Source organism: Thermobia domestica, chromosome 8, assembly GCF_964235325.1.
Source record: "Thermobia domestica chromosome 8, izTheDome1.hap1.1, whole genome shotgun sequence".
In the NCBI taxonomy this organism is placed as follows: domain Eukaryota; kingdom Metazoa; phylum Arthropoda; class Insecta; order Zygentoma; family Lepismatidae; genus Thermobia; species Thermobia domestica.
The window spans coordinates 271,791,002-271,863,090 of record NC_137461.1 but is presented as its reverse complement, the minus strand read 5'-3'; the positions used below and the strand labels follow the sequence as shown (position 1 = coordinate 271,863,090).

Sequence of the window (72,089 nt, the reverse complement as noted above, 5' to 3'; positions counted from 1 at the left end):
GTAAACCTTACGTTTGGGTGAATCGAGTTGCTGACTGAGACACATATGAGAAAGTAGTACTAAATGTGGTCAGTATTTCAGTGAAGTTGTAGGTGCGAAGCTCCAGGTGTTTAGGAGATACAGCTACCAGAATATCACATGGAAGTACAGAATAGTCTTCATACAGTTGGAGGTAAAAGCTCTATAAGACCTCTTGTAACGACAAAAGGTGAATAACAAATATATGGGTACATATTAGGACTAGAGGGAAGTCATATAGTAAGGGTATACCTGATGGCGGCCATCTTGAAATCCGCCATTTTGAATTAAGGTTAAGTTTTTAAAATAGGAATAGGGTCATGTGATACATGATTTAAGGCGCAAATTTAATCAGAAGAACAATGGTGACGTTAATTTTGATTTACGCGCAATTGGTAAAAAGTTACAGGGAAATTAAATATTATTGCAGCATATGTATTAGTCCTTTACCCCACATTGTAAATTTTGTGTTAATGATAATAATTAAATAAAAAGCAGGTGGATACATACTAGGTCTATGGTAAGAGTTGCCTTGATGGCGGCCATGTTCAAATCCACCATTTTGAATCAAACAAAAGTTTTAAACAAAACGCATAACATTGACACCTTATTAATAGCAAATTTTACCATAAATCCAACGGTATAACCATTTTTGCTTTATCATTAACCAGCATTTGTTATCGCATAAACAAGTTGCTAATTTAAGGAAAAATGACCAAAGTGGAATTGAGTCATAATTGAACTTGGGTCTTTGTTCCAAAAAAGTCCTCAATTAGTACAATCAAATATGTAGTTCAGAAAAGAGTGCATGACTTGCACAAATGCTCTGCTCACAGTGAGCACACCTGACAAAGGCAATCGAGTTACACTTGACACGTTTGTCGTTAACAGTTCCGTCAAAGCAGTAGTTGTAAGGAACGATCCATTTAATTTTGTGCTGTTTGTACCGTTGGATTTATGGTAATATTTGCTATTAATAAGGTGTCAATTTCCCTGTAACTTTTTACCAATTGCGCGTAAATCAAAATTAACGTCACCATTGTTCTTCTGATTAAATTTGCGCCTTAAATCATGTATCACATGACCCTATTTCTATTTTAAAAACTTAACCTTAATTCAAAATGGCGGATTTCAAGATGGCCGCCGTCAGGTATACCCTTACTATATGACTTCCCCCTAGTCCTAATATGTACCCATATATTTGTTATTCACCTTTTGTCGTTACAAGAGGTCTTATAGAGCTTTTACCTCCAACTGTATGAAGACTATTCTGTACCTCCATATGATATTCTGGTAGCTGTATCTCCTAAGCCCCTGGAGCTTCGCACCTACAACTTCACTGAAATACTGACCACATTTAGTACTACTTTCTCATATGTGTCTCAGTCAGCAACTCGATTCACCCAAACGTAAGGTTTACTTGTCAGAGAGAGATAGTTGAATTGGTTTTGAGTTTAACGTTCCTTTCAGCAGCGAGGCTATATGAGACGGGACCAACTGATTAACGTGGAATCAGAACTACATGAGCTCCCGCCGGGAATCGAAGCCAGGTCTCCCATGCCAAAGGCGCGTATGCTAACCGGTTAGCAACGAAGGAGCTCCCAGAGGGAGAGAAATATAGAGAAACACTATGTAAATTTTTACTTCCCAACTTGAAATATTTGAAAATTTTCCGGTTCCCGGAAGCTAATTGGAAAATTATAATTTGTTGCTGACTAACTTTTCTCTACAGAAATTCAATTTTGTAGCTCAATGTGCAGTTAAATATAGTGGAAAACTTTCCACTTAACATCACTATGCATAATATCGAAAATTGTCCTGCTTATGAAAAGTTTTTTTTCCATTTGTTTCTACATCGTAATGAAAATTTTCCGATCCATGAAAATTCTTTTCACTTGTTTCTACCGAGCAATAACACTTTCCGATTCACAAAATGTTTTACTTTTGGTTCAAAATGATGACAATTTTCCGACTCATAAAAAGTTCTTCAATTTTTCCATAGAAGACAGAAAATATTTCGATTCATGAAAAATTGTTTCACTTGTTCCTACATAGTGCTGAAAATTGTCTGAGCCATGAAAAATTTCAGATTCTTTAAATGATCTTTCACTTTTTAACATTTCTAGATACGAATGCAATCAATTTTATGATTACTGAGGAATTGTTACTTGATCACTGATATTTGTTTAGAACGGAACATTTTCCGGAAAACTATAGCTGAAAATTTTCCACCTCACATCAATATATATATATATATATATATATATATATATATATATATATATATATATATATATATATATATATATATATATATATATATATATATATATATAAGGGAAGGATATTTTAAAAATAGTAATGTAGTTACACTCCAAAAACATATTTTTCTCTTTATTGAATGGTCCTCTGGTCTTTTTATATTAATTATACTGTATTATATTCTTTTACTACAAACTTTTTGTATTTAGCCTACGTATAAAATATATTTCTGTTCCTCATTTCACAAGTGTTTTGAAATATCAAAATTGCGTGTGATACTGAATGTGGCCCCTTAACTAATTACCACGCACTACGTCATTCTATTTTAAATATTGGGGGACATATTAGATTTCACATGCCTAAGCTATTTTTAACTCCACACTACGGTCTAGTTTGGTTTAATTTGATAGGAGAAATCTAAAGATTTATCGTAACTCTTGATGCGTCATTGATAAGCATACTAGCACATAGGGGTGAACCTACAAGATGTGGGAAATATATTCCCTCCTCATAAATACGAAAAAGAAATTCAAAATATTGGATTATAATATGAGAAGAAACGAATATTGGATTATAATATTAAAAAAATATCACCCTCGAAATAAATCGTTCATCGAATGAAAATTGTTGGTTGTGACATGTTCTCCCATGTCTCCCCCTCTCCAAAGACTCCCGTGCACAGGGCTGCCCACAGGGGGATGTATGGCGCAAGCTGCGCCATTGAGAAACATTTGGGGGGGATTTTACTCTACTTTCGAACTAGCAATTTTACTATCCGAATAGCATTAAAACACGATTTTGAGAAGCTAATTTTCAAAAATTTTCCGGGGTGAACCCCCGTACCCCCTGCTTCGATACTCGATGAATGAAGTACCGCGCAAGTAGCCGTATGAAAGGAAATGTTGGTTCGTTTTAAGAGAGAAGGGCCGCCCACAGGAGGGATGAATGGCGCAAGTTGTGCCATCGAGAAAAAAATTGGGGGAAATAAAAAAATTGGGGAAGAATTTTACTCTAATGTCGAATAAGTAATTTTGCTGTCGTCAGAATAACATTGGAACACGATGCGATTTTTTTTAATCTCGAGAATGAATCCCCCTACCCCCTGCTTAGAAACTCTATGAATGAAGTACTGCGCAAGTTGCTATATGAAAGGATGGCGCCAAGTTCTGGTGAACAACAGTTACAAACACTCAAGGAATCACTTTCAAATTTAGATTTGAAACTTGCCTATGTTGTCTGTTGAAAATTATAAAGTAGTTTGACATAATTGTGAGCTAGTGGTAACCATACAGACAACAGCCAAGTTTCAAATATAAATTTGAAGTGAGCCAGTGAGTGTTTGTAACTGTTGTCTACCAGAACTTGGCGCCTATTTTTGTGATTTCACTTCTTTTTAAGGCCACTCGTACTTGGCTCTTTTACAGGAATGTTTTTTGTTGGATATCACTTTTTTTTGTAGGCTAATTTCGAGGATAACATTTTCTTTTGGTATCAAACTCAATAACTTGTAACTTGCGTCTTACTTTTCATGTACAAGGGAATTATATCAATATTTTGTAAAGAAAAAATAATACTACTAATTGTAAAACAAGAATACCTGTGCCATACACAGTGTGTAGAAGTTTTTATACTCTTCAATATCCTTACAGAACATATTTAGTATTGTACACTACCAAGACTACTAATAAAAGTAATGCCATTTTTATAATTACTACTGCCCCTACTACTACTACAAGCATTCTATAATACTACTATAGGAAATAAAAACAACAACAAAAATAACAATTACTAGTACTATAAAAACTACTGCTACACTGAGCAATTGTTTTTAGAGGACTTGAGTTTTGAGGAGGGAAGAGATTATTAGTTTTGGGGGGAGTGCGCCATCAGCTTTGGGGGGATGGGCACCCCTGCCCGTGCACCAGGGGTGGATCCAGGACGCACATCTGGAGGGGTTGTAATACTGCTACTTAGAGCTATTTTTAAAAGCTCTAAACTCTGGGATGGTTTTATTCATATATAAAATAAAAAAGTGTCCTCTTCTGGGGGGGGCGATCGCCCCCCCTGGATCCGCCTCTGCCATACACACTTTCATTCATCCATTTCGTACATTATCAGTTACATACACAGCTGGATTTAGGTTTGCTGGATCCCTAAGCTACTGAAGATAATGGGGCCCTTTATGTGTCCAGATGAAAGTAGGACCTATATACAGAAATGAAGGAACTATAAATATACCACATTGACTTGATCCGTTGCAAGCGCTGCTATCGGCTGAAGGAATTCCACTCGCTTTCTCTCGCTTAGCAACAGCTGAACCCTTATTGGCTCAACGCGCGGTTGTGTGAGGGTGTGAGCTTTAGTTCGCATTTTTGCCACGGCTCAAAACATTTTGGCAGCACAATAGTGATATTTTAGGAAGCAGGATAGTAGAAGGGGCACCATTTCTTACATCAAAGGGGCTTACATAAACGAAGCACTATTGCTATAAGTAGATTTTACTTTATTTGTTGTTTTTCTTATATTTTGGAAATGTGCATTCAATTTTTTCCTTTAATTTTTGAGCATAAGGCCCTAAGCTATAGCTTGTTAGCTTATACGTAAATCCGGTGTTACAGGGATTTTTTACCCCTGGAAAGTTTTACCCCCTGGAAAATTTTACCCCCTGGAAATCTTTACCCCCTTGTCGATTTCTGGAAACTTCAAAGGAAAAGTCAAAAGTCACATTAAAAATTCATATAATTGAATGTGACCTCTCAGTGTATGCACTCACTTTGGTCAAGATGGCTTTAAATCCGAAGATTTGGTAGGGGGGTAAAAATTTCCTAGGAAATTATTATCTCCCTGTCGGTTATTGGTTACTTCAAAGACAAACTCAAATGTTATATTATAAATTGATACCACACTGTAGTATCTCTTAACAGACACAGTCACTTTGGCCAAGATGGCTTTAAATCCGAAGATTTGGTAGGGGGGTAAAAATTTCCTAGGAAATTATTACCTCCCTGTCGGCTATTGGTTACTTCAAAGACAAACTCAAATGTTATATCTTAAATTGATACCACTATGTAGTATCTCTTAACAGACACAGTCACTTTGGCCAAGATGGCTTTAAATCCGAAGATTTGGTAGGGGGGTAAAAATTTCCTAGGAAATTATTACCTCCCTGTCGGCTATTGATTACTTCAAAGACAAACTCAAATGTTATATTATAAATTGATACCACTCTGTAGTATATCTTAACAGACACAGTCACTTTAGCCAAGATGGCTTTATATCCGAAGATTTGGTAGGGGGGTAAAAATTTCCTAGGAAATTATTACCTCCCTGTCGGCTATTCATTACTTCAAAGACAAACTCAAATGTTATATTATAAATTGATACCACTAAGTAGTATCTCTTAACAGACACAGTCACTTTGGCCAAGATGGCTTTAAATCCGAAGATTTGGTAGGGGCGTAAAAATTTCCTAGGAAATTATTACCTCCCTGTCGGCTATTGATTACTTCAAAAACAAACTCAAATGTTATATTACAAATTGATACCACTATGTAGTATCTCTTAACAGACACAGTCACTTTAGCCAAGATGGCTTTAAATCCGAAAATTTGGTAGGGGGGTAAAAATTTCCTAGGAAATTATTACCTCCCTGTCGGCTATTGATTACTTCAAAGACAAACTCAAATGTTATATTACAAATTGATACCACTATGTAGTATCTCTTAACAGACACAGTCACTTTAGCCAAGATGGCTTTAAATCCGAAAATTTGGTAGGGGGGTAAAAAATTTCCTAGGAAATTATTACCTCCCTGTCGGCTATTGATTACTTCAAAGACAAACTCAAATGTTATATTATAAATTGATACCACTCTGTAGTATCCCTTAACAGACACAGTCACTTTGGCCAAGATGGCTTTAAATCCGAAGATTTGGTGAGGCGGTAAAAATTTCCTAGGAAATTATTACCTCCCTGTCGGCTATTGATTACTTCAAAGACAAACTCAAATGTTATATTATAAATTGATACCACTCTGTAGTATCTCTTAACAGACACAGTCACTTTGGCCAAGATGGCTTTAAATCCGAAGATTTGGTAGGGGGGTAAAAATTTCCTAGGAAATTATTACCTCCCTGTCTGTTATTGGTTACTTCAAAGACAAACTCAAATGTTATATCATAAATTGATACCACTATGTAGTATCTCTTAACAGACACAGTCACTTTGGCCAAGATGGCTTTAAATCCGAAGATTTGGTACGGGGGTAAAAATTTCCTAGGAAATTATTACCTCCCTGTCGGTTATTGATTACTTCAAAGACAAACTCAAATGCTACATCATAAATTGATACCACTCTGTAGTATCTCTTAACAGACACAGTCACTTTAGCCAAGATGGCTTTATATCCGAAGTTTTGGTAGGGGGGTAAAAATTTCCTAGGAAATTATTACCTCCCTGTCGGCTATTGATTACTTCAAAGACAAACTCAAATGTTATATTATAAATTGATACCACTAAGTAGTATCTCTTAACAGACACAGTCACTTTGCCCAAGATGGCTTTAAATCCGAAGATTTGGTAGGGGGGTAAAAATTTCCTAGGAAATTATTACCTCCCTGTCGGCTATTGATTACTTCAAAGACAAACTCAAATGTTATATTACAAATTGATACCACTCTGTAGTATCTCTTAACAGACACAGTCACTTTAGCCAAGATGGCTTTAAATCCGAAGATTTGGTAGGGGGGTAAAAATTTCCTAGGAAATTATTACCTCTCTTTCGGCTATTGGTTATTTCAGAGACTGATACCACTCTGTAGTATCTCTTAACAGACACAGTCACTTTAGCCAAGATGGCATTAAATGCGAAGATTTGGTAGGGGGGTAAAAATTTCCTAGGAAATTATTACCTCCCTGTCGGTTATTGATTACTTCAAAGACAAACTCAAATGTTATATTATAAATTGATACCACTCTTTAGTATCTCTTAACAGACACAGTCACTTTAGCCAAGATGGCTTTAAATCCGAAGATTTGGAAGAGGGGTAAAAATTTCCTAGGAAATTATTACCTCCCTGTCGGTTATTAATTACTTCAAAGACAAACTCAAATGCTACATCATAAATTGATACCACTCTGTAGTATCTCTTAACAGACACAGTCACTTTGGCCAAGATGGCTTTATATCCGAAGATTTGGTAGGGGGGTAAAAATTTCCTAGGAAATTATTACCTCCCTGTAGGCTATTGATTACTTCAAAGACAAACTCAAATGTTATATTACAAATTGATACCACTCTGTAGTATCTCTTAACAGACACAGTCACTTTAGCCAAGATGGCTTTAAATCCGAAGATTTGGTAGGGGGGTAAAAATTTCCTAGGAAATTATTACCTCCCTTTCGGCTATTGGTTATTTCAAAGACTGATACCACTCTGTAGTATCTCTTAACAGACACAGTCACTTTAGCCAAGATGGCTTTAAATCCGAAGATTTGGTAGGGGGGGAAAAATTTCCTAGGAAATTATTACCTCCCTGTCGGCTATTGATTACTTCAAAGACAAACTCAAATGTTATATTATAAATTGATACCACTCTGTAGTATCTCTTAACAGACACAGTCACTTTGGCCAAGGTGGCTTTAAATCCGAAGATTTGGTAGGGGGGTAAAAATTTCCTAGGAAATTATTACCTCCCTGTCGGCTATTGATTACTTCAAAGACAAACTCAAATGTTATATTATAAATTGATACCACTCTGTAGTATCTCTTAACAGACACAGTCACTTTAGCCAAGATGGCTTTAAATCCGAAGATTTGGTAGGGGGTAAAAATTTCCTAGGAAATTATTACCTCCCTGTCGGTTATTGGTTACTTCAAAGACAAACTCAAATGTTATATCATAAATTGATACCACTATGTAGTATCTCTTAACAGACACAGTCACTTTGGCCAAGATGGCTTTAAATCCGAAGATTTGGTACGGGGGTAAAAATTTCCTAGGAAATTATTACCTCCCTGTCGGTTATTGATTACTTCAAAGACAAACTCAAATGCTACATCATAAATTGATACCACTAAGTAGTATCTCTTAACAGACACAGTCACTTTGGCCAAGATGGCTTTAAATCCGAAGATTTGGTAGGGGGTAAAAATTTCCTAGGAAATTATTACCTCCCTGTCGGCTATTGATTACTTCAAAGACAAACTCAAATGTTATATTACAAATTGATACCACTCTGTAGTATCTCTTAACAGACACAGTCACTTTAGCCAAGATGGCTATAATCCGAAGATTTGGTAGGGGGTAAAAATTTCCTAGGAAATTATTACCTCCCTTTCGGCTATTGGTTATTTCAAAGACTGATACCACTCTGTAGTATCTCTTAACAGACACAGTCACTTTGGCCAAGATGGCTTTAAATCCGAAGATTTGGTAGGGGGGTAAAAATTTCCTAGGAAATTATTACCTCCCTGTCGGTTATTGACTACTTCAAAGACAAACTCGAATGTTACATTATAAATTGATAAAACTCTGTAGTAACTCTTAACAGACACAGTCACTTTAGCCAAGATGGCTTTAAATGCGAAGATTTGGTAGGGGGGTAAAAATTTCCTAGGAAATTGTTACCTCCCTGTCGGTTATTGATTACTTCAAAGACAAACTCAAATGTTATATTATAAATTGATACCACTCTGTAGTATCTCTTAACAGACACAGTAACTTTAGCCAAGATGGCTTTAAATCCGAAGATTTGGAAGGGGGGTAAAAATTTCCTAGGAAATTATTACCTCCCTGTAGGTTATTGATTACTTCAAAGATAAACTCAAGTGCTACATCATAAATTGATACCACTCTGTAGTATCTCTTAACAGACACAGTCACTTTGGCCAAGATGGCTTTAAATCCGAAGATTTGGTAGGGGGGTAAAAATTTCCTAGGAAATTATTACCTCCCTGTCGGCTATTGATTACTTCAAAAACAAACTCAAATGTTATATTACAAATTGATACCACTCTGTAGTATCTCTTAACAGACACAGTCACTTTAGCCAAGATGGCTTTAAATCCGAAAATTTGGTAGGGGGGTAAAAATTTCCTAGGAAATTATTACCTCCCTGTCGGCTATTGATTACTTCAAAAACAAACTCAAATGTTATATTATAAATTGATACCACTCTGTAGTATCTCTTAACAGACACAGTCACTTTGGCCAAGATGGCTTTAAATCCGAAGATTTGGTAGGGGGGTAAAAATTTCCTAGGAAATTATTACCTCCCTGTCGGCTATTGATTACTTCAAAGACAAACTCAAATGTTATATTATAAATTGATACCACTCTGTAGTATCTCTTAACAGACACAGTCACTTTGGCCAAGATGGCTTTAAATCCGAAGATTTGGTAGGGGGGTAAAAATTTCCTAGGAAATTATTACCTCCCTGTCGGTTATTGGTTACTTCAAAGACAAACTCAAATGTTATATCATAAATTGATACCACTATGTAGTATCTCTTAACAGACACAGTCACTTTGGCCAAGATGGCTTTAAATCCGAAGATTTGGTACGGGGGTTAAAATTTCCTAGCAAATTATTACCTCCCTGTCGGTTATTGATTACTTCAAAGACAAACTCAAATGTTATATTATAAATTGATACCACTCTGTAGTATCTCTTAACAGACACATTCACTTTAGCCAAGATATGATTTTATGAATTGATATTATACCCTGTTATCTCTTAACAGACGTACTGATTGTCGGTAAGATGTCTTTATATCAGAAATTTTATAGGGGTGCTTATACTCTTGTATTGGTTCTGTGCTACTTCAAGGATAAGATCAAATTTTTACATTATAAATTGATGTTATACCGATTTATGTCTTAACAGACGCACTCACTTTGGGGACGATGAAGGATGGTTTTATTTTCGAAAGTTCATAGGGAGGTAATATATAAAGAAAGCTAAAACTTATTTTTATTTTAAAGGAGATGTTGAAATACCAAATTTGATGACTCGGGTTTAATAGAGCCCGAAAATGTACACGTTTTTATAAGATAATTTTCATACGTATTCTTCGCTTCCGCTTTGAAATTCCAAAAATCGATTCTCTGTGATATATTACGTCTCAGATCCCATGTACTGACCAAGCTTTAAGTTTCTAAGTTCAGCGGTTGTACATATGACTTGAGAATCTTCTTTTTACAAGCCTTGTACGTTGTTCTGGTGGCTAGCTCGCACTAGCTAGCTACGCCATTTTCAACAGTGTTGACAACTTTATCAATGTTTATTATATCTCCGGTACGGTTAGAGAAATCGAAGTGTTGTAAACGGTAAAATAATTTGAACGTTCCTTGCAAACCACACATGTAACTAGATATAATATTTACTTAAGATTTTTGTAAATAAAGACTTTCAAAAAATTCAAATTTTCAACCCCTGTAACTTCGTTTCTATTCATTCGAAAAACGTCATACCATGACCATGATATTCAGCGCTAAAGTTCTTTCGAACTATATTATCCTGTGCATCTCTGTTGTGCTGTGTCTGCGTTAGAGGCTTCCAAACTTCGGATGTTTGTGATACCATAATATCTTTAACTTGTAACACTGATTAATAAAAGTAGTATTTTAAGTTTACATTTAACATGGTTAGAAATGTGTAATAAACTGACGTGGTGCCATTTGAAAAAATATAAATTTATATTTGGTTGGCAACACTTGTGAATTTCTGTCTAAACCCGTTAAAGCGGATGATCACGATAAATTGCCTACCATGTGTATATAGGGACAGAGAGAGGAAAAATGAAATGAAATCTTTAAGTTTTACGTCCCACGGTTATGCCGGTTAGGCTAAAGGAGACGGTGAAGATGAGAAATGAATGAAATGGTGGAATGAAGAAAGTGGGAGGAAACGGGAGAACCCCGAGAAAACCCACGCACACGGTGTTTGTCCACCACAAAGTTCACTTGGCGGGAGCAGGGTTTGAACCCGGAACCCCAAGCACCAGAGGTGAACGCTCTACCACTGAGCCACCGCGGCCCCCGACAGAGAGAGGAATAAATTGCAACAACGTTGTTTTTAATTGAAAGATGTGTTTTATGTTTACAATCATTCATGTTATAAATTGTGTAATAGTAGTTATCAAGATTATAAGGCAACTAATATCTAATATTTTACACTGCAAACTAGGTTATATTTTGGAATCAAAGTCTGCTTTCTCAGTTGCAAATAACAAAATTTAAAGTTAGATTTACTTACCTTTGTTTCAAAAGATTGTTTATTCTCTATATATTTTTCTTCCTACGTGTTCCACACTGTCAAAAGAGTAAAATCGAGTTTCAAAATCAATATTTTCCTTTCGACGCTACTAAATCCTTAAATCTCGACTACTAGTAGAACAAGTCAAGAGCTGCTTTCACGAACGAAACTATGAAATATTTTTTAACAGTGCAGTGTTTCGGAGGAAAGTTTCTTCCTCCTTTTATACTAGGCCGCTAATATGTAAGATTTGAATTGTTCCTCTTGAAGAGCAACTTATACAAATTTCATTGATATAATAAGAAAACAATTAATAGAAATTACCACTTTGACACTGCAACCATCTTAAGACACCTGGGGGACGCGGTGGCTCAGTGGTAGAGTGTTCACCTCTGGTGCTTTGGATCACTGGTTCGATCCCAGCTCGCGCCGTGTGGAGTTTATGGTGGACAAACACCGTACTTGTGGGCATTCTCGGGGTTCTACCGTTTAATCCCACTTTCTTCGTTCCACCATTTCATTCATTTCTCATAATCACTGTCTCCTTTATCCTAACCGGCATAGCCGTAGGACGTAAAACTAATAGATTTCATTTCATTTTTTTCTTAAGACACCCTCGTCAGACAGCAAATCACGTGCAAAACATGAAAAGCAATTATTTCCTAGGAAAACAATACCGACTATCAAGTTTTTGGTCATGAAGCCAAATTTTCGGACATAAAGCAATCTTGACCAGAATGATTGCGTCTGTTAAGAAATAACACGGAGTAGCATCAATTTATAATATAACATTTGATACTATCTTTGAAGTAAACAAATAACCGACAGGCGGTATAAATATCTCAGGAAAATATTACCCACTATCAAATTTTCGGACATAAAGTCATATTGACCAAAGTGAATGCCTCCGTTAACGAACAACACAGAATGGTAATAATTTATAATGTAACATTTGATGTCTTTAGAGTAGTGCTCTCAACGGGTCGGGTCGGGTTGAAGACCGACCGGACCCGAACCGTGACCCGAATTGACTGACCAGACTCGACTGACCCGAACCGTGATCCGACCTGATTGACCTGACCCGACAACCCGACCCGACCAGATCCGTAACCCGACCCGAGCTCACCCGATCCGAGTCGGGTCGGGTCGGGTCACGCGTCGCGTCGGGTCAACCCGATCTGTTTGAGAGCACTATGGTCACGACACTGGGTGAACGCCAAAATGCACTCACATTGGGAATTAAGCCCGGACCACGTCTTAAACGAAGTCTTAAACGTTAACCACTAGCTAGATCGAACGGGGGATTTGTATATGCATTTTAATGAATATTTGGCACTTTTGAGGTTTGGTTATTTCTTTTTATAACTATTAACAACGTCCGACGTGGGAAAAAATTAATTTTTTTTCTTGCTTTAGTTCTATGTGACGAAAATTTTCTTCAAGGTCAGTGTTCTCACCTGCTCGGACGGCAGGGGGTCTTCTCGGAATGCAGTAGCAAGAGTCTCTTGGCGGAGACAAAAGGAAATCGTTTAATTACAATGATAAGGGTTGAGGAAACAGGAGAACACCTGTGATTTTTTTCAACCCTTCAAGTTTCATTCCAAAATAGGTTCTTATGATTCCGGGACCCGTGCTACTTTGATTTTTCTTTCTCGGTAATTAAAACGTATTTTACAGTATATATAGTTGCACGTAACAAGATACATAAAATGAATTTTGTAATTTAAAATTTAAAAATACAGTATGATATTTAATTATAAAGTACTAATTTTATTTCATCACTTTCAGCCCTACAAATAAAATTCAAACGATTCGCTCCCTGGGTCTTGGTCATCAATACTGCTTCTTATTCTTTGTCTTGCAGTCAAGTATTGGTCCTGCATTTCGTAGTCTTGGTGCTCTTTCATGCTATATAAGAGCCAAGAATGCTCGCCTCATCGGTACAAATGAAGACCAAGTGTGATTTTGATTATGGTCTTTCATACTATACGGAAAGCAAGAAAATACGCTCATCGCTACTTGGTGATCACCAAAAGAAGGCCAAGAGCAAGATTACTATGCAATTCGTCTTGCATATCCAATCTTTATCTTGTTCTTGTATCGATGTCCTTGGGCTTGGTGAAATAAAATGAAATATTCAGTTTAAGGTCCCTCGATTCTGCACCGAGGCTAAGGGATATGGTGACCATGAGAAATGAATGAAACGGTGCAATGAAGAAAGTGAGAGGAAACAGGAGAATCCCGAGAATACCCACTACACGGCGTTTCTCCACCCCAAAGCCTACTTAGCACAAGCTGGGATCGAACCATGGACACTATGCACCAGAGATGAATTCTTTACCACTGAGCCACCGCAGCCATGCTTGGGCTTGGTCGTCCATATCCAATCTTTCTTTTGGCCTTACTTAAACAACTTCTAGCTTTGTTCTAAATCCAGACTCCATATTGGCGTAGATATTAATATTACAGTCGATTGGAAAAATCAATCTTCCATATTTAAAAATTAAAGTACACACAATTACAAAAATAAGCATTTACCATAAAAGTACTAGCTTCAAGTGTTCAAAATAGATTTATGGTTTCTATAAAATCAATAGAAAATTGCTATTTTCAATTAGGCAGCTAGTAAAAAACAGCAGTTTTCGACTCCAGCCGAGTTTAAGCTCAACCTAAACTCAGTTGACCAAAGTGAACTGACCCGATTGACCCGATCCGACAACCCGACACAAGATGACCAGACTGACCCGACCCGATAACCCGATCCGACTTGACCCGATTGACCCGACCCGACAACCCGACCCGAGCTGACCCGACTGACTCGACCCGAGTAGACTAACCCGACAACGCGACCCTTGCTGACCCGACTGACCCCACCCCACAAACCGACCTGAGTTGACCTGATCCGACCAGACCCGTAACCCGACCCGAGACGCGTTTCAGAGCACTACTTTGGAGTAATCAAAAACCGACATGTGGGTATAATTTCCTAGGATATTTTTACCCCCCCCCCTTCCAAATCTTCGAATTTAAAGCCATCTTACCCAAAGTGAGTATGTCTGTTAATAGATTCTACGGAGTGGTATCAATTCATAATGCAACATTTGAGATTGTCTTTGAAGTAACCAATAGCCGACAGGGACGTAATAATTTCCTAGAAAATTTTTACCCCCTACCGAATCTTCGCATTTAAAGCCATCTTGGCTGAAGTGACTGTGTCTGTTAAGAGATACTACAGAGAGGTATCAATTTATAATATAACATTTATGTTTGTCTTTGAAGTAATCAATAGCCGACAGGGAAGTAATAATTTCCTAGGAAATTTTTACCCCCCTACCAAATCTTCGCATTTAAAGCCACCTTGGCTAAAGTGACTGTGTCTGTTAAGAGATACTACAGAGAGGTATCAATTTATAATATAACATTTGTGTTTGTCTTTGAAGTAACCAATAGCCGACAGGGAGGTAATAATTTCCTAGGAAATTTTTACCCCCCTACCAAATCTTCGGATTTAAAGCCATCTTGGCTAAAGTGACTGTGTATGTTAAGAGATACTACAGAGTGGTATCAATTTATAATATAACATTTGTGTTTGTCTTTGAAGTAATCAATAGTCGATAGAGAGGTAATAATTTCCTAGGAAATTTTTATCCCCCTACCAAATCTTCGCATTTAAAGCCATCTTGGCTAAAGTGACTGTGTCTGTTAAGAGATACTACAGAGTGGTATCAATTTGTAATATAACATTTGTGCTTGTCTTTGAAGTAACCAATAGCCGACAGGGAGGTAATAATTTCCTAGGAAATTTTTACCCCCCTACCAAATCTTCGGATTTAAAGCCACCTTGGCCAAAGTGACTGTGTCTGTTAAGAGATACTACAGAGTGGTATCAATTTATAATGTAGCATTAGAGTTTGTCTTTGAAGTAACCAATAACCGACAGGGAGGTAATAATTTCCTAGGAAATTTTTACCCCCCTACCAAATCTTCGCATTTAAAGCCATCTTGGCTAAAGTGACTGTGTCTGTTAAGAGACACTACAGAGAGGTATCAATTTATAATATAACATTTGTGTTTGTCTTTGAAGTAACCAATAGCCTACAGGGAGGTAATAATTTCCTAAGAAATTTTTTACCCCCCTACCAAATCTTCGGATTTAAAGCCATCTTGGCTAAAGTGACTGTGTCTGTTAAGAGATACTACAAAGCGGTATCAATTTATAATATAACATTTGAGTTTGTCTTTGAAGTAACCAATAGCCGACAGGGAGGTAATAATTTCCTAGGAAATTTTTACCCCCCTACCAAATCTTCGCATTTAAAGCCATCTTGGCTAAAGTGACTGTGTCTGTTAAGAGATACCACAGCGTAGTATCAATTTATAATATAACATTTGTGTTTGTCTTTGAAGTAACCAATATCCGACAGGGAGGTAATAATTTCCTAGGAAACTTTTACCCCCCTACCAAATCTTCGGATTTAAAGCCATCTTGACTAAAGTGACTGTGTCTGTTAAGAGATACTACAGAGTGGTATCAATTTATAATATAACATTTGAGTTTGTCTTTGAAGTAATCAATAGCCGACAGGGAGGTAATAATTTCCTAGGAAATTTTTACCCCCCTACCAAATCTTCGGATTTAAAGCCATCTTGGCTAAAGTGACTGTGTCTGTTAAGAGATACTACAGGGTGGTATCAATTTATAATATAACATTTGAGTTTGTCTTTGAAGTAATCAATAGCCGACAGGGAGGTAATAATTTCCTAGGAAATTTTTACCCCCCTACCAAATCTTCGGATTTAAGGCCATCTTGGCTAAAGTGACTGTTTCTGTTAAGAGATACTACAGAGTGGTATCAATTTATAATATAACATTTGTGTTTGTCTTTCAAGTAATCAATAGCCGACAGGGAGGTAATAATTTCCTAGGAAATTTTTACCCCCTACCAAATCTTTGCATTTAAAGCAATCATGGCTAAAGTGACTGTGTCTGTTAAGAGATACTACAGGGTGGTATCAATTTATAATATAACATTTGAGTTTGTCTTTGAAGTAACCAATAGCCGACAGGGAGGTAATAATTTCCTAGGAAATTTTTTACCCCCCTACCAAATCTTCGGATTTAAAGCCATCTTGGCTAAAGTGACTGTGTCTGTTAAAAGATACTACAGAGTGGTATCAATTTATAATATAACATTTGAGTTTGTCTTTGAAGTAATGAATAGCCGACAGGGAGGTAATAATTTCCTAGGAAATTTTTACCCCCCTACCAAATCTTCGGATTTAAGGCCATCTTGGCTAAAGTGACTGTTTCTGTTAAGAGATACTACAGAGTGGTATCAATTTATAATATAACATTTGTGTTTGTCTTTGAAGTAATCAATAACCGACAGGGAGGTAATAATTTCCTAGGAAATTTTTACCCCCCTACCAAATCTTTGCATTTAGAGCCATCTTGGCTACAGTGACTGTGTCTGTTAAGAGATACTACAGGGCGTTATCAATTTATAATATAACATTTGAGTTTGTCTTTGAAGTAACCAATAGCCGACAGGGAGGTAATAATTTCCTAGGAAATTTTTACCCCCCTACCAAATCTTCGGATTTAAAGCCATCTTGGCCAAAGTGACTGTGTCTGTTAAGAGATACTACAGAGTGGTATCAATTTACGATATGACATTTGAGTTTGTCTTTGAAGTATCCAATAGCCGACAGGGAGGTAATAATTTCCTAGGAAATTTTTACCCCCTTACGAAATCTTCGAATTTAAAGCCATCTTGGCCAAAGTGACTGTGACTGTTAAGAGATACTACAGAGTGGTATCAATTTATAATGTAACATTTGAGTTTGTCTTTGAAGTAACCAATAACCGACAGGGAGGTAATAATTTCCTAGGAAATTTTTACCCCCCTACCAAATCTTCGGATTTAAAGCCATCTTGGCCAAAGTGACTGTGTCTGTTAAGAGATACTACATAGTGGTATCAATTTATGATATAACATTTGAGTTTGTCTTTGAAGTAACCAATAGCCGACAGGGAGGTAATAATTTCCTAGGAAATTTTTACCCCCCTACCAAATCTTCGGATTTAAAGCCATCTTGACCAAACTGACTGTGTCTGTTAAGAGATACTACAGAGTGGTATCAATTTATAATATAACATTTGAGTTTGTCTTTGAAGTAACTAATAACCGACAGGGAGGTAATAATTTCCTAGGAAATTTTTACCCCCCTACCAAATCTTCGGATTTAAAGCCATCTTGACCAAAGTGAGTGCATACACTGAGAGATCACATTCAATTATATGAATTTTTAATGTGACTTTTGACTTTTCCTTTGAAGTTAGCAGAAACCGACAAGGGGGTAAAGATTTGCAGGGGGTAAAATTTTCCAGGGGGTAAAAGTTTCCAGGGGTAAAAAATCCCTGTGACACCGGCACTGGTTACGTACCAATGCATAGGACTTGTCAAATAATACAGGGTGTTTATAAAAGAACTCCGTGGTTTTAAAAATGCATATCTTATGAACGATTAAAGAGAGCAAAATTTAGTTAATTTCTCTGAAACGACTAACTCAAAAAGTTTTAGACATACTAATTGGAAATGTTTTTATCAACAGGTGGCAGCGGTGCGGAGCGTTGACCTTGAAACGAAAAAATTCGTAATGTTCGCCATCTCACCGAACGAATAACACTAGTTAACAAAGGTTTTGTTACATAAAAGGAAATACCTGTTCTTAAAGGAACTTTTTGCGCTGAATTCGAATATGCACTCGGTTTGTCTCCATCACGTACGATTTTCCCGTAACAGAGGGATTTTCGGGAAAATCCCTCAAAAATTTCCCTTTTTGTTTATTTTACACCCCAAGATCTTGTCCCCTTGCATATACTAACATAGAAATTATACCTAAGTATACTTTGATTCATATTTAACAAACCCTCCAAGTTTCGTAATAATCGCTTTATTCTTTCTAGAGAAATAAATATGTTTATATGTATACTGTGTGTACTGTTTATTGCACCTTATAGTAATGCTTTCAGATCTCTTAAGTTGAGGTAAAACGTTTTGCTTTATTACCACAAACACATATATAAAATATAATACAATATAATTTACAAGTGTGACAATTTACAATAAACAATAATACAAATGTACCAAAAGGTCATGAGAAGACAATCAAAACTATCACAATATATGAAACTTCCATTGGGTTACAAAAACGTACACTACTTCCTTCTTTTGTAAGAAATGTTGCATTCTCTAACAAGACCCCAACAATAGTCCCCCATCATTGAAGGATCCCATCGTCCCTGGTACCTTTTCTCCATTGCCATTATATCTTGGTGGAATCTTTCCCCCTGTTCGTCGCTGAGAGCACCTAGGTTAGCAGGAAAGAAGCTGAGGTGGAAGTGCAAAAAGTGGATTTTTAAAGACATCCTACAACCCAACTCTTTGTATTTCTGTATCATGTCCTGTACGATTTCTGTGTAACTCTCAGCTTTGTTATTGCCCAGAAAGTTGCGCACAACACACTTAAATGCTGTCCAGGCAGCTAGCTCAGCACTGTTTAACTTGCTGTCAAAGCTATCATCAAGCATTAATTTCCTAATTTGGGGACCAATAAACACTCCCGCTGAAATCTTAGCATCACTCAGGTTAGGGAACTTATCTCGCAAATACTTGAAACCTTCACCAGATGTGTCCATGGCTTTGACAAAGTTTTTCATAAGTCCTAACTTGATCTGAAGTGGCGGTAGTAATATCTTATTAGCATCTACCAAAGGAGCGTATTTGACGTTGCATTCTCCAGGTACGTAATTCACTCTAGGTTCCCATTCCTTCACTTCATAATGTTTGTCATCAGCTCGGCTATCCCATAAACATAAAAAACATTGGTACTTCGTGTAACCGCACTGCAGTCCTAATAAAATACCAACTACCTTGAGATCACAACATATTTGCCAACAATGGTCCTTGTAATTTATAAGATTTAGCAAAGTTGACATGGTGTCATAGGATTCCTTAATCTTCACTGAGTGCGCAAGTGGTATAGAAGGTTTTTTATTTCCATTATGTAAAAGGACAGCTTTAAGGCTGACCTTTGACGCGTCGATAAATAACCTCCATTCTTCTGGAACGTAAGGAATTCCTAGCTCCGCCATCAACCCATTTATATCCGTACATACGCACACATTATCTTGCATTGAGAAATAGCTTGAAAATTGAACATGCCTTTTCCTGTACATTGATATGTTCGTTTCTGCATCCAATAAGTTCCACTCCTGGAGCCTTGATCCCAGAAGTTCCGCCTCTTGTTTTGTCAGGTGCAAATCACGGACTAGGTCATTAAGTTCACATTGCCGGATGAAATGTGGCTCGCGAACACAGTCAGGGATGAACGTTGGATCCTTGGATGTACATGTTGATGTCGATGTTTCATCAAGGTCATGATCATCATCAGAGTCTTTTGGCCATATCTCTTCCAAGTTGGTAGGGGGCTCGGGAAGTAGAAGTTCATCTCGTGCGGAATAGGCCTAGGTCTAATTGCGGATTTAACGTTGGGATAACTTATTGTGTATTTGCTTTTTTTAGAATGTCCCTTAACTACTGTGAGACAAAAATAACAATCATCCAGATGGTTGGTGGGTTCTCTCCACACCATTGGTACAGCAAATTTCATGAACCTCCGTTTCCCTTTGGCCCATGCAAGTAAAGTGACGTAGCACGACGCACAAATTATGTTGGGTGCCCAAGTTTTGTCCTGATCTCCCACACGACATCCGAAATATATATAATATGCTAGTTTCACCGATGGCGTAATGGATCTACACTGTACTTTAACTACAAACTGGCCACACACATAACAAAAACTATTTGGTGAGTTAACACACGAACGCCGTCCTCTTGACGCCATTGTACTGATCACAAACTAAACTTCTGGTCTTAGTTGGGTATAATGCCGTTAAGATCAAACATGAAAGCACTCTTAGCAGCAAAGACAACTTTGAAAGTGAAGTCGTGTTAAACCACACGTCAATATAAAAATGTACAAAACTCCCTCACCAGGTGTCAAGAACACAAGAAAGAAAGAAATGCGCGGGGGGAGGGGGGAAACGATACCGTAGTGGAAAATTCAGACTGCATTAGTTCATTGTTGTCAACAATGAGTCTGTATTCCATTCTTTCTTTCTTTTGCATTCTGTTACATTTGATAACAAATATTGATAACCATTTCATGAACAAAACGAAAAAACTTGGAGAATTGTATATATATGTATTAAGATACGTTGGAAGTACATTCTATTTTTATACACGTTTCTAATTTACAGAGAGCAATACAAGTGTGTTGTTGACTATTGTAAATATTCATTTTTATGTCTGTGTTTGTAGTAATAAAGCAAATCGTTTTTACCCCAACTCAGGAGATCTGAAAGCATTACTATCAGGTGCAATAAACAGTGCACACAGTATACATACAAATATATTTATTTCTCTAGAAAGAACAAAGCGATTTTTACGAAACTTTTAGGGTTTATTAAATATAAATCAAGGTATACTTAGGTATAATTTCTATGTTACTATATGTAAGGGGACAGGAGCTAGGGGAATAAAATATCTGAAAAAGGGAAATTTTTGAGGGAATTTCCCGAAAATCCCTCTGTTAGGGAAAACTGTACGTGATGGAGAGAAACCGAGTGCATATTCGAATTCAGCGCAAAAAGTTCCTTTAAGATCAGGTGATTTTTCTCATGTAACAAACAAAAAGTTTAAATTTGTTAACTAGTGTAATCAATTGCGTGGCAACCGTTCCCCCAGACATGCTGGCCAGGACATGGCAAGAGATAGAGTACCGTTACGATGTGTGCCGTGCCACTCACGGGGCTCATATTGAACTTTATTAAATTGTTAAAACAAACGTGAAAATGTAAGCTTTCCAATCATGTATAACACATGTATGTACGTTTTTTACTTATTTTGCCTCAAAACCCCGGCGGGGCTCATATTGAACTTTATTAAATTGTTTTAAAAAAACTTGAAAATGTAAGCTTTCGAATCATGTATAACACATGTATGTACGTTTTTCGCTTAATTAAAATATTTTGCCTCAAAACCCCGGAGTTCTTTTATAGACACACTGTATAACCAGTGGCGTATTTAGGGGGGCTTCCGGGCTTAATCCCCCCGAAATGTTACTTACTATAGTAAAGTATATGAAATATCTTGCAAAATTTTCACATTTTCAGGCAAAGCCCCCCCCCCCCGAAAGTTAGCAAAGCCCTTCCCGAAACAAAATCGTAAATACGCCACTGAATATAACCTTCATGAGTATTGAAGTCAAGCAAGTGTTTACAGATTAATATGAATGAGAAAATAAACAGCTGGTTATTTTGCTAATGTTTTATGCGTTTATCTTTGTTTATTTATTTTTTAACAGTAAGAAATTCAAGAGTTGTAAGGGGAAACAATCGTCCTTTTTCTCCACATATGAATGCCAATTAACTTTGAACAAAGAATTGACATGTTTTCTACTGATAGAGTAAAAAAGTGTTTATTTGGCGTCAGTGTGAATAGATATTTATATAATTAACAGAATTTCCGAATTAAAGTAAAATTTATATTTGTAGTGCCCTCGGTTTTGAAAACTTCATATTCTACTAAAACTACTCGCAGTGTGCTATTCAGTTGTTCACTAGATGTCATCAAGTTGCGCTTTATCGTATCGTCGTCTGTTACGTGGATTCATTCATCGTCGAATGATGTATTCTGTTTTGTATGATTGGATTAGTTAAAAATTAGGACTGAAATTGCAATTTTCCACGCATTTTGAATTTGTACAAGAATGTTACTTTGAAATATTGAATTGTTATTGTCATTGTGAAGTGTAGCCGATCTGAAGTTAAAATGGAATCACTTTATCACCAAACTAATAAAATATTGCTTGAAACTCAGCAATCCTTCGAGAAACTGGAGAAAGCAGTGGGTCCAAATGTTGAAGCGATCGAGAGAGAAATTCAGGCAAGAATAGATCAAATAACAAGGTAATTACGTGTTACTATGTTTTTCATTCCAATTAGCAGTTGTATCATTTATAAAGTGATTACATACATATAATAATTTATTGACAGATGGAATAATTTATTACCGACGTCAATGATTTTTAACTTTTTGTATATTTATATGAATGAGCACCCAAGTTAAAGATAGCGATATGAAAGAGAAAATTTTAAAATTTCCTACTACTCTTTCGTAAATTTTGTATTTAAACCGTACAGATTAAGAATGCGGGGCTAACACGAATTTCTTGGAAATAATATCCTGCCTTGCGCTTATATGACCCATACCCGACTTGGAACCCGATATGCATTTCTATAGTATCGCCGGACCACTTTGAAAACAAAAAAAAAAAAAAAAGGCACCAAAATGTATTGCATTCGGTTGTATTTTGTTGGATTACATTAAGTTACGTTACATTAGGCGGGGAAGGTTCTAGATTACTGGTCCCCCATGTAGGTTACTAGCTGGGTTGCTTTCTTTCTGTACTGAAGTATATACATTTAATTGACACAGTATTGCCGAGCGAGCGTTAGCGAGTGAAGGCAGGTTAGAGCCCCGCAGGGCACGTTGTTTTCTGTCTTTATTACTGCTCAATGGGAAAGGGGACCAGCAATCTAGAACAGCGTTTCCCAACCTTTCTCAACTTGCGGCACACTGCACGTGTAACTTGAATTCTCGCGGCACACACATAGATATTATTATTATTATTTGTAAATATAAAATACATTGGTATTTTTTTTCTGTAATTACTGATGTCCTTTTCACAGAGAAGAAAGCTCTATCACTGTCTTTACACCCGTGGTAAATCATTATGCTTATTTTTCATTCTAATTTAAAAATAGAAAACAATTGCAATAAAATAAAAAAGACTCAGGTTTTTAAAAATACACTTTCCTTTTCGAAAACTGTATCCAACCTTTCACTAAGAACGAAGATAAGTAAATAAGGAACGAACAAATAAATCTGTTTTACTTTTAAAACAGAAATGTAGGTAATGTGTATGCATGTTTGCTTTGCAAAAGGATTGAATGATATTTTAAAATTTCAAGTTACGAAATAGTCTGCAACGATAAAAAAGCAATAATGGTCATAGCAATGATAACAAATACTTTTCTCAACATTAAAAACGCATAGAAAAGTAACACAGCATGAAACTTAAAATTGTAGATTTATAGTAGAGGTTCATAGTAATGTGAAATACAAATATACATTTTTCCAATGCCTTGCAATTTGATTGCTATAGAATTAATAATTTTGTTTCGATCTCCTCGCGGCACACCAGCGGCCCGTTAGCGGCACATCAGTGTGCCGCGGCACACCGGTTAGTAAACGCTGATCTAGAACCTTGCCCATTAGGCGAGCTGTATTACTTTAATACGGATCCATAGTATAAGTATTAGTAGTAGTAGAAGCTGGAGTAAGAGTAGTAATAGTAGTATTAGGAACGGGTTAGAAGCCCGGCAGGGGTTGGTTGGGTTCTATTCTTGACCTGAAATGGGCAAATTAAAGACTTGCCAAATTTTTTTTTTTTTTTCTGTACGGTTTACAATTTATGGATCCGTATAGTAAAACAAGTGTACCTCTCCCCGAAATAGTCCATCCGCCTCTACATACAGTGCCGCTAACATCAAAAACAATCAACAAATGAAACCACTTTCTTAACTTTTACTATTCCCCTTATCTGCCTTGTACTCATTCTTCCTCACAAACTTAAATAAATTTTCCAATTGACCCGGTAAATTTCCTCAAATTGGTCCGGCGATACGGCACTCAACCCTCAGATATAGTTTAGAGGCACCACCAGGAATAATTGTTCACAAAAACTAGTTTTTTCACTAAGTTTAATTATTGGGTTAACTGCCGCAGATGTCGGCCCCGAAATGTGTAATTTGCGGAATGAACAGTCAGACTAAATGTGATAATAAGAATAACAAATGTGAGAAAGGTCATCACTGTAGGGTGATGAAAATATAAGTAGGGAGAAAATATAAGTTCACAGTCAACTGTAGGGAGAAAAGGCTTAAGTTTAGAGTTGCCCCTCCAGTCTGAAGGTGCCCTTGGACTTTGCAACATACAAAAAACAGTGCTTAAAATATTAAAAATTGTTACATTTCACTTAACTTCACTACTCCGCGTGCTTCACAAAAATTTAAAAGGTTTTCTTCATTATTTTTGCGCATCCGTTACACCTGTTCGCCATATTTTACAACTGCCATGCTGCTGAAACCTTCCGCGAATGCTTCCGCATCCGGCAAATAGTACTAACTTCCACATATCTTTTCTCGTATTAAACATAACTCTGCTGCCGACTTACATTCCTAAACATCAAATAAAAACTTCAAATTATCATTTTTTACCTCATTTCTCCTGTAAATTTTCCTGATTTTTATAAAAAGCGGAGGTGTAACTCTAAACTTAACCCGGAGAAAATATATGTTAAATTGTGGACTATGTGTGTTCGCGGATTGATGCGATATGAGGTGAGGTGGCAGTGGAGCATAATCTGACAGTGTTTCCAGCCCACTGTGTTGTTAACTAACTTTGGATGTGTATGTTGCTGTATTATCATGTAAGCCAAGGTGAAACAAAGCGAGCCCCGTGAGGCTTCTAAACCACTTCGCTCGCTCAACCGTTTCGTAACGTAAGTAATTCACTTAAAAAAAAAAAAAAAAAGGGCTATTGGTTAGCTTTGGGAGGCCAGATTTTTAACCAACTTTTTTGCGATATTCTATTTACATTCGGTTAGGTTAGCTTAATAATTTGTCGGAAGCAGACGCAAAGCAACAATGAGTATGCATGTAAAGGAACACGGACTATCCTGTTGTGTGATCACTACAAGCTGCTTTGTATTATTACTGTTGCAACCACACTATTTAATGCTGTAGAATTATAAATATTCTTCGTCTGCAGTGAAAAATTTGGGTTAAGTTCCGCTAATGGCAGGAAAGAAAGAAAAAAATTACGGAAAAAGGCACAACATATAAGCATGAGACTAACAAAATAGAGTTATCCCGCTGTAAACGTACGTAAAAAATAACAAAATTGGGATAATTTTGGAACCGGTCCCGGCTACTGGTATCCGAATGTAATCTACCTTGAAAAATACTATGGCCTATACGTAATCCGTATGCCAAGTTTAAATACAATATATAGAATAGTGAGAAGGGAAAAATATTCTCAATCTTGTTTTGACAATTTTGGAGAGTAACAACGCTCTTATCCTTCGAATATACCAATTATTACTCTCAAATTATAGCCTACAGTTACCATTCGCTAATATTACAACAAACCTACATAAGTTAAGTAGAAGCTATTTAGCAACATTAAAGCAACATTCACTTTCTTTGTTTGGCTCAGCTAAATCATGGCAAATTTGCTGGATGTAGGAAGGGGAAGCGGGAAATACTACAATCTTCATATCTTTATATGTGCGTATGAACTGTAGACCTAAAGTACAGACATATAATACTGATAAGCTTTGTTTACTTTCACTTTTGAGAAGTTAAGGCAGAAATGTTTCTACCTTACTCCAAAATACTTGACTTCGTTTCAAGCTTAAGCTTGCATGGAGGTCGTCACCCTTTGTCGTCGAACGCAAAGAGCGAAAAATCATTTTGTTTCAACGTTATGCCTGTGGATTTGAGGGGGGAGGGAGGAAATAAAACAAGCATGCAGGTTTTAGTATATGATAATTGATTATATATATATGTGTGTGTGTGACACAACGTTTGTGCTAAAAAGGTTTTTAAAAAAGCCGCTTTCTTTTATGTTTGGCTCCAGAGTTAAGGTACTTTTCTGCTATTTACCTGTAATGTTTTGAGGGAAGTTAAAAAAAATCTTCAGTCTGGACGGCTGACCCTTGAACCGTTAGTGTAATAAGGGATTTTATTCCTATTCTATATTATATACACCCACCTCTTTGTTATGCTACAAAATTGTCTACTTCATCCTTTCTGGAAATCGAAATATAAGAGAGTGCCAAGTGTAAAAGTGTGTTCCACGAAACACGGATAAGTCTTCACATTTTCCTTTTGTGCAACAAGGGAATTTCATGTGTACGTGTACAATGTGTACAATAGAACACGTAACTTAGGTACAAAATTTATTAAGACCCATTTTGCTTAGGTTAGCAGTTTTGTTGGTTTAGAGAGACTTTCCTCCGTAAGAACTTCCTTGTTTGAGCGCAAAAGCCGAACGAATTCTGAAGCCTTTTTTTTTTTTTTTTTTTTTATATATATATAGTTTGGAATTTTTGCTTTTTTTCCTCAGTCGTGAATTCCTTTCTTACTTTTAAAAAATTAAACTCTAAAAATAAAAATAATTCCTGGAACTATTTAAAAAATTGACAATATCTTTTTAAAATACTTTTTCCATAGCTCGCGAAAATAATGCGAATTTTATTTACTAAGAAAGTATTTGAATAACAATAATACGAGTTAAAGAAGAATTGTTCCCACCTAATTGTATGAGCTGTCCGCGACTCGAAGCAGTCAAGTTTGTTTTGGGTGTAATAATTTATGGTATCATTTAGATTCCTGCGCTTTTGTTAAGCACTCATGAGCTCATTAGTTGAGTAGAAGCGAAGCGAGAGGGAGGGAAATAGATGATGACATTAGTCAAATGTGAATCGCGAAGAAGAAAAAAAATCTCGCTATATCGGATAAAGAAATGTCTATTTTAAAATTGTTTTCGGAAAAAAGTTGAATCTTTTACTTTATTTACACGTCTTGTATTATATTACGCATATGGAAATATTTATTTTAAAAAAATACGCTATTACATATGCATCTCCAAACAAAGAGAGCCCAAGCAAGTTGCTTGGTTTACTGTCTTCTGATAGGTTGCATGTTTGATTTCATATACCGGTAAGAAGGAAATATTTAATTAAAGCTTGAATCAAACTCTTCTAGCAGGTTTGCGAGACAACGTATTCTAAAGATTTTCACAATTGTTTTATATGGAAACATTTAAAAGCCATCATGACAACCAGTTGACATAGGAACATGCGGTTTGAACTTATGTATTTACAATTCAGTTTTCTACTTGCTGAAGAACAGCAATTAATATAGCAATACAATATATCTAGGTAGCACACCTGGCATTGACAGCGTTTGTAGTGGTGCGAAAAGTCGTATGTAGTATCACCTGCGACACATTTACAACACCGCGTAACTGCGATTGGGGGGGATAACCACAATCCGTTGAAGGCCATGTAACTTATTATTTGAAAAGCGCTATAATGAGTACCGGTACCGAGGGGATACAAGCTACTTCGGGTTATCAAAGTATCTTTAAGTGATCAAACACTCGGTGCAGGACATGAGTGTTCTTCACCTCGCTTCCTCTAATATTTAAAAGAATGTGTTTGAGGCATATTACATTAAAAATAATAATATTAATAATCAAAACAATACGGATAAAGAGAATTTCGATAAAGATTGGGACGGTATCTAGAGTATGGTGCAAGTCGGATGGCGAATCGACTGCTAGCATTGCACACCTTACCGGAGAGAACGTCACTCAGCGTTGGGACAAGTATTCGTCCTCTACAGCATCCATTAATAAGTAGTTTGTAGTATATTTTCATCTGAAAATACAGATACAACATATGACTATTGAATTCATGATCATTACAATCCTTGTTCAATAACAGTTTATGTAGAATAGTCTTATTGCACAATAGAATACTCGTTTTTAGCCTTTGATGAAACTTCTCTTCTAATAGGTTTTTTTTTTTTTTTTTTTTTCTTTAATTCTTGCAGCAACTGTGAAAGAATGGAAATCCTAGTAAATAAAGAGCCACCAACTCGTCGTCAGAATGCGAAGTTTCGAGTGGATCAATTAAAATATGATAATCAACATCTCCAAGTAAGTGTAAATTCTCATCAGTGTGTATTGTATTTGTACTCGCCCAGCTATGATACTTATTATAACGCTGTTGCCGAATACAGGACCATTTTTCACCCGTCAAAATTTTGACAGCCTTTAAGGAAAATGTGTTCTAATTTTTACATTTCCAGTTATTCAAAGCTTTTTAGTAGTTTTTCAATATATATATATATATATATATATATATATATATATATATATATATAAAACTAAAATAACTATAGGAATAAGTAAGTTATGATACTCCATGAAACAATAGGCATAGTAGGAATACATTTATTAGGCTGCCTAAGCATACAAGTATTTATTTTCCTTTAATTTTATTTATTACTTTACAGAACTTTAGAAGGTAAAATCAGGATTATCTCTGTAAATACTGAAAAACAAGAAAATCTTGTTTACTTTTGATTGTTCATAGCACGACATACATTTTACAGTTTATATTGATAAAAAGGCCTTGTGTCCATCTTAAACACAAACTAAACATAACGTTCTTACAAGGCTGTCTATATTCTTTATTATAAATTAACTAGAAATGTTACAGTTTCGGAAGTATATCACTTCCTTCTTCACTTTTTTTTTTTTTTTTTTTTTTTTTACTCCAACTGAAATCATAAAAAACATTACATCATTTGTTATCCCTATCTATCATGGTAGAGATAACAAATGATGTAATGTTATTTATGATTTCAGTTGGAGTAAAAAAAAAAGTCTGAAGAAGGAAGTGATATACTTCTGTAACATTTCTAGTTAATTTACAATAAAGAATATAGACAGCCTTGTAAGAAAGTTATGTTTAGTTTGCATTTTACAGTTGTTCCCTGTAGGGATACTTGGTAGAAAAGATGTTAACAAACTTTCGGGTCAACCATCCTGAGTGTGAATTTTTCTCATTCACACGAGGCAAATGCTGGGATGGTACCTAACATAGATCCCAGGCCGATTTCTTCCTCCTCCCTTCCCCGGATAATGCGAAAAAATTGAAATCTTTCAGTTTTACGTCCCACGTTTATGCCAGCTAGGTTAAAGGAGACAGTGAAGATGAGAAATGAATGGAATGGTGGAATGTATAAAGTGGGAGGAAATGGGAGAACCCCGAGAAAACCCACGCACACGGCGTTTGTTCACCACAAAGTTCACTTGGCGCGAGCTGAGATCAAACCAGGAACCCCAAGCACCAGAGGTGGACGCTGTACCATTGAGCCACCGCGGCCTCTTCCGGATAAAGCGCCCGCTGATGGATATCATCCCTCATCATGACGGGTTTCAGGCCCAAAATGCCGATAATGCCCAGATATATGTATAAATAAATAAATTAAACTTTTCTGTAATGGACTGTACGTACACTTTTTTTTTTCACTCTGTATGGCTTGTTTGATGTTCATTGTCATTCTTACAGCAGAGGTAACATCTTCCTCTTTTCCGTATCCTCTCGCCTCCTTGGTTGCAAGATTTAATGTTCTTTCTGTCGATTCTATTAGTGTGAGATAAACAAATCATGCCGTCACATATGCAGCGTACATGAGTCGTGCAGACCCAGACAAGGAATTGTCACATTGTGGTTGCCAAACAAAGTGTGTTAGAATAATAAATATGCTCCCGCATAGTGCGTAACTTTAAATAAACATATGTAGATGAATGACGAAAAGTAAAATGAAAACTAAAATAAAGGCGTTGGTGGATCAAAATTGACCCCGTCGAGCAAGTGTTAATTAAATTTAGGATATTAAATGGGATAGGGTGTAAATAAGTTTAGTTTTCAGAGAAATTAAGTTATGCTTCAATTGAGTCTCACATAAATTACAGAACATCACCGAAATTTTCCCATTTCAAAATCGTAGAAATTAGGTGTGGTATGCGAGGAACCCACCATTACTATAGACAATTAATAAACGTGATTCCGTAATCGTGTCTTACTAATTGTATTCTAAATCCGATGTTACTGTTTGTTACTTTCTTGTAATCTTCGTTGTAGAGCCCAGGATGAGGATTTTAGTAAAGAAAACATCTTTATTTATACGTAATAGGATCCTTTGTCACAGAATCACAGAATAGATGAAAATTCATCTTACTCGCATTTTGTTATATCTAACATTTGAATTAATCTTTAAACGCTGAAGGACGCAACTGCTACGTAAAGGCTTTGACCCTAATAGCTCAGCCCAAAATTAAGCTTGGAAAATAATTTTGGTATCAATGTTTTCCTGAGGGATGAAGCTTTACGCCGATAAACGTTTTATGTATGCAAGAGGTACGACGGCGGAGAAAGGCGAGGATAAAATTCGTGTTTTGTTTGTTTGTTTTCTTGCATCAGGTTTTTCGGGGGTCCCTTTCCACCTTGGGGGTACAATCATAAAAGTTGATATGTGAAGCAATGAAGTAGTGCACAACACGCTAATACTCTGCAAAGGTACTTGTTGCTTATATGGGGAGAGTAGCGAAGGGGCAAAGTTGGCCAATTTTTTGAGTCTCAGTTTTTTTTTTTTTTTTTTTTTTTTTTTTTTTTTGACATTTTTTATTTTCAGGACGGTCCCTCCTGGTTTCTTTTTCTACGAATAGGACGGGAATTGCATAAATGTCTCGTTGAAATGTGTGTTCCATAAGCTTTCCACCGATGCATAATCACGATTCTGTGATAATTAGGGAGGTCACCAGAGCCAACGACGTGAAGATCTGCAACAGCGCTTCGAAAATGATATACAGGGCGTTTTTATAGAAACTTTGTTTTGAATTTTTATCTCGCTTTGTACTGCAGCAATGCCTACCATTCTTCTTATATTGTTGTCACAATTATATTGCCTACACATTAGCTTCATTTTGTTAGTGTAGAGTGATTGTAATGGTTGTCAGCCCCCTCCTCCCCTTTTTCCGTATTTTTAAGGGTTTCTTCTTCTGCGAATAGTGCGGGAATTGCACAAGTGTTACCTGGTAATCAGTGTTTTATAATCTTTCCAATGAAGTATCAATCATTACCCTGTGCTAATTAGGAGGTTGACCAGGGCCCCCAACGTGACAGTCTACGATTTCGTTCAAATCCCTACCCGCTGTATAAATATTAATTTAAAAGTTATAGAATTGTTAGTCCTCCGAGCACGTGTACATTTTACGAGTCAACGACAACAATCTAGTAAATCTGCCTATGATTAATTTTCTATTACATTTATTCGTACCTAACTGCAATGCCCGTATTTTTTGAACCCTCTCCTATCCTTTAGAATACGTATTCCAATGAAAGTGTAATGATAAAAACCCATAAGATAATCTATCCACTTACATTTTGAATCTCCTTACTCCTTAGAATACACCCTGTAATCAAAGTGATATGACATAAAGCCAGCTTAAGGTATGTGCTAACTGTTGCAAAATTTATGTCAAACGTAATCTGTTTTCCTGTGATGCAACCCGTGGCGCAAATCCCGGAGGGATGAGGGGGACATGTCCCTTCCAATCTTGGAACTATGGGGACTATCCCCCCAATAATCCGATGTGAAATGTGTTTTTTGGAGAGAAATGTGATAATTTGTTTCCGATTTCCACAAAGGAAAATGAGATGAAATTGATGTTCCCCAGAATAAGCCTAAAATGTGTCGGCCTCCCAATGTTAAAGATAACTCTGCTCCCCTGATCCTCCACAGCATTAAAAAAAAAAAAAAAAAATGGGAACGGTCTTACCCGTCCCCTCCGCACCTAAATGTTGATGACAGATTTGCGCCGCTGGATGCAACAGCAAACAAGGACAGTGTCTCTTTCAGTGTAGTGAAAAGAATGTAGAACATACTTCCCCCTCTTCCTTAAAACGGGAAATTTCAAAAATGCTGGGACACGTCCGCTTATTTTTAATGGGGAGTTTATATAGAAAGTTTCATGTTTCTAACTTGAGGGATTTCTAAGATACTTACCTTTTTCACATAAATTATGCCCTCACCCCTCCCTGCTCTCTCCGTAGGAGACATATTTTAATCAAATTGACATGGTAGAAACAATTCGAGGTAGGTTGCTAACTTCGAGGCGCGTTCGGAAAGTAACTTCCGACTGGCCACTGTGCGTGCGGTAGTGGGGGCAGCGCTACCATTTTTGCACAGACGTGCGCGGTAGATTAGTCTGCATCCAGCCGTGGTAGAGTAGAGGTGGTCTGATCAGTAGTTCTACTTTTATAGCGTCTCAAAATATGTGCTGCAATAGAAAACCCTGCCAACTGAGAGTTGCGAGCTGTTGTACGTTTTTTTACGGAAAAACTTTATGCCGGATATGGACCAATTGCAATGTGTGAAGAAGTTGTTTGTGAATGGGTTCGTTCATTTAAAAGGGGACAAACAAACATTCATGACGAAGACAGGAGTCATAGGCCATCAGTAGTCACTGATGAACTCCTTCAGAAAATTGATGGAGAAGTGCGTGAAAATCAACGTTTAACAATCTCTTCATGCATATGAAGAAGTGTGTTGGATCTCAGTGCTTTGGTGAAAATGAGGAGCTGAAAGATGCGGTCACTGGCTGGCTCAAAGCACAGGAGGGAGTTTTTTATGTTGATGGCATTTCTAAGCTAGTGCATAGATACGATAAGTGCTTGAATGTTTATGGAAACTATGTTGAAAAATAGAGCAAAGTAGTTGTTTTCAGATATATATAATACATTCTTCTTATTTACTCTGGGTAGGGCCGCGGTGGCTAAGTGGTAGACCGTTCACCTCTGGTGCTTGGGGTCCCGGGTTCGATCGCAGCCCCCGCCAAGTGAACTTTGTGGTGGACAAACACCGTGTGCGTGGGTTTCCTCGGGTTTTCCCGTTTCCTCCCACTTTCTTCATTCCACTATTTCATTCATTTCTCATAATCACCGCCTCCTTTAGCCTAGCCGCCATAATTGTGGGACGTAAAACTCAAAGATTTCATTTCATTTCATTTTTATTTACTTTGGTGTTTCTTTTTTAACCAATTAGATGTTACTTTCTGAACGGCCTTCGTATATTCCAGAATCCATTTCAAACTCTTCAATCAGTTTCCCGTGATTCGATCATCCACAAGATCAATTTCATTTTTGTGTATTAGATAGTGTACTTAGTTGTTAGTTAGTTACAAGGGTAATATTTTTTTTTGTAACAAAATACTAGGTAAATTCTTTTCATTGTTGCGCCTCTTTAATTACGTGGCACCAACAATGTTCGTATTTAATGATTTGTCAGACGTTGCTATGATACTCAGAAGTTTTTTCGATGGAAATGAACTGTTCAACGTGCTCTCTGTTTGGAAGTCGTTTAATATTAACACCTGATAAGGGAGGATATTAGGAACAATTTTGAATTATAGAGTGAATTTTTCTTCGAGAAGACAGATGCACCAAACGTGATCAAAATAATGTAATATAGTAAGTTATACAAGTCAGTAATGTAGAAGTCAAACGGGGTGTTTAGTGTAATGAAAGCTTTATGGTCAGATGTTAGAAAGAGAATGTCAACAGAACTTGTGTTCAAATGGAAGTGTTCTGTCAATTTTTTGCACAATACAGTTTTGGAAAATAAGACTCTTCTTGAGAAATAGGAAGCTACAAAAAATGTAAATAATAAAGGTATGTACGGTACTTATAATACTAACGTTTTGTGGTACTTTTATTAGGATCACGCAAGTGGCACTTAAATATTGTACTATTACTGCACTCGTTACTTTTCACGATAACTCTTGAATGGATGCGAATTTTTGAATGCCTTTTGGCAGTAAATATATAGAGGAGTTATCTCAACCAAATTTATTTGTGGACTCAATCTGTTAACATTTTAACGGATAACAGTGACGTACGTTCGTTCGTTGATCCACACGTTAACTCGAACGAAAGCGAATTTGTGCCAAATTACACATCTCGCCGTTAGATGGTAGCAGACATCTTCCAGCGGTTGACCTCTACCGGACAAAATTATAACTTGTGCGTGATTGTTTTATCTATCAGAGTTAAGTTTGGTACAGATTTTATTTTGTTTATTTAAGGGGGGATGTCCTTGTTTGGAGTCAAAATTTTCGATATTTGAAAAGTATCATTTTCAGAATATACGATCTTTGAAGTTTCATTGCTGAAAGTTTCATATTCATATGACATCAGGTTCCCTTTGAGAAATACAAATTATTATTCACTTTCGTTGTATTTTCAGGGTAAAATATATCTATTTTTGCATTTTCGTTCATTCCAGGTAGTTTGATCATCCCACTCTCCTGTATTGATATAGTAAATATATTTTTGCTTTCTCGTTCCGGAAGGAATACACACATCATTTTGCTTACTGTTCTGAGTTCAAAGTTCTTTGCTTTCCTTATTAGTTTGTGTTAGTAAACTTAGCTTGAGAGAGAAATGTATGAAAACGCGTCAGAATTACGTGGAGGGAGATAGCCAAATAAGCAAGAGCGATTTTATGGGTTATCAGTAACTATTATTTAAGGGGTAGATGCAAAAATGTTTTGAATAGGCGTACATTCCATGACAATAGATATACAAGTTTCTCAGCTGGTAATGACCCAAAGAAATGCGTATGAAATTTCAGTGGAATGTTAGTGCTGGTAACATAAGCATTCATTGCGTACTGCAGTGATGGATGCTATCAAACCTATCTATGAGCTCTTGCGGATCCCGCCCTTTTGGGAAAATGTTTGCATCGGAAAACACTGAACCCCAATGAAAGTTTCAATGCACTGATGGGCCAACGATATCCAAAAACCACATTTGCGGGTTCTAAAATCGTACAAATTGCAGTGTATTATGATGTTCAGTGTTTTGATGGTGGCCGTGAAGCAAGAACTGGTGTTCTGGAAAATATGGCAATTTCAAGCAGTGAATACACCTCCGAACTACTGCGAGACATGAACAAAAAGCGTATAATAAAATCTCAGTTGGGAATCCTGAAGTTTAGCAAGGAATTAAAGATGAAGAAAAGAAGGTGTAGGAAAGATGAAGAAGACCAGCCGAAGACAAAGAATATGGTTATGGTGCTTTCTGAATGTTGTGATCCGCCTTATTGATGAAAATCCATTGTAAATTTTAAACTTTTAATTTCTGTAAATTACATTTTTGGACATACATGTACCATTTTCTCACAAACTATTAACGCTAAAGTGACCAAATTTCGCACAAATCTTACTTATATGTATCTCTATTTACTGAACTAGAATTATAACTAGAGGTCTGCGCGGATATAAAATATGGCATCCGCATCCGCAGCATCTCTATCCGCATCCGCAACATTTCTATCCGCACCCGCATCCGCAGATAATGAGGTAGCAAATATATACAACTTACATATTCTATAATAGTCATGATTTCGAAAATATTTTTAAACACATTTTAAATAGCTATCCCTTGTAGTTTTCTTAATCAAACGAAACAATATATTATATCAGTTTTCTCGTGATCAAATATCAACTACGCTAAATAAAATGTAATATAAACTGTGCAGATACAAATTAGAAATTAATGAACGATCTATGTACTTACCCAAGATCTTCAAATGCAAATATCGGACCAAAATAATGCCACGTAGGTGATATCCCCTCTATCGAGTAATTTTGAACCACGTCACTAAGTTTTTAAACATCATTACTTACAAAAAAGGAACATTTGTTCAAAACACAAAGGTGAAATAGAAATAATCGTTATTAAGAATTAAAAATTAATCGCAGCACCGCAAACAAATTCACATACAATCACACATCACACTTCATATTTATGGTAGAGGTTTTAACGCAAAAGAAGAAAAAAATCAAACGAAACATAATGTTCTAGTTATTATTTGCCACAGAGACAGCACACTTTTTTTTATACATGTTGCAAATTTTGGAGTTAAGGTAAGTTGCTGTTGAGAAAAATTATATCATCGACTGAACTTGGATTCAGACTAGTGCGTCGATCCTGCAAAGTATGACCTGCAGTTGAAAAACTTCTTTCGGATGGAGCACTTCTAGCGGGCACAGAGTGGACAAACAATGCTACTTTGCTCAGAAAGGGATACTCTTCTTTTTGTTGAAACCACCAGGCAATGAGGTCAAAATCCTCCTCGAAGTAAAACTTCCCATGTACTCCCATGCGCAAAAAAAATTGCGCGTATACTGTAACTCACGATTTTCCGTATTTATTCCTTTTTCCTTACGTTTATGGGTAAAATTGAGTTATTAGTATGTGGAGATAATAGAGAGCAATCCATCTAAGGAGATATTTCCAAAAAATATAATAAAATAATAAAAATATAAACAAAAAACAAAATTATGCTCGGTTTTGTGTATACTGGCAACGATGATTTCTAGGGATTTTTTCAGTAGTACAGCACGATTGCGGAGGGAATTCAGTAGGGAAGTCGAGAAGATGGATCAAGGAACTGGATACTGAACTAAGATGTTGCATTTATTGGTTAAAACCTAGTGTGTAGATTGCCTGCCAAATATAAATTAGCTTCTGTAACTAAGATGTCGTACGAAAATATAGAATTAAACAGAAAAACTCTTATGTTAAGGTTCGAAGCGATACGCACCATGGTTATGAAGATTATTTCTTAAGAAAAAAGAATAAACACAACGTAGCCTCTGTGGTTAGGTGGATAGAGTGGCGGACTCGTAGTTATTTTATTACTTTGACACCACATCGAATCCCATCCTATCCTTTTTTTTTTTTTTTTTTTTTTTTTTTTTTTTTTTTTTTTTTTTTTTTTTTTTTTTTACAAAGCATTATAATTTTCATGTTAATAAGAACCGAAGCAATATACTAAGGACAACTTATTGATATCCAGGATTACAGTATTATTGGTAATAGCTATTGTTTTCAGTTCATGTTGTTGTATAGCTTCTCTCACCCTGTTTTCTTGGGAAAATAACAATTTTGTCTCCAACAAAATGTAAAGGATATATACGGACAGAAAAAGACATCTTAATATCAAACGTGATTTATCGTGATGAAATGGACTAGTTTGCCATTATTTAAAAAAAAAAAAAAAAAAAAAAAACTAAAGTAAATTACTGAAGTTGACTTCCTTTTAGCTTTTAGCTAAAGAAAATATTTTTTTCTTTATAAGACTATACTTTATGAGGCAAGGTGTGTGATCATACCCACAAATTTAGCTAGGGAGTGAAAGATAATCGTTTATACAAACATTTTACAGATTTAGGTGCGTGAAACACCAATACACAATGGTCTCGCTTATCCGACCATCCTTTGTTACACATACCGTATGATCCGATATATCATTGCAGAAAGCACCAATCGGCAAGAAGAACTGCAAGTTGTGGTCTTAATCTATTTTTCATGCTCTGGAGTATATCGCCTAGCGCGCCCGTCTACACGTTGACTCATACATCTATCATTCAGTGCAGACACGTATCCAGGTTTTCTGTTCGAAGGGGGCCCAACACGAATCCTCGTAAGCACGTAATTCTAATGTTTTAAAAATATCAATATCAATAATAATAATAATAATGCAACAGTTCTGTATTTCTCTTAAACTTTTTCCTACTTTTCATTTATAAACCGGTTTACTTTGGAAACTGCATTATAGCACAAACAAAATGAAACATATTTTCGAGAGAAATGTAACTAAAGAAAACTGTCTGCTACGTATATCACATAACAAAAATAGCAAGAAGACATTGAGTGTATCGTTCTAATATATTAAAGTTAAAAACAGAACGGAAACAAAATGTTAATCCTATTTAATTCCTGTTTTTTAATTCCAAATGGTATAATGGCATTAATGTATGTTCTTAGAATTATAACAAGACAACAGCACATTGCCCAAAGTTTGGACACTGACTATTAGTAAACTGATATAAAAGAATCTCAAAAGGGTAAAAGCATGTTTATTAAAAAGTGCTTGAGTTTCGGAGGGGGACAGCCCTCAGGCCCTGACGCTGGATACGTCCCTGATTCAGTGCAGTGCAGTTATTTGTTATAAAACATTATTATTAGATGTGTAATATGTAAAATTATATCATAAGTTTTACTTTTAACAGGTCTTTTCTTAACACATCCATATTATCCAGCGTTCTGCCTGCCTGTTTATGTCGGATAAGCGAAATTCTACTGTATTTCCGAAGCTAGCATATACATGACCTAGAATTGTATTGTCCTAGAACAGACAATAGTGTGAAATGCTTATATTAAAAGGGTGGAATAAAAAAAAAAATACTGTTTTGGTAGCGTGAGAACAAATTGAAAACAATTCAATATATTTCCTAGGTATTAGATTATCATCTTATTGTGTCGATATGTATTCTTTTTTTAAACATAGTTTTAAAAGTCATACCATTCTCAATATTCCTAAGGAAATCGAAAGAAAAACTCCTATGTGCCTCTTGTGGCAAAGCGGCTTAAGTGCGTGGTCTGAAACGTTAAGGTATAGATAGAGTACCCGTACTTTAAAAATGCAAATCCGGGACGCTACTAAATTACGAGAATCTTTGAATTGCTTAAAATTGAAAGAAGTGTTGAATACTAATTTACTTTTCTCCATTAGATAGAGTTGTTCAAGCATTACGTTATCACATTTTTATTCCTTTCACTAGACCTTCTTCCAAGGGCGCCGATTTCTCTGTAATTTTTTTTTCTGGGAGGGCATTCAAATGCAGACGATATATATTAGGATTTTAAGGCAAATTGCATTCAAATTATGCCGAATATTGTATATTCATAAATACAAAGGGGGCGTACATGAGCTTTGGGGGGCCCGGTCCCCTAGGATCGGCGCCCTTGCCTTCTTCCTAGTTAAGCAAACGTAAGCAGATGATTTATTCCCTTCCCCTGGTAAGCAAAATTGTTTTTGTTTCTCAAGATTTGTTGTGTTTCGTGAAATAACAGCAGGAATTTCCAGATTACTTAACCATCTAAATGAATGTTTTCACTTAGAGCCATCCCGTCGATTCGCTTTGCCTAGGACAAATAAATTAAGGATCAATAATGAAAGAGACATGTGGATCGAAGATCTTTCTTTGTTCGAACTTTGATTTTTTCAAATCCATGATGGGAAATTATATTATGTGTACAATTTTCGAAATTAATAGTATACAATCGTAAAAATATCTTACAAAACGATGGTTTATTGCAAAATACTTTGACTCAAAGAATAAATTACAAGTAATAAACTTGTTACTTTTCCTGAAGAGTCTAAGTCTTGAATGAGACAGAGGCTCTTCAGCGTAGTGCTTGGAAAGATTGCCTCACTTGTTCTACCTTCCCGTGACTCAGCCTTGATTCGACTTGATCCTAAACGGATTATTCAGAAGTCGAAGTCGGAAGATGTTTCCCATTTTTCCCAAACACTCTTGGTCGATTACAATCTGCCTCACTTGTGAGGGGACAACCCCATGCCGTAAGCGTCGGTGGACTACCGATAGGCAACTAGCGACATGTCCCCAAAAATTGGTGGTCCCGCAGCCAAAACTTGGTCCCACTTCCGCTTTGAAAACTATACCACCACTGGCAGAGAAGCGACGGAACGCCAACGAACCACAAAATTGTTCCCCTAAAATACGTTAAATCGCCTTTGCATTAAGGTGAGTCTACAAACATTTTTAAAAAAGGTAAAAATAAAGTGCCCTGAGCTGGGCGTGAACCACCAACCTTAGGGTTATTAGGTGCGTGTTCTTCCGAATTCGCCACGGAGGCGATTGTGAAGACACAGCTTGTAGAGTGATAAATCGTTGAAGTATTTTTAATATTTCTAATCAGAGTGCTCCATTAACCTTGTATATTTGACGATAACTGTTTGAAATCAGATCAAATGCACTCGTCATGTAATTTTATAACAAAATGGCAAACGTCTATTTACTTTTTTCATAGTTCTCCCATATTCACTTGCTAGTGATCGGCGACAGTTGCCAACTAAATTCATACAATTATACGCACCCATCTCAAGATTTTTCACTTTATGATGTAAAGGCAGGAGTTACTCTTGACCCCCGGAGCTCAAGTATTGTCCTTATAATAACAATTCGTCAGGGAAAAGTAATACATAATAATAACCGCATGCACATGACTGGGATAGTTCGTGTTGGTCCCTTTGCGATTCTCCGTGACAAATCAAAGGAGCGGGGATCAAAATGAAGTCCTCGCTGTTACGTGGTGGTAACTTCAATATCCCCGATTCTAGATATCTGCTTCGACTCGACGAATCCCTGCCACTAGTGGCACACTAGCGGCAATCCTTCGACGCGTCGCTATATTGACGATCGCCATTTACCAGCAAGTGGGCCACTAGGTGTTGGCGACGTTTACGGCATGGAGGAGCTAATAAACAAACAAACCAATAAATAAATCTAAAACCTTATAAAAATGTTTTCCCAAAATTTACATCTAGCAAAATCATTTGTTGGTATTCCAGAACTGCAAATTCACCTGTATTCATAATTTACTTCTATCGTAGTTTTGATATGAGAATGATGTGTCTGAAACTGTAACACAAGTCATTAAGACTTTTTTTTTTTTTTTTTTTTTTTTTTTGCTTTAGTCAGATTTAGCAGTTTTACTTAGCAGTTAGTCAATTTGGATCTGTGATTTTAGAGTTTTAGAGATTTCCTTAAATTTTTCATTTCTACAACAGTTGGCAACTAACACCATTAACGTATCTCTTTCGATATTTCCATAGGCAATGGCTTGGTCACTCCCAGTATATTTCATACAATGAACTACGGTGTCTTACTCCATTAATCCGAACTACATTTAATATCCAACAACTCTGTACATTTTCTCTTAAATCTGCAAACTTTCTACTAGGTTAAAACTGAGTATTTTCTATTTTCTTCCTTTCTTGCTAAAACGAAAGTGTTCTTTAGACAACCTGAAATGATGACTCTATATTATATTATGTTGCATAGGGCTTATCATTTGACAGTTGGACACTTTCTTCGTATATTGAAAGCAACAGGGATTAAGTCCTTCTACACTTACATGAGAAGAAAACAAACTCTTTTTAATTCGTGGAATTGTGCCAATGCACTAGGTCCAGAGAGTTTTTAATTTAAGATTATTATTATTATTATTATTTTATTGACTTAGGTTTTCCTGAATATTAAGCAATATTTCACAAAAAGCTGGTATTTTTAAACAAATGTGTTCGATATCAAGTTTTCATAAAGTAGTCACTCTCTCCTATAAATAATTTCAGAGGGGCCGCGGTGGCTCAGTGATAAAGCGTTCACCTTTGGTGCATGGGATCCTTGGTTCGACCCCAGCTCGCACCAAGTGAATTTTGTGGTGGACAAACACCATGTGCATGGGTTTTCTCGGGGTTCTCCTGTTTTCTCCCACTTTCTTCATTCCACCATTTCATTCATTTCTCATCATCACCGTGTCCTTTAGCCTAGTCGGTATAACCATGGGTCGTAAAACTTAAAGATTTGATCTCAAATAATTCCAACCCAAACAGTTGCAGGAAGTATGTCATTTCGAATAAAACAAACTACTCTATAAAATTCTGAGTACTGTATTATTATTTTTTAAATATACAATTCTAGCGGACCTTATTTCTAAATCGAAGGGTAAGAAGACTAAATTCACTCTTATTATTATAGATTAATTTCAATTGAAGCAGTTAAAATAGTTGGGGAAAAATTAGAAAGCCATACCCTATATTCCAGTGTGCCACAACCGGATAACAGGCACACTGGCGTGTCCAGCAAATTACAAGAATATTTGTCGAGTTTATTTTATTTATTACTAGCAGCGTTCACCCCGCTTCGCTGCGGTCACCCCGGAACGCAATAAACTTTGTTACTTAGATAATTTTTACTTTTTCGCTTTCAAATTGCAGTAAATGTTAACATTATAGCGCCTGTCATTTATGTTAACCCGCCGAGTGACACGGTCATGCGGGTTGCATATAAATACGTTTATTTTTACCTATGATGAACTAACAAAGGATTTGTACGTTATGGACACTTGAATGGTCAATTATCTGAAGACACTGGTAATTAAAAATTAAAGTGATATGATAAAAACCATCTAGGGTCCAAATCCTAATAACCCCCCAAAAATAAAAGAAATTGGTTCAGCCGTATTAGCGTGATGAGGGAACAAAGGATTTGTACGTTCTCTTTTATAATATAGATTATCAACGATTCTCCCATGGATCAGCTGTCTGTATACAGTTAAACAAACAAGTATCACGTTGAGGGAATGAGTGTAATTATTTACTTTAATAGTAATAGAAAGGTATATTTTCTTGTATTTTCTACCGTGAATAACTGCATCCGGTCTAGAAAGCTGGGGCTAACAACGAAGGAACCCGATGTGCCAAACACACACCACTCTATAGTCATGAGTGCCACAAGTCCTTTTCTACGTCTTGGCACCCTAAAGGTTGTTGCCTTCAAAGAGAGAGAGAGAGAGAAATAACTTAAGTCTATTGCACTTCCATGCTTAAATAAATACAATATGTAAATAACTGTTTCGTTTTCTGTTTTTATTATTATTATTATTATTATAAATTTCTTAGGAAGTTGACTGCCATATGTATGCACACTGCTCTCCCGTGCAGCGCCTCGTGTATGATTTTCCATACATAAACTATATATTCCAAGTTTGTTGTGTTCGTTCTATAGGTGTGTTTGTAATTAGATGCATATGGCGTAGAAGTCAAAATTTAATGTCCACGCTACGTATATGCAAAACCATAGACAAAGAAATTTATGAACAAAGACATTTATGGCGCTAAAACAAAGACCACTGATTAACCTGGTATTGGATGTTTCACTTTCTTACCTTTGGAGTTGACAGTCATGGGTTGGACTTTTACACGCAAATATCTAATATTAACAACGTTTCTTCTAGAATTTCGTAATATTGTATTATTTCTTTGTATTATTCATTAGCTTGGTTAGCCTTGTTTAAACACTTTTCTCTTTGCACCTATTCCTTAACGTTGGATAAAAATACACTAGCTCTCACCGGGAATCAAATCCAGAACCAATGCACTTGAACCATTTGGCCACGGCAAGGCACATTTAAAAAGAAGTTTCGATTTTCTTAGGAAAATTGTGATTGGGTGTAACATTTAAAAATATATTTAAGAATGGGTACGGATGAAACGCACTGAATTTTCTCGCTCGAATTTCTTAAAATGACTCGTGTTAGGCTGCAGCTATTACTGAAACATTTATTTGGGAAATGCGAATAAAATAATGTGTTTTAGAAAACTTTGTTCGAAGCAACTTACGTCCAAAAGTAAAGTACCCATTCGTCATATTTCTGTTAGAAATAACTTATGCCATACATTAGAATTATTAAGCAGGTAATTGTATGTGAACTATGAGCAAAAGCGTTTGAGTACTTTCTGAGAAAATCGTTAAAAAAGTCATCCCCAAGAATAAAATATCCCTTGTATATCTTTTCAGGACAAACGAGTTATGCTATTTATGAAATACGAACAAAATTGCCAGAGTAATTATCGACAAAATCGTAGGGTAAAACTTGCTCCGAAAAGTAATATACCACTTCTAGCTTTTTAGGATGATGGAATTATACCATATCGTTAGGTTATTTATGTAACATTTATTTATGAAATATGAACAAAATTGGGTCAGGCGTTAATGGGAAAATCGTCGAAGAGTAGGCTAAACTACCTCTTCTGAATGTTTACAGGACGAACGAGTTGTGTCATATTGTCAGGTTATTAATGATACATTTATTTATAAAATGTGATTGAGAAAATTGTTCAAAAAAAATGCATCCCATACAGTAAATTACACCTTACGTATTTTTTCAGAGCAATGATTCATACTATATTTGTAAAAATACAAACAAAATCTTTACAGCCGTTTTTGAGACAATTTAATGATTTTAAATTTTCATCCTTCAGTAAACTACCCTTATTTTTAGGTGTCGGAGGATATAGAATTCGAAACGATAGTGTTATGAACACAAATCTCCGGGTGTAGATGAAATTCCGGCTGAGTTAATTTTAGCTGGGGGCGAAAAATTGTGGAACAAGATACACAAACTCATTTTCCTTATATGGAACAAGGAAGAATTGCCACAAGAGTGGAAAGAATCAATCATTGTTCCAATTTACTAGAAAGGCGACAAAACTGTAATAATTATCGAGGCATTTCTCTTCTATCAACATCCTATAAAATCCTTTCAAATATTCTGTTAACAAGATTGACCCCATACGCAGATGAAATTATTGGAGATTATCAGTGCGGATTTAGACGAAATCGAACAACTATCGACCAAATATTTACCATTCGCCAAATACTCGAAAAAAAGTGGGAATACAATACCCCGGTACATCGACTATTTATTGATTTTAGAAAGGCGTACGACTCGGTTAGGAGAGAAACATTATACAACGTCCTTACAGAACTTGGAATACCGAGAAAGCTAATTAGATTAATTAAGATATGTTTAAATGAATCCCAAAGTAAAGTCCGGGTAGGAAAATTTTTGTCCACGAGCTTTCACGTCGAAAATGGCCTGAAACAAGGAGATGCGTTGTCGCCATTATTATTTAACTTCGTTCTGGAATACGCTATAAGGAAAATCAAAGATAGCAACCAGGGCCTACAGTTGAACGGTATTGACCAGGTTATGGCATATGCTGATGATGTAAATTTAATAGGGGATGATAGGAGAACAATAGAAAGAAATGCAGATATCTTATTAAACTCTTGCAGGGACATGGGTTTAGAAGTAAATGCAGAGAAAACTAAATACATGGAAGTGCGTCGGGACCGGAATACAGCAAATTATGGATGCGTTAAAATATTAAATAATACTTTTGGTAAAGTGGATAGTTTCAAATATCTAGGATCAGTATTAAGAGAGGGAAATCATATTCACGAAGAAATTAAATGTCGACTAAAAGCAGGGAATTCGTGTTACTATTCGGTTCAAAATCTCTTGTTGTCGCGAATTCTGTCGAGGAATTTGAAGCTTAAAATATACAAAACGATTATTATGCCTGTTGTTCTGTATGGCTGCGAAACATGGTCACTTACTCTGAGGGAAGAACATAGACTGAAAGTATTTGAGAACAAGATCCTGAGACGAATATTCGGACCCAAGAGGAACGGGAATGGGGAATGGCGGAAACTTCATAACGAGGAACTACACAATTTATATGATCTACCCAACATTGTTAGGGTCGTCAAGTCTAGGAGGTTTAGGTGGGCGGGTCATGTAGCTAGAATGGAAGAAAGTAGAAATGCTTTCAAAGTCTTGACTGGAAGACCAATCGGAAAACGACCATTAGGAAGACCTAGGCGCAGATGGGAGGACAATATTAAGATGGATCTCGCAGAGATTGGAATACAAAGTAGAAACTGGATGCAGTTAGCTAAGAATAGAAGTCAGTGGAGAGCTTTTGTGAACGCGGCATTGAACCTCCGGGTTCCATAGGCCATATAGTTAGTTAGTTTTTTTAAAGTGTTATAAAAACTTCATGTCTAGAATTCGGTCCAGATACGTCGAACAGTATGGCCTCTATTTGAATACATGAAAAAGCGTGACGAACCGACAGACGAACAGATGGACAGACATCAAAATAACTTTTTCGATATGTGGGGGCGTGAAACTTGAATTCATTGAAATCTCGAATTCGATTTTTATCACTATTACTACAGTTTCTTCTTTCGTCGCTCGAACGTGAAAACGAATAGGAATACAACGACATGTAAGGTGATAATTTGTAATTCCCAAAATTTAATGAGTTAAGTTTAATGTGTTGCCGTGCTAGAAAAAAAGCTTATGACTGTTTGTTATATCATTTTAATATCAGTTTTTCACGCTACTATATAATGTAGAAATATGGTATGATTATCGTTCATATTCATGCTATCTTTTGGAAATATTCGTGTTCCGCATACATAGATCTGTATAATTTAGCTTTGTTCAACGAAAACATTCCTTACACCGACTTATGATTGCATTTTGAAATCGTGTTTTTGTCGTCGTTAGAATTTAGTAAATATAAGCATAACACTCAAATTAGTTTTTGACTTTTACAGAAAACCAAATTTCTGTATAAAAAAAAAAAAAACCAAAAGAAAAAAGTTGCGGCTGACTTAATCCCCACCCTCCTTGTGCAGTGCATAATAAAACGCAAGTGTTATATAAATTATCCCCTACTCTCATTCGTTGCCGCTAGCGCAAATTATAAATAAAATTTTTAAAAAAAATCATTCCTATAAATCAAAAAGGCCATCTAATCAAAGTAAGTAATTTTAAAAAAATAAAAATTAAAAATAAAGTAATTGTTTTTAAGCACTCAGGTTGTTAAATATACAATTTGCTTGTAGTTTACTTATTGTATATTATTTGTTTAATCATAATACATAATACTCGTAATTTTAATCTCACGTTAAATTCTTAGCCGTAATCGCTCGTAACTTTACAGTGTATTATAAAGATTTATAAAATATTTGTTTTAATTTGTTTTTTTTTTTTTTTTTTTTTATTCATTATCTTTACGGCAAGCACTTTTCTCTTCCCCAATATCTTTTCAGCGGCCAGTGAAAACGGGAGCTGCTTATATAGTTTATAATGACCTTTTGTGGGTGCTAAGAGCCACAAAGCCAAAGTTTAAAGCAAATGGTTAAAAAAATGTCGTCTGTTAGCAATCCAAAATAAATCGTCCTATTCCCAATAAACCCACAAAGGTCGGTCATAATTTCTTGCACTTGTGGATATGAAAAAAAAGAGAGAGAGGGAGAAAGTCAATACTCTAAAAAGAAAAAAAACACAAGCACACACACACACACACACACGATAATTTGACATCAGCTTTTTCCTTTCTTCCTTTTTTTCACGACAACAAGCATCATTCGATGTAACGTCATGTCGATATAACAAGTGGTAAACTTGGGAAGACTGTCAAGGTCGCGTATGTTATTTTTCCTGTTCTTGACACACAAATCCGAAGTGAGTTTTCTGCTGTTCAAGAACGGGCAGGTAACATACAAGACCATAAACTGAAAACAATAACTGTTGGCAATAGTACACGTATTCTAATACTGAATAAATATGTCGATTAAAGGATACTATCAATAAGTTATTTCCTTATTATACTGTTTCGGTTCTTATTAACATCAAAGTTATACACTTCTAATAATGTTTTGTTAAAAAAAATGGGATGGGATTCGATGTGGTGTCAAAATAATAAAATATCCACGAGTCCGCCACTCTATCCACCTAACCACAGAGGCTACGTTGTGTTTGTTCTTTTTTCTTAAGAAATAATCTTCATAACCATGGTGCGTATCGCTTCGAACCTTAACATAAGAGTTTTTCTGTTTAATTCTATATTTTCGTACGACATCTTAGTTACAGAAGCTAATTTATATTTGGCAGGCAATCTACACACTAGGTTTTAACCAATAAATGCAACATCTTAGTTCAGTATCCAGTTCCTTGATCCATCTTCTCGACTTCCCTACTGAATTCCCTCCGCAATCGTGCTGTACTACTGAAAAAATCCCTAGAAATCATCGTTGCCAGTATACACAAAACCGAGCATAATTTTGTTTTTTGTTTATATTTTTATTATTTTATTATATTTTTTGGAAATATCTCCTTAGATGGATTGCTCTCTATTATCTCCACATACTAATAACTCAATTTTACCCATAAACGTAAGGAAAAAGGAATAAATACGGAAAATCGTGAGTTACAGTATACGCGCAATTTCTTTTGCGCATGGGAGTACATAGCTGGTAACTTCATCTTTCCGGCTTGATGGACTTCCTGTGGCTTCATCATCAGAAGAATCTTCAAATTCATGAAAGGTGCCAACACTGACCTTTTGTTTCTTTATTGGTGGAGATAGTCGTTCTTCTCGGATAGAGCTTTTCATCCTCTTCGCTACCATCTCTCTAGCATTGTTTTTAACTTCTTCTCGCTCATCCTCTGAGAGAAACTTCATACTTTTGTATTTAGGATGAAGAAAAACTGCCAATTTATGGATCATTGTTATGTCCCAGTTTTCACTGATAAGTGCAAGCGCCTTTTTCTTCAAGTTCTGAAGAAACAAACAGTCTTGTGTTGTTTGTGTTCTCAACATACTTTGAAGTTTCTCTTTCCATAATACAGCAAGAAATAACGTAGGCCTTTTTGAAGCTTCAAGCTCATCGGAAGCTGCTTTAAAGGGTGATAAGAAAAGTATCAATTTTCTTAACAAATCCCTGTTTAAATCATCCAATAAGTCTTCTTTGTTTGCTTCCTTCAGAATGGATAAGATGTTCTCCCACTGTGTTTCGATGCTTTCAAACATAATTAATTTACTATTCCAGCGAGTGTCAATATCGCCCTTCAGGGTTTTATCGAGACGATTTTGCAGTCCGGATCTTTTAAAGAATGTCGTAAGACCACGGCAAGAACCAATCAAATACGAAATATCATCCACTTCTGTGTTTGAATTTGTTGTAGTGTTCTCTACAATTGTGTTTAAAATGTGAGCAGAACACGATATCCTTGTGTATTGCCGCAAAGCAGAAACGATATTTGGACCTCTGTCAGTCACAAACACTACTTGGTCAATAAATTTGATGATATTAAAACTTCTAAATACGCGAATAATCTCAATTCTTATATTATCACCAGTCTTTTTCATCTCACAGTCCAATCCCCTAGTACACAAGACGCGTTCTTGCAGTGCTCCTTTGTGAATGTAATGAAAAGTGACCCCTAAATAGTTTATTTTTCTATACCGATCACTCCACAAGTCAACAGTCACTGCACCACCAATATCATCAAGCACCTCCTTCACCTCACTAGATACCGTATCTCGAAGAGACGCAGCTTCTTCTGTCAACGCCCTAGAAATCGTGGTTGGATGTGGAAGTAGATCTTTCGCGTTTATTGGTCCATATTTCGCACCCGTTTCAAGCAAGAATTGCGAAAATTCTACAAAACCGTTCCCAGAAACAACAGAGAAAGGAACAATATCTTTTGAAACAAAGGTCACAAGTCTTTTTGTTGCACTTTGCTTTAAGTTCGGTGGAACTGGAACACACTTGTTCTGTGGTTTCACATTCAAAAAACTAATCATCGACGCCTGCTTTAGATCACATTTGTGTTTTGCTATATTTGATGTACCTGACTGATGTCCCTTGTAAGTGTAAACTTTCTTGCATTGGAAACATGCCACAACATCTTTGACTTTAGTATCACCATCGCACACATGACCAAAACTTTTCCATATTATTGATTTCAGTTTATTTTCTTGCACAATAGTATATACTCCCTGCTTTAATTTGGAAGTAATTGTAGTGGCTGAGGTAGCCTCCATCCAAAACTGACACTAGCACCAGCAATTACACTAAATTAAAAAGAGTCCCGAAACTAACAACGCAATACAATCTGCATGTTTTCACGACCACGCTTTTACTGAAACTAGAAGTAAAAATAACTTCGAATACAAATAGGAGGTCTATGCCTTTAATTTCGGGACGAGGCAATAGAGGAAGTTTAGAATTTACTTTTTTTTTTTTTTTTCAGCCTTCACTTATTGTTGGACACACTTAGGGTCAGAGAAACAACGCATTGGTTGTTCTTTCTTTCGTTACCAGAGGCCCAGAATATATAGGGCTATACACACACGAAGAGAAGGAGAGAGACAGAAATTGCTGTTATAAAACTCCAATCCGTCGGGATCTTCATTGAGGTCATTGGTACCTCTCCGAAAAGAGAAATCTGCGGGATTGCAAATGTGCATTCGGTATCTGCTGTACTTCAAAGAAAACAGTAAAGAACAGTCAAGTAACAGTAAAGGGAGAGAGAGAGAGAGAGAGAGAGAGAGATGAGCGTATTTTTCTAGATTTTAGCTGCTGAAGAATGATGTGATTTGTTTACTATTTCGGTGACTTACGCGCTTCTCCAGTTTGCCACCAGTTTCCAGTTTACGGAAGGGGATGTGGTGTGTTAAATTATGGTTCCTGGCCTCTCAGGCTGGGGAAACTTTATTTGAACACATTTCTTCATCTTCAAGGCCAATGGTCTGAAAATTTTCAGCTTTATCAGAGGGTCTTTGGCGGCAATTATTTTTCATTTTTACAGTAAATAGCGATACTCGAGGAGTAGCGAAGGGGCCTATCGTATCGTTCTTTTTAGGTCAGAGATGTCATTCACCTACAAAACGGCTGCTAAAAATATTGAAAAGAGCAATAAAAGGACAACTCTCATGTCATTTCTTGTTCTTTTGCTGTCACTGAGTCACAAGCTTCAAACATACTTATTTTAATTTTAGCTATTTTTCAACCTGTTTTAAAACGTTTAATTCAAAACAAACGTTTCTTAGTGCTCTTTCCATCATCAAAAATTTTATAGTGATTTTTTTTAGGTAGAGAAAAGATGTAGGATACCATATCCGCAACTTTATCCGCTATCCGCACAGAAAAGAAATATATATCCGCAGATACTCATTTTGCTGCGGATATCCGCATCCGCGCAGACCTCTAATTATAACATAGTTCCTTTATTTCTCAATTACTCTTTGGTGAATATAAAAAATGACATTAAAATTCTTCGAATTCTTAAAAAATAATTATTGGTTCTGTATGTATCGAAGAAAAATAATCCTAGTTCGGTAGCATTACCAGCTAGTGTAGGGCGCGCGGTACAAAAATTAAACGAATCCCTTCAGTAGTTTCCAAGAAAAAGGTACAAGCACTTTTAGAGATGTGCTAAAAGTTGAGCCCATGCCATATGCCTAAAAGGCAAGATAGAGGAAAAAATTAACACAAAGATGCTGAACTTCTATACACATCTATCGACAAAAAATTAAGCTTCTGCAAGCACTAGCAAAGCGTGATTGGCAAATTTCTCGTAAACGGCCAAAAAACACGGACCCCCCCCCCCCCCCCTCCTTAATGTAAGTCTTAGTAATAGTGGTTATACTATTAAAGTAACAGTGGTACAAGGTAAGCAAAAAAGCTCTTTCTGTTCTAGAGCAGGATAAACAAAGAGCAATATAGTAGACGATACATACATTTAGTTAAGAAGTAATCTCCATCAGCAGCACTTTTTGCTAACGTCCCTGTAGTTGTGCAATACCAGGTGATAAAACTCGGCGATCGTGGATGCAAAGAGGTCCGTGAGTGCGTTACTCAGGTCTCCCTCATTTGCAAAGGATCTCCCACGGAGGTAGTTGTCGAGAGAATGAAACAGGTAGTAATCGTAGGCGCACAATGAATATGGTGCATGGCACAGTGTCTCCCAGCCAAGTTGCTGAAGGATCTCCTGGGAACTGTTTGCCACATAATACCTTGGCATTGTCGTGCAGGAACAGCACACCCTTGCGATTCACCAATGCCGGTTCCCTCTGCCGCAATGCACAGTGTACAAGCACTGTGCCCTTTGCAACTGCTGAGAATAGAGGTCAGTAGTGATGGTTTGGCCCAATGAAAGGAGCTCGTGATGCACCACTTGCTGTCACTTCCACCATACCCTTTCGTGAGGGTGCAGAGGTGGTCTTGAGGTGTGAGGAACAGGTTCACGTAGCGCTAACCAATGTCTGGTATGTTTGGGAGTGTCATAGAGGACCCACTTTTCGTCATCATGAGCAAGCAATCAAAGATGGATATGTTCAGGTGCCAAGTGAGCGAGGACAAACAGGCTTTATATAGCAGACAATTAAAAAAAAAAATAGTTGATAAAAGAATTTTTTATTTGATTCCAAAAGACTCATGTTTATCTTCCAGATGTAAAATAGCAGAAACACTTCCAATTAAGCCTGAAACCACTCACTATAGAGAAAAGCCTTTCACAGGGCTAATGCTTTATTTTGGTGGTCAAAATTCGTACTCCGCATTTAAAGCCTGCAATATTAAATGCAACAAAACTGACATTAGTATGACGAATCGTAATATATTGGGAACTTTTTTTTTTTTTTTAATTCATAGAATACACCTCTCATTTCCATCAAATCAGTATGTAAAATGAAAGGACCATGGTGTTGATATGTAAGCATGGGAGGCTCTATAATGTAGTCACAAAGTCACGTGCCCTCTACGAAGACAAATAGTTTTTCAAAAATAATCAATTATGGATATTTATTCCTATATACGAATAATTAAAGATAGAATAAAAATTATAGTTTTTTTAATATGGAGTGTGGTCTGTTTATGAATTTTCCTTAAATAAACGAGTTAAATCACGTCGTCATTATTCCGCAATTTTTTATTTATTTATTTAATTTTTCAAATTGGAATTAATATTAGTCACCCGTTATTAGTTACTAATTGATATCATTTAATGCGTATCTATTAAAATAAACAAAAATGTTCATAACTTAAAACCCGTAAAAGTCGAAAAATCATCGAACTAAGTTTTGAATAATGTGTTCAGGTACGAGAATATCGTTTAGTCTTTATTAATGTTCAGTCGATTCTCGATAATAATTATTCAGTAATACACATGTCAAATGAGTGTTTTGTGTAATCAAAGCATATATTAACTTTCCATTTGAATTCTAGTTTTCGATTTCATTATACTGTATAATTGAGCATGGATATACATATAAAATTTTCAGATAGATCTTGCAAGAAAATAATCCTTAAAAAATTTCATAGGAGGGTATTAAATATACAAAAGTAATTAATTTCGTTTGTCGTCGAGTTAAAGCTTCTTCAGCTATAAAATTTAAAAGAGAAAAAACTAATTTAAAAGGGAGGAGGGGGATACAATCGATTACAATAGAATGTATTTGTCGAAGCTTAAGTCTTCAGCTGCTCGGGACGGAAGTGAGTGAGTGGCCTCACCATACTTACGAGGGTTGGGGCAAAAGTCATGGCAACTATTTTTTTTCTTGCAGACATGTTTGCGGACCACAAACTTCTATATGTCATGTGAAAGTTCTGCAGGCATAGTGTGTATGCAGCACAACACATGACTCTGTGATAGCTGGTAGTAGTACAGTGCGTGATGTGAAATCAGTCAGTTGGTGAGTGTCGTGCGAGATGGAAGTAACCCGTGTTGAGTAGCGCGCTTACATCAAAATAGCCGTTCTCCGAGGGAGAAATGCGATGGAATGTCATAGTGAATTAGTGGAATCCCTTGGGAATAATGCCCCACCATACCGGACAGTAGCACGGTGGGTAGGAAAGTTTTAGCAATGACGTGTGTCAACCAGTGATTAGCAACGTTCGGGACGACCTGTCAGTGTGCGGACCGACGTGGTACGTGCTGTCATCGAGCGGCTCCTGTATGAAGACAGACGATGGACGCTACTGGATTTGGCGGAGGTAAATGGCATCGAGAAACGCACCGTCACAGGATATTGCGTAATGAGCTCCAACTACGCAAAATCGCATCGCGGTGGGTACCGCATGCACAGACGGAAGTTCAAAGGTGGATGCGTTATGCAATATGCTCGACCACCTTGCACGCTGGCAACAGGACGGCGATCAATTCTTGTCACGAATAATGGCCATCGATGAGTTTTGGGCCCGGGCATACGAACCAGAACTGAAACGTCAGTCCGCGGAGTGGCGACATGCTGGATCACCAAGGAGGCAGAACTTCCGTCAGAATCCTTCCCCAGTAAAATTGATGATTATCGTCGCTCATCGCGTATGACGTCAGGGGTGTCATTGTTTGCCACTTTGTTCCACATGGCAGAACAGTGACCGTACAGTACTACAGGGACTTCCTGGTGCGACAGGTACGAAGTGGCGTTAAGGAGAAACGTCCGGATCTTGTGGACACTGCAATAATCTGGCACGACAATGCAAAAGCACATATAGCAGAGTGTGTAGGGCAGCTATTGCGACGTTGGGGATGAGAAGAATTGGAACACCCACCGTACTCTCCTGGCATTTCCCTGTGACTTTGAACTGATTCGAAAGATTAAGGAACAACTACGAGGTAGGCGGTTTGCAACACGCGAGGACATTGCTAATGCTGTGCGCGAACAGGTGACCCGATTCACATATGGTGCGGCAAATTCTTAGGCGGATGGTATTCAGCGCCTCCCACATCGTTGGCAGCGTGTGGTGCAAGTAGCAGGGGACGATTTGAGGGTCTTAAGGCCCAGGTTTGTCATGTCAACTGTATGCGTACTGTGTTGTCATTCTTTTGCACCATGAAAGCCATATTGCCCTGTATACTACCGTAATAAATTAGTGTGTTACGATATTTCAGTGCTATTCGTTGTCCACATACGTAGTTAACACCTCGTCCTTTCGTCTGTATATGTCACATTTTCCAACCGGACTGGTATCTTCGAGAAAAAAAATAGTTGCCATGACTTTTGCCCCAACCTCGTATTTCCACCATAATTTCTTTTACAGGGTTCCTACTGATCTAGAGAAATCAATTTCCCTGACTTCCTGACTTTTCCTTACCTTTGGCAGGGAATTCCCTGCCTTTTATGACAGGTGTCGGATGACGTTGACATATAAATAAGGAATAAATAACGGTGAATATTTATATAAGAACATTTATTCTATCGAGACAAATAGTAGTCAATTGCTCATATGTACATTCCAGTTACCTCCCATAAAAATCGTCCATACTGTGATCATTAATATCTACCCACACACGTCTGACAGTCAATTACTCTGAAGATAAGATATTTCTTATACATTCATTTAATAATGACAGAGTTCTTTTAAAATATCCATATGCAGTTTGAAAGAGATCTGTTACTTATCCAATATTGCAATTATTAGATTACCTACGAACATTGACAATGAACTATGCTCCAGACTTTCTAGAAATCTGTATAAAATAAGTTCTAATATCGCAATATATGAAACTTACACATTCATTAATAAAATTTAAAAATAAATAAAAAAAAACTTACTAAATATCCGTATACAGTTTCAATAAAGTTATGTTACTTATTTAATACTGCAATTACTATATTACCTCGAACATCTGACACTGAAATATACACTACGTATGAGACATCTTATACAAAGTTTCCCTGACTTTCCAATTTTTTTCCCAGAGCTTCTCTGACTTGCACAATTTTGCCTGACTAGTAGAAACCCTGTTTCATAGCTAAGCTGATTTCTTGAATGTTTCGTAAATAACAAAGTAATAAATTTCTGGTATCTTAAACGTCCAAAAGACAAAATTTCATACAAATTATAGGCACTCCCCACCTCCTACCCTTGAAAAAAAAAAAAAAAAACTTTCCCTTCCCGCTCCGTAAACGATATGTTGTTTAAAATTCTTTGTTTATCCACTCTGGAAATGAAAAGTGAAAGATATGTTTAAAATTCGATAATACAGAGTGGCCAGGGACGTACGCAGGAATTTGTTTCGGGGGGTGGGTGAAACAAATACAATTTGAAACTAAATTATATGATAATTTCTAAAATTGTCCCTAAAAGTAGACTACATTTACAAAAAAGTCGGGATTTCGGGGGGGTCCGAACCCCAAGGACCCACCCTCTGCGTACGCCCCTGGGAGTGACCTATAATTATGTATATGATGTTTCAATGACTGTGGTAAAGACACTAGTCACATAACTTGAACATAAAATTTAATATAAATACAGTTCCCTCATGCTTTTTCTTACAAGAATTTTAATCTCTGTTCTCCATGGCATGGTCCACCAATGCATCATGCAAATCGATACATGGCTGAAGACGAAGAGCTACGTTGTTACAAGCGGCTTAACAGACCTCTGCTATTGTCCAGTGGAGCTCTTCTGTGATAGCTTCTCTTCGTTCGGCCAAATTACGTATGTAATGTTGATACACTTTTATTTTAAAACCCTAGCAGAAAAAAATCAAGTGGTTCCAAATCGGGAGATCGAGCTGGCCACTTCACAGACCCACATCAACTAATCCAGCTGTTCGGGAATGTTTCGTTCATCCTGTCTGGCATACACTAATGGTTCTAAGTCCAGGACCGTTATCCCAACTCTCAGGATACACAGTGTTGCCATATCGATTTTTTCCCCCAGAATTACAACTACAGCCAGTCAAACATCATATACATAATTATGGGACACCCTGTACGTAAGATTTTCTTCTTTTCCTATTTTTCGCGTAATTAAAAATCCTTGGTATATGTTTCTAAGTAAGATCACAAATAGCGAACACCCAGTAGACGATGTTAAATTGAGACTCAATTAGCAAACGCTGTTATAGTAGCTAACGCGAGCATCTGTGCTGCACGAAGTTTCGGGTTTGATTCGTGGAGGGAGAGCTTTGACATTTAAACGCATTACGGTGGTTCAGATTACACCTTAAACTGTAGATCTATGTCTCATGTAGGCTCGGTGCTGAAAATCAGTACCAAATTCCATCAACCAACCATATCAATTAACGAGTGTTTGCTAGTTGCGATCTCTCTATATACAGATACATACAAAGGATTTTTTATAATTTGCGTAATAGGAGAGAAGAATACTGTCAAATTTTAAACTCATCTTATGGCTTTTAATCTACAAGGTGAAAAAAGATTAAAAGATTCATGTAACAAGAAGTTTTGTTTAGACACATCTAGCAAGAGTTGAGGAGTAGCTCTAAATTGTATGCAGGTTTTGTCTTTGTGATGTTTTAAGGTGCAAGAATTTTATTTCATTATACTTACTACAGGGTTCCTACTAGAAATTAAATGTCGACTAAAAGGGAATTCGTGTTACTATTCGGTTCAAAATCTCTTGTTTTCGCGAATTCTGTCGAGGAATTTGAAGCTTAAAATATACAAAACGATAATCATGCCTGTTGTTCTGTATGGTTGCGAAACATGGTCACTTACTCTGAGGGAAGAACATAGACTGAAAGTATTTGAGAACAAGATCCTGAGACGAATATTCGGACCTAAGAGGAACGGGAATGGGGAATGGCGGAAACTTCATAACGAGGAATTACATAATTTATATAGTTTACCCAACATTGTTAGGGTCGTCAAGTCTAGGAGGCTTAAATGGGCGGGTCATGTAGCCAGAATGGAAGAAAGTAGAAACGCTTTCAAAGTCTTGACTGGAAGACCAATCGGAAAACGTCCATTAGGAAGACCTAGGCGCAGATGGGAGGACAATATTAAGATGGATCTCGCAGAGATTGGAATACAAAGTAGAAACTGGATGCAGTTAGCTAAGGATAGAAACTAAGGATGGAGAGCATTTGTGAATGCGGCATTGAACCTCCGAGTTCCATAAGCCATAGAGTTAGTTAATTAGTTAGTTAGTTAGTCAGGGGTCCTACTGGTCAGGGAAGTCAGGGAAAACTCACGAAGATGGTGCAGGTCAGGGAAAAAGACTAAAAATCAGGGAAATTTTATAAAATATATTTTTTCTACCATTAATTGTACACCAATTTCAGTTTAGCCAACCATTAATGATCACAGTATGGAACGTTGCTCAGATTTTTATGCATGGTAAGTGGAATGTACGTATGAGCAATTGATTATTATTTGTCTCTATAGAATGAATGTTCTCATATATAAATATTCACCGTTATTTATTTCTTATTTATATGTCAACGTCATCCGACAGTGTCATGAAAGTCAGGGAATTTCCTGCCAAAGGTCAGGGAGAAGTCAGGGAAATAGATTTCTCCAGATCAGTAGGAATCTTGTAGTAGATATGTATCCTATTGTATCAATTAGCAATTTTTCATTAACTAATTCAATGATTATTTTAACCAGCTCAATCTCAGATAGTTTGACTCATTAAACTAAATGGTTAATCCTATTACGATTAGCGGTAACATGTTAGTCAAGGAATTAGTTCCCTGAAAGAGATGTTTAAGTGAGGACATGATATTTCAGATCTGAATTCAGTAGCCAGGTCAGAATTTGGTCTCCAGGTTTTCGAGGGTTAACAAAGTAAAAGTCAAATACTCATCACCAAACTAAAATACAGTAAAACCTGCCTTCAACGGACCCTATATTAAACGGAAATATTTCACGGTCCCTTGAATATAGGGGCGAAAGAAGTGTTAGATTCCCTTCATTAAGCGGAAACTGTGTAATGCATACAACCGAAATCAAAATAAACCTTTTAACGAAAAAAAAAAAAATTACGTTCCGGATTGCAGCCTTTAGAAAGTTTTTAGACTTCCGTTGAGAGGTAAGTTACCTATATACAATACACTACATTGTCAGTGAAACAGATAGTGCAAACCGAAACAGACACAACGAATATATGTAGATACCTTAATTGAGAATTATATGGAAAATCTGAAAGGTGAAGTGGGTGTAGAAGAAGAGAAATATGACATTCAGCTGGAAGAAGGGTGTAGGATAAAGAATTACCAAGATGCTGATATAAGTTTAAAGGAACTGCAACAATTTGCCTTACGTCAAAATAACACTAATATATTTAATGTAGTTTTTCAGGTTAAAGTTTTTGTGTAAAGTTGACCAGCTATTCAGTAATGTGCACAGAAAAGTCTCCTTAACTATAGAAAAAATAAAGTTAATGTGTGTACAGTATTTTTTTCTGCTCATTGCAAGTTTTGCGTGTATTAACTTGTAGTGGAAATAAATACTGTAAATTGACTAAGGTACCTACAACATATTATTTTATCTTGGTATGTTTATTATATACGTGCATTTTTTGCATAGGTCTACCTTCGTTTACCGGAAACTTCTCTTTAACGGAAATTTTTGGGAGTTCCGTTCGATACCACTAAATACATGTTTTACTGTATTTAGTTTTAACGCTCTGTTTTAAATGGTATTTAACGGAATCTAACGTTTTAAGATAGTTGATACAAACTCTGTAATAAGGCTAGTAAGAGAATGGTTATCTTGAAGCTTTACTGGCGTCTACTATTAATCCAGTGTTCTCGGGATTGCTGCCAGATTGAGTGTTGCTGTACTGAGCTTTCGTTACCATATAGCGGCAACATCTTCAGAGCTCTAAAGATGTTGCCGCTGTATGGTAACGAAAGCTCAGCACAGCAACACTCAATCTGGCAGCAATCCCGAGAACATTGGATTAATTAAGAGAATTGTTGCTTATTCTGTATTTTCTGAGCAGGATGTCTAATACATCACGGTAGCTCCCAATTTACCAATTCATTGAGTGCTCGATTTCATTGTGTGATAGAAACCAGGAAACTTAAGTTATCGTATCGTGTGATTCTTTCTTCGTAAAGTAATTATTACGTTATTCCTTCTATCAGCTTACTGTATTCATAGGATACATATTTAAGACAAGACAAATCCATAGAGCGTTAGTCCTTTTATTTTAACTCAAAGATGGACGAAACATTATATAAAGATTTTTCCAAACCATGCAAGTACGTTCTTTACTTAATTTCTTGTTTATTTACTGTGATTATATTTATAATATAAATGTTGCATTTCGCAGGCAGCCCTAAGGAATATTCAACACGTGAGGTATCAAAGGCGCCAAGAAGAACTGGAAAGAGAAGAATTGCTCAGTCAACGGTTTTCTCCAAATTCTGAAGAGAACACGATGATTCTTATTGATCATTCGCTACAGCATCACACATCTTTACAGGTAGATATTGATTGCGTTACAAATTTTACCATTAAGAGAGAGTGAATATGAAATATTTAAAGTTAGTATTTAATAATGCTTTATCAATGAAAGCTGAAAGTTATTTGTTCTGTTTTTGAGTTTGTCCGGCCAGTGTGCATGTTACCTTCAGTTATAGCGTCTCGTTACCAATAAAAATAGCCAATATATGTGAACAAAGAGCAGCTTAAACAAGAATCTTGTGGAAACTTACAACACAGTTGTCCATTAACCTCGCGTGACCGGAGGAGCCGCGGTGACCCAGTGGTAGAGCGTTCACCTCTGGTGCATGAGGTCCTTGGTTCAATCCCAGCTCGCACCAAGTGAGCTTTGTGGTGAACAAACACCGTGTGCGTGGGTTTTCTTGGGGTTCTGTTTCCTCCCATTTTTTTCATTCCACCATTTAATTTATTTCTCATCATCATCGTCTTCTTTAGCCTAGTCGGCATAACCGTGGGACGCAAAACTTAGATTTCATTTCATTTTTTCGCGTGACCGAGATTGAACCAAAGACTCCTTACACCAGAGGTAAGCGCTCTGGCACTGGACCACCGTTACCCCGAAGTAAGAATCGTGAGGTAGTATTTATTAATTTTACTTTTTTTAAAAATAGAAGTTATTAGTGAATAAATCAAGTAATTTCTACACTTCTGGTTAGAACTAAGGTACAAAGTTCGAAAAGTTACTTTTCAGTTCCAGACTAGGTATGTTTGCTAGGTAAGAAGAGCATAGGCAGTATATGATTCATGTTTATCCAAAACGTTTACTTCCTTTGCTTACCCTTCTTGTGTTTATTCTCTTAAGTTTTTGTTCCGAAAATTTAAAACCACAATTACAGTATTAAACAAAAATTACATTTAAAAAAAATACAATTTTCTCTTTCATTATATTGTTTATAGGTTAACTTGAAAGATAACCAGTGTAACTTCCACTGCACCGGAAATACTGACGGATGTAACGTCATCCTTGACTCGTCCATAGCGGATGTCATCTTCAGCCTTTTTCATGAAGGGCTATAAGGGTGTTTCAAAACAACATCGACAACGTTTGGGATGTGATTCCTGATACCAAGATAAGATTTTTATAGAGTGAATTTGACTATGGGCATATAACCTCAAGTACTCAGCAACTACCTCTATAAAAATTGTTGCGGAAGTACCGCAGGATTCTGAAACTTGGATATTTGGTTAGGGCACATACTAGTTCCTAAGTGGTGTTGACCCGACTGCGATAGGTCCCATAGTTTTAGAGCTATAGACCTTTAAATTAATTTTTTCATGTTTTCGGCAGCCTATAACTCCGAAAGGAAGCATTTGTGCACCCAGGTTGGTCTATACTTTTTGTCTTATCTTGGTGTCAGGAATCATCTCCCAAACATTGTCGGTGTTGTTTTGAAACACCCTGTATTTACTATGTAATATACCTCTCTCAAGTGACATGAGAAAGAATAATTACTCAAAAAAAAAAAATGGGATGCACATCAATTGTTTAAAAAAGAAAATGTCTTCTTATCTAAGGCAACCAGCAACACACAATACTTAGAAATGGTTTCGTAGTATTGATAACTCCTTAAGTTCCAGTGGTGAAAGTTTCGTTGCTAAATAAATGACACTGTGACCAATGCGACTAATATTTTGACACCTATTAGCAAGGGAAAAGAAAATAGTCTTCAAAAATTGTTTGTTTTCGTCACTCTTCACATTTCGTAATAAAAGGTAATAGATATTACTCTGTGAACTTAAACACGCTCTTTCTTCATCAGGACTGTATTAAGCTACATGCTTTTGCGATTAATTGTACATAGGAATGACCAAAACAACCTACAAGAATTAAAGCACATATTAGGGACACTAGCGGAGAGGATATCTCTGCGTCTGGTGAGAAGAGAAGAGGGGGAAGGAGAATCAATACGTATAGGATATTATGTAATGAATTTACACGTATAAGATATGAGGTACATATTTCATTATACATTATTATTTAATTGATAACACAGCCACAACACACACACACAGACACACACAAAAGTTCTGTTCAGCGGACCCCAGAGTAATGGATTTGATATATTTTGTTGCACAGAATCCAAATTTCGAAACCAGGAAGATCGATCGTGTCAGTTTTTTGTTACGGGCGAAAAACTTTAGCGATTTTGGATAGGGAAAATACACGTAATACAGCTATGAAAAAAAAAAAAAACTTCGGAACGCAAGGTATGGATTGATGTATTTTGTTTCACAGAATCCAAATTTTGAAATCTCAGGACGAATGACCATATCACTTGTTTTATGGGCGAAAAATGTGAGCGATTTTGGATAGGGAGAACACGCGTTTTCGCCCGTAAAACAAAATTCAAAATTGCTCAAGTTTTTCGCCCATAGAAACATTTGACATGGTTAATCATGTTGGGGTTTTGAAATTTGGATTCTGTGTAACAAAATACATCAAATCCATTACCCTGGGGTCCGCTGACAGAAATTTTGTTTATTGTATGGCTATGTTACGTGCATTGTTCCTATCCAAAATCGCTTAAGTTTTTCACCCATAAAATGAATTGAGACGGTCAATCATCTTGGGGTTTTGAAATTTGGATTCTGTGGAACAAAATACATTGAATCCCACCCTTGAGTCCGATATACAAAACTTTTATTTCTTTGTTTGTTTGTTTGTATATATATATATATATATATATATATATATATATATATATATATATATATATATATATATAATTGAACATGCTTCCTGACTTTTCTTTCTTATGGTTTAAACATTTCGAGCATTAAGTGTTAGTATCTTCTCTGTTATCTAAAGTTTGCAAACTGATATGAACTGTAATATTACTAATACAATATTATATATTTTTTCCAGAATGCCAATCGAAATGTGGACGGTATGATTATGTCTGGTGCAGGAATCTTAGAAAGTTTACGGGACCAAAGAATTACTATGAAGGGAGCTCATCGTCGTATGATGGACATAGCCAACACGTTAGGTCTTTCCAACACAACGATGCGGTTTATAGAAAAGCGTGCTTACCAAGACAAGTTTATTTTGTTTGGTGGTATGATATTAACTTTGATAATTATACTTCTGGTGGTTGTGTACTTGAGGTAATCGAACATATGAGGACAAGTGAAATGCTCATGGTACATATATAGTGTTCCTGTTTGTACCCAATAATGACGTCTGCTGGTAGTAAGGAATGATTAATCACCGAATCTTTTTACCATACAGGGTGTATGTACATATATATATATATTACCAGTTTACGGAAAGCTTCTGATTGGACTAGCATCCCGTTTATTGTGTATATACTTGCTGATAATATTTTCCATGTTATCAACGTTTTGTATTATATTTTTAATGTTAAAAAGAATACAGGGGGCTGAAATATCCTATTATGTAAGAGGTTTTTTTTTCAATGGTGTACATAATCTGCACTATTTATGAATGAAAAATATATTTTTATGAATGTGTTTATGAATTTTTACTTAGAATTGAACTAAAATGTTTGGAGTAGGCGAAGAAGAACAGTGATTTGAAGCAGTTCGCCTAGAAATTTTGTAAGTAAAGTTTTCAAGAGAAATAACTCTAGGCATTTTCTGGTACGATGCGCTTTATTTATTTATTAACGTATTCACGAGTATTTGTGGTGTTCAGTTCATTATGTAGAGACCAGGGATGGCCATTTTGCAGCGGAACTGACTCGGACTGAGGTTCACTGTCAAGGGATCTCGCTCGCGCTTATTAATTTCAATGAGATTAACGCTTGTTGAGACTTGCACTTGATCGAGCTTCGAGTTGCTATCCTGAATAAGACTTACGCTTATTAATTTCATTGACCTCGAACTCACTGTTCTCACTGTGTGCGTGGGTTTTCTAGGGTTCTTCCATTTCCTCCCACTTTCTTCATTCCACAATTTCATTTTTCATTCTCCTTTAGCCTATCTGGCATAACCGTAGGACGTAAAACAGACTTAATTTCATTTAATTTAATGTCCTCAATGGCTCTGGTTCATTTCTTCGTCGCACTGACTAACCTCATTGGGGCTTAGCTCTAACTCGCTATCCACTTGTAGGACTAGTGCTCGGACGAATCGATCTCAATTGCTGATCTCGAGAGCCCAGCTTGCAAGCTTGAGTATCACTGGTAGGGACCTGACACGCAGAAAGGAGATTTTGGTATAATGTACTTTATATTTCTTTATTCAACTCACCGTTATGGACATTATGCAAAAATGATGCAAAACTATTGGAAGCTTTCGAAATGTGAGTGTGGAGAAGAAGGAGAGAACTAACTAGGTGGAGCGGAAAAAATAATTAGAGGCTGTTGGAAATGGTGGGGAAGAAAAGAATAATTTTAAATATTATTAAGAAGAGGAAGAGAAACTAATTAGGATATTAGATAAGAAGGAGCTGTGTCATAAGGGACGTGCTAGAGGGTATTGTGGCAGGAAGGAGAGGGAGGGGACGAAGGAGATTACAATTAATGAACGATATCAAAACATAAAAATGGTATGTGAAGACGAAGAGGTTAGCGGAATACTGTAGAGCATGGAAGCATTTCAGTTGCGGCAAATGACCTTCCAATAATGACAGAATACCTATGATTGTGATTATTATTCAGCTACCATTTTTGTGTTTCTGCGGCATATTTACCGAGTAACAAAGACAGGTAATTTTTATGTCGTAGGTTTGATTCCGATTCGGCTGTCGTGATTGGCTTTCAGGATTTTTTTAAACAGTGACAAGGCGACCCCTTTTGAATGATATTTTATCAGCAGTTTTAGCGACAATGGCCGTCTTTCAATTTCCGTTCAAACTACTGTTATCAAAATATTACTTAAAAGTGGGATGCATCAGGTAAATTTCTTCATTGTAATTGCGAACTCGTAACGTTTTTCTTCCTTTCTTATTTGTATGCAATTCAGGCTTACAGTTTGTACTGAGAGTTGCTCAATCTCAAATTTACCAAAACCTGAAATTTTGCCTTATCATTTGGATTTCTTAGGTTGCCTGTGCCTAACTTCAAATTTACAGGCAAGAAACAGTTCTCCTTTGGAACGTGAAACAGACACAAAAGCACGAAAAGTCACATTTATCTATTTGCAGTATTAAAGGAACATATAAGTAGTTCTCAGTTCAAGTGCATTTATCTACAAGCTCTGAAACATTTTGTTTAAGGTACACTCATGTCCAAAATGAGTGTCGCATATCTATAACTGTCTCCTTGTAAGAATATAATTTGATAATGAGTTTGCAGGGTACTGTTAATGCTGATACTATGTGTATAATCAGGAAATGTATATTTGTTGTAAATGTCATAGGAAAAGAATTATAAATACGAAAATTAGAATGAGTAAAACAAAATGTTGCTAAATGAACAAGAAAGTTTTATTTTCGTTTTATTGTTCTTATTTACTGCTCTTTTAACATGAAATTTGCCACATACATGTCTTTGCCGATTATACACGTACTAACAGTATAAGAAATACCGGGCGAATTCGTTATCAAATGATATTCCTACAACAACATATTTATAGACATGCGACAATAATTTTGGACATGAGTATACCTAATGAGAGCACTATTTGGAGTTTGAAGAAAAGTTCGGCCATTTTGTACAGTAGTATAATTTACTATAATCTTAGAACTTATTTCTTATTGAACGGTTCTGAGTTAACCTGTTTGAAATAGAAACCTTAGTTATAGTGTAAAAATAATTTCCTCCTTCTCAAAACTTAATCTTTTAATGCGGTATAAATACTTGTTCGGGCTATGATATCGAATTATGACTTTGAAACATGTAATTAGCTTAAGTTCGCACTTAAAATAAATACATACGTACATTTCCATGCATAACAAAATGACTGCTACTCTTTGAATGCACTGATTTTATTAATCTTTTGGTTAGGCACGTGTCGGTGAATATAATTCTTCACTTCCACAAATCACGAAAGTACAGAGTTGGAACGTGCCGTACTCACGATATGCTCTTTTTCTTTCGATGAAGTGACCCATTTTCTGTGACTTAAGAAGTGCGTTACGTTATTTTTCCATCCAGAATTATAATTTTCTTTCATCAAACTGCGGATACAGAATTGAAAACCCAATCAAGAATTAAAATTGAACTTTTGAATCATGCTAATAATAATATTTTCCAGACAAAGGTGAGACTTCCAGACAATAAACTATCTCTGAGTCCTTGTATCTGAAGTTAAAGAGTTAACTTACATCCCAAAAAAGGAATCTACTTTATTATTATTATTATTAAAATAAATTTCTGCCAAAATAAATACATGATTAAAAAGTATTGATCTAGTTTCTGAATAATCATTTAAATAGATTTTCTTGCAATATTCAAAGAATAAATAATAATAATTGCTTAGTTTACTTTTGTCAAGGAGTTTTAATTTCATGTGTATTTTGGGAGTAAATAACTTATGCGAAGTTAAACCAGCATCTCTGACAATGAATAGGTATATTAGCAGTTTCCTGTACTAGAAATTGCTTCTATTTATTTTTTATTAAGTGAACTTTGTGGTGGACAAACACCGTGTGCGTGGGTTCTCCCGTTTCACTCCACTTTCTTCATTCCACTATTTCATTCATTTCTCATAATCACCGTCTCCTTTAGCCTGGCCGGCATAAGCCTGGGACGTAAAACTCAAGATTTTATTTATTTATTTATTTATTAAGATAGTTAGCGCATTTGACTTTGATACGTTAGTGTCTCTGTGTTGATTATAAATCACTTTGATTTGTACTCTCAGGTCCACAAGTATCTTTGGTGAACTGAAACGCAAAGGTATTAGTAGCAATTGTAGTGCTCTATTTAGATTAAGGATTGACAACCCTGTCCCAAAAAATCAAAATGTAAAGTAACAAAATAGAAGATGCGTCCTATTGATCCTCCTGTAATGAAGTGTATGAGTATGTATAATATTTTCGAGTCTTCATTCCCATCTCCAGAAGTGGAATAGTACAAGAAATGTGAAGACCAAGTTGAAGAAGGAACTAAAACCAGGTTTGAAACGTGGGATATTAGGAGTCTTCTAATTTAAGGTACGTATTTATCGCGTATTGAACTAAGTAATAGGATGCTTACCCAATGTGGCTTTATTTTGAGAGCCAAAAGAGTTAGTGAATCTTCCTCACCTCCATTGTCATCTTCCTCAGTTGTCGAATCCTTGAGCAAAATATTCTTCACATCTCTGATGCGTATCACATTATCTTAATTTCAGTTACGAGTTATGGTCACTAACTTCTGAAAGTCAAAAAAAGAAAATTGGATCCATGAAGATACGTGTGGACGAGATAGAAATAAGTATCTTCCAGCACATTTTTGGATCCAAAGATCCAATATATATCAATAAAAAAAATTCTTGTAAACCTTATATCTGGAGAACTATATATAGTGTAGCCAAACCCAAACTATCACTTAACTCAGTATGATGTGCTTATTCGTAGGAAACACGAAAACTCGATTTAGGGGCCCGTTCAAAAATTTTGTGGCTTTTGATCCAAAAACTGATTATTGGCAAAGATCTCAATATTTCGATTTTTGAATTTAGGTGTAGGACTGAGAAAAGCCTTTCAAGATATTATTATAACTTTAAATACATATCTACAAGAGTCGTCGTAATTCTTAGATTTGAATATGTCTTCAAAAATATTCTTACCTAGTGTGTACCTATTTTCTTCGTTTCATACAAAAATTAATCAAGTTTGTTATTTTTCATTGCCAAACTCATATATCGTCCTCAGGTCTGATATATTTAAATCATAGTGGTACTACTGTTCCATGTCTATACAACAGGGGTAAAAGTGAGAGTAATGCGAGTGCACCCCATTTCACCGCTTCCAAATAATATCTATTGCGTCCCTCCACTTCCTGAAAATTACAATGGGCAAGCAAAGATAAGCACGGGACGGCATGACGTCATGCGTCCCCTTACCTTTTCAGATCCACTTTTACCCCTGCTGTACAGTATTCCAGTAGAAGATACTGCAGCATTCGTAAGATTAAAGAATGATTTCTTCTGAATCTTGTGTGAACGCATTCTTGGGATTAATGGCTGATGAAAAGTCATCTGATGAGAGAGGTAAAGACTTAAGCCTATCAAACCTCTTTAAAGTGGAACATTATTGTGAGATTTTGAATTTAGCAGTAAACAGTGTGGAAGAAAGGTTTGAACCTTCTTCTGAATTACTTAAGGATTTGCCGGTGCTAGATTCTAAATGTTTCAACGAAACAAATTAACGCCTTCCAGAACATTTACAACAAAGTTAAACCTCGACAAGGCTCAATTATTGAAAGAAATGCACAATTCGCAAACATGTACAAAGATATATCTGTTGATGTCGTAACCTTAAAAAAAAGAAAGAAAGAAAAAAAAGGATGCATCGAAGATTTCAATTATGAAAACTCCGAAGAAAAAAAGAAGGGCAAGAAAGTGTGTAAACTGATAGAGCATGTGGCACATGCTTGTCCTGTGCAGGCTATTCTTTTTGACTTTATAGAACAAACAAATTCATTAAATACACTCTATGTCGCCTATAAATATGCCTTAACATTACCATATACACAAGTATGCTGCAAACGAATATTCTCAAAACTAAAATTAATTAAAACAAAATTGCGCTCTCTCCTGTCTCAGGACATATTGGAAACATTTATGTTAATCAACATGAAATCTGTCATCTCTAGTATTATCGATGTTCAAAAGGTCTTAGAAGAGCTCTGTGAATCTTCCGTAGAATTGCAGAGGTTATTGCGCTGTTAACTTAGAGAGGGTTAGCTTCTTGTGTTTCTATTAACTTTGAGCCTATCAGCAGTGCCATAATATGATTCAGTAATATGTCTTATATACTTTAATACTTATAATAAGCTGTGTGTTTATAATAGCTTCTGGTTTCCTAGACACACACAGACTATAAATAAAATCTGGTACATATATACATTAGGAAACAAGATAATCTTAAAATGTTTCAACATATAATTGAAGGATTTTGTGCTTCCACTGAAACAACATTCGTGAAGCAACCACATCTTCTTTGTGTTATAACTATTCGTAATTCTCGATCTGTGAGTAATAACTCTAATTTCAGGTTATATTGATAATGTTTCAGTTGTGGCGAATCAAATTTTGAATTTATTCACAAATTTTGAATATATTTTCGTTATTTTGTAGTTTATTTCATTTTTGTTATATGTTGTTATTTATTGGATTGCTATATGTTATTAGTTTAAAATATTTTGCAATGATGCTATATGACTAGTTTGCGTCATACGTCATTAAGTAGTGCATATTTGAGCGTACGAATATGGAGGCAATTAGTTATCCTTGTAAATTTTAATATTTATAGAAATAATATACACGTTTCCATGGATACGGCTATGTAAACCCCAAACTCCGATATATACTAAAGCAAAAGTAAAGTTAGTTGGGTTCGAGAGTTTGTAGAAAATTGAAATTTTATAAAGGTCGATCCAATATAATTTAGTAAGCAGCAAATTACGTAATTTTCCAAGTTTTGAGCTGCCTTCGAATCAATAATTAGTTAAAGGATTAAACAAAGTGATTTTAGTTCAAACTGGATTGTATTTAAATAAAAATTTGTGTGGAAATAGTAAATTATACACAAATATATTGGCTGCGAACTGATCAAAAGAAATTTGGATTTGTGTAGTAGCTGTGAATAAGGTAAACTAGATTTAGCTATATAATTAGCTCATTCAAGTGATATTTAATTCTTCAGTGGAATATATTTTACAAGTGACATAGCCTTCAAAATGATCAGTACTTAAGAAACTTCAGCTCGCCTCCCTCAAAAGGGGATGGCTGATACCTAGATTCACTGCACAAATGTCTTAGCTACAACAAAATTTTAAAAGTTCAGAAATGTTGACTAGCGTATAAAAAATTAATTTACGTAAATAAACAAGTCTTGGCTATTGTAGAATAAGATGTGTAATCAAAATCATTTTCTGAGTTGAAATATAGTAAATCTGAACCTGCTCTATACTAAATCTATTCTAATTCTTCTTTAATTAAGTGGTAAAATGGGTTGCATATTTGATCTCATGTTACTTTGAAATTACAGTGCGATTGTTCATGTTTATTCAATATAGTACAGAAAAATGTAGAAATTCCGATTACAGGTTAGATTAAATTATTTTCCAGGTCTTGTCCTAGTAGTATTTCTTCAGTAAATGCATGTACAAGAATCTGAAGATGTGTGTAGTATTTCTTTACCAATGCATGTACAAGTACCTGTACTAATAAAGAAAGTGTAGAAAATACCTACTAAAATATAGGTAATACAATTAGTAACACAATCGTATAATGTTGTATAAATTGATAGAATACTAACAGCATGCATTTTTATTCTCTTATTTGGAAATTGAGATCTGTAAATTTGTGTTGGTGGATACATGCATGTTGCTTGTTTAATATTATTAACCGAAACTAAATATATTAAACATCCTATTACGTTGATTAAAAAGGGACATCTATCAGCAGATGTAGAACTATTTTATGAAACATAATCACTGTTTTTGCTGACATGCAAATTATAAAATAAAAGTTGAAAAGCAAATTCTTTAGGTGTTGAAATTAATTCTATAGCTTGTATATAAGAAATAGTTAGTATTTAATGGCCATAAAATTCATCAGTAAGGATTTGGAAGAATCTGGTATTATTTTGATTTTATTACAGTGTCAGATTGCGTAAATACTAATAAAGCTAAATACAAGGAAGTTTATTTTCCAACATATCTTCGAAGTAGTATGGTAGTTCCAGATTTTACCGCTACAAAACGAAGTGGCGACCTAGAATAAGCTAATTTCAATACACATCACATTTATTTATTCACTTTACTGTTTAATATTATCCCTTTATAACTACAAAGAGTGGCTTTCCCAGCTTTCAGGATTTTATTTGTCCTTTTGTGATGAGGCCTGTGATGATTAATATTTCGATAATAAAACGATAAGAAACTGTAAAATTAAAAGGCTAAGACAATAATAGATAAACATTGTGTGGTGTGTCAGGTTCAGTCTTATCTCTTTTTCGTAGGGTAGGTTGAGCTATTTTTGTGATATAATTGCTTAATAAGCAAATATTATCTGAAGTTAACTGGTGACGCTATATTTTTTTAATTATTATTTCGGTTGTGAGATGGTGCGTACTCGCAAAGGAAATAAAACCAATATGATCGTTAAATGCTGTGTACAAAAGAAAGACGATTCTGTACTAATCTGTGATAAATGTTCAGCGGGATTTCATGTTAGTTGTTCCACAATGACTGTGGAAGATTATGAACCATACCGATTAGGTAATGCTACATGGCTGTGTAAACAGTGTAAAAATCAAAGCACTATCAGCGATAACGAGAAAAATGGTACAGATTCAGTTGATGTTTCTGGAAGTGGACTAGAATCTCCTACTGAATCCGAGTTTAGTACTGTTAGTGGTAATTCCGTAGTAGATAATATAAGCACTTTGCCACAGAATGGAAATGGGGGGAAAGGAAAGGACATTGTAAATTTAGATCAAGGTTTGGAACAGATGAAAGAATGGTTTATATCTATGGGGTTGTTTGAAATGTTAAATAAAAATTCTGAACAGTTGAGAGAATTGAAGGATACATCTGTACAAAAGTTTACAAAGTTAGAGGAAAGCAATGCACAGATTGTCCAGACACAAGCTAAAGTACAAACAGAAATTTCCAATGTTCATACTGAGATTTTTACGCTACGTTCTGAAGCTGGAAATAATAGTAAACAGATAAATGAAATGAAAACAGATTTATCTAAAATACGTACTGAGGTTGGTGAAGTACAAGTAGAGGTTGTTCGTGTGCGATCAGATTTAGTAGGTCAGGTTACTGAACTTAAAAAAGAGGTATCAGAACAAGTTAGTAATTTGAATACTCAAATATCAAGCGTTTGTGCCGAAATAATTTCTTTGCATGAAGAGTTAAATACTGTGAAATCTGATGTAGATAGATCTGGAAATAAGGTGAAAGAAATCGTTTCAGATTTGGACAAGATGAAAATTACTGTAGAATCATTTAATGAAGTTAGTAATAATGTAAAGCTGATAGATCAGAACTGGAAAAAAGCTACAGAACGGGTACAAACCATTTTAGATAAACACAATACAAGATTGGATGATCATGAAAGGCGAATTGGTTCAGAAGTG

At 36.0% G+C, this 72,089-nt stretch overlaps 1 protein-coding gene across 1 annotated transcript; it reads left to right on the top strand.

Moving 5' to 3' along the window:
• The first annotated feature begins 22,231 nt into the window (after nucleotides 1-22,231).
• Nucleotides 22,232-63,355, top strand: Membrin (golgi SNAP receptor complex member 2). The gene is made up of 4 exons (XM_081769811.1): nucleotides 22,232-22,573; nucleotides 28,352-28,457; nucleotides 59,709-59,861; nucleotides 62,748-63,355. Exons 1-4 carry the CDS (start codon nucleotides 22,437-22,439, stop codon nucleotides 62,991-62,993), a joined length of 642 nt encoding a protein of 213 aa, XP_081625937.1. The 5' UTR covers nucleotides 22,232-22,436; the 3' UTR covers nucleotides 62,994-63,355.
• The last annotated feature ends 8,734 nt before the right edge of the window (nucleotides 63,356-72,089 follow it).

What these genes read in the sequence shown, in the direction of transcription:
- Membrin (XM_081769811.1), top strand. Translation starts at nt 22,437, where the DNA reads ATGGAATCACTTTATCACCAAACTAATAAAATATTGCTTGAAACTCAG. An exon ending in AGAATAGATCAAATAACAAG is followed by an intron (nt 22,574 to 28,351) that starts GTAATTACGTGT and finishes TAATTCTTGCAG; the next exon opens with CAACTGTGAAAGAATGGAAA. An exon ending in ATGATAATCAACATCTCCAA is followed by an intron (nt 28,458 to 59,708) that starts GTAAGTGTAAAT and finishes TGCATTTCGCAG; the next exon opens with GCAGCCCTAAGGAATATTCA.